Source organism: Acanthopagrus latus, chromosome 4 (genome assembly GCF_904848185.1).
Source record: "Acanthopagrus latus isolate v.2019 chromosome 4, fAcaLat1.1, whole genome shotgun sequence".
Lineage (NCBI taxonomy): Eukaryota > Metazoa > Chordata > Actinopteri > Spariformes > Sparidae > Acanthopagrus > Acanthopagrus latus.
The window spans coordinates 7,088,033-7,148,980 of record NC_051042.1 but is presented as its reverse complement, the minus strand read 5'-3'; the positions used below and the strand labels follow the sequence as shown (position 1 = coordinate 7,148,980).

At 42.6% G+C, this 60,948-nt stretch overlaps 3 protein-coding genes and 1 long non-coding RNA gene across 8 annotated transcripts in view; 2 read left to right on the top strand and 2 right to left on the bottom strand.

The window, feature by feature from the left end:
- The first annotated feature begins 3,473 nt into the window (after positions 1–3,473).
- On the top strand, positions 3,474–13,664 carry LOC119017509. Of its 5 annotated transcripts, XM_037094210.1 has the most exons (5): positions 3,474–9,456; positions 9,783–9,817; positions 9,924–9,996; positions 10,104–10,197; positions 12,762–13,664. In XM_037094210.1, exon 1 carries the CDS (start codon positions 6,983–6,985, stop codon positions 7,892–7,894), a length of 912 nt encoding a protein of 303 aa, XP_036950105.1. In that variant the 5' UTR covers positions 3,474–6,982; the 3' UTR covers positions 7,895–9,456; positions 9,783–9,817; positions 9,924–9,996; positions 10,104–10,197; positions 12,762–13,664. The 5 variants fall into 5 exon arrangements, 2 of the variants coding, with proteins under 2 accessions (XP_036950105.1, XP_036950106.1); XM_037094211.1 differs by lacking the exon at positions 12,762–13,664 and having other exon boundaries at positions 9,964–9,996; positions 10,104–10,506; XR_005074453.1 differs by lacking the exons at positions 3,474–9,456; positions 12,762–13,664 and adding an exon at positions 9,513–9,674 and having other exon boundaries at positions 9,964–9,996; positions 10,104–10,506.
- An 11,167-nt stretch (positions 13,665–24,831) lies between these two features.
- On the top strand, positions 24,832–28,708 carry LOC119018015. Its single transcript, XM_037095339.1, has 2 exons — positions 24,832–25,403; positions 27,563–28,708. Exon 2 carries the CDS (start codon positions 27,800–27,802, stop codon positions 28,706–28,708), a length of 909 nt encoding a protein of 302 aa, XP_036951234.1. The 5' UTR covers positions 24,832–25,403; positions 27,563–27,799.
- Positions 28,709–39,047: 10,339 nt separating this feature from the next.
- LOC119017786 (CD151 antigen-like) overlaps positions 39,048–60,948 on the bottom strand; it is a 48,109-nt gene continuing 26,208 nt past the window's right edge. Inside the window, exons 4-9 of the mRNA XM_037094822.1 lie at positions 50,162–50,236; positions 43,757–43,861; positions 40,760–40,918; positions 40,448–40,534; positions 40,244–40,339; positions 39,048–39,921 (exon numbers count right to left, since the gene is read on the bottom strand). Coding sequence (XP_036950717.1) covers positions 40,280–40,339; positions 40,448–40,534; positions 40,760–40,918; positions 43,757–43,861; positions 50,162–50,236 — 486 coding nt within the window. The 3' untranslated portion in view covers positions 39,048–39,921; positions 40,244–40,279. The remainder of the gene's footprint in view (positions 39,922–40,243; positions 40,340–40,447; positions 40,535–40,759; positions 40,919–43,756; positions 43,862–50,161; positions 50,237–60,948) is intronic.
- Positions 46,826–50,110, bottom strand: LOC119017788. The gene is made up of 3 exons (XR_005074556.1): positions 49,216–50,110; positions 47,767–47,919; positions 46,826–47,610 (listed from the first exon to the last, which is right to left on the bottom strand). It is a non-coding gene; the product is annotated as an uncharacterized LOC119017788 (long non-coding RNA).

Sequence of the window (60,948 nt, the reverse complement as noted above, 5' to 3'; positions counted from 1 at the left end):
AGATAGATAGATAGATAGATAGATAGATAGATAGATATAGATATATAGATAGATAGATACATTTATATATCAGAGAATATGAAAATATATATAAATCATATATAGAGTATCAATATAACTCATATCAGGTCAATGAGTGAGAAATGAGAGAGAGAGAATCATGAGTGACTAAAACAAAACCTGGATAACAAATGGGGACGGGAAGGAAGTGGAATGCCTCTTTCTTCGTTCTTCTTAGTAGCCTACATTCATTCAACTCGGAGTAGAATGACCGCCCCAAGATGGCCGCCGCATTTCTCCCTGCCCGGCAGCCGTTGCGGCGTCTACTCTTTATATGTCTATGAGTTTTATGCACGTGATCCGGCTCTTCCTCTCATTCTTGATTAATTTCAAGCGCCACCTAGAGGCCTGGAATGTGAACTATAGTGTTTTGAGTAATTTTCAGTGGATCCGTGTGGACGCAAATATCCTTGAAACAATCTACTATGTCCGACAGGTTGTCGTAGCGTGATTCAAAGAGAGATCAAGTGCTACTGATGTAACATGTCAACAGATCCATCTGCATGACAGCTGGGCACCACCCAATGATGACATTCCCTTGAAAGCTCTTGAAAAGCATGGGACCCGCGTGTGTGGACCTTGAGTTGGAACTGATTCCTCAAATGACTATTTTTAAAAAGGTCTATAGAGAATGAAGACATAACAATAAAATAATGCACATGCATTAAATGATGAGTTATCACCTAGCATACTGTAAATACTTAGGCCTTGTCCACACGTACCAAAACAATCTTTTTTACTCTGTCTTTCTCGGCATTGTTTCTAGCATAGTGCTGCCTTTAGTCTGCCTTTATTGGAATCATACAAGTACCTGGGTGTGGTGATGGACAATAAACTGGAGTGGTCTACAAACATTGAGGTGGTCCACAAGAAGGGCCTGAGCTGGCTTTACTTCCTGAGGCCTTTCAATATCTGCAACCAGATGATCTAGATGCTTTATCAGTCTCTTCTTTCCACCACCATCTTCCCCGTGGGACCCTGCACCCCTGCAGTCAAAAATGCGAAGGATGTAAACAGACTAAATAAACTCTATCTATCTATCTATCTATCTATCTATCTATCTATCTATCTATCTATCTATCTATCTATCTATCTATCTATCTATCTATCTATCTATCTATCTATCAAAGTTTCACTATCACAATGCAGTTACATACTGATTTTAAAAACCTAACCCTAACACCAGATGTGATGTTCACGATGATTTATTGCCTCAAGCAAGTTTCAGGACATTAAATGTTGTTTTTCCATAGCGATGGGTCGCGTCCGGGCTATCTTTGTCAAATTTAGGCAAATCTGAGCAACAAACAGTAGAATAGGAAGACAAGACAGTTGACAACAATGTTTACTTTGGACCACTTGAGGCTTGAACTCACAACTTCTCGAACCAAAGACTGTCATCAATCATTCTGAGCTAATTGACAAGTGGCAATACAGTGGCTTCACAAATTGAGTAAGCCATTCAATGTTGTGTAGGCAGATTTGAAACCACTGAAAAAAATAACTGATGTTTAAAAATGCTGCTTGCATTGACTGCAATTATTCACATGAGAGCAGAATTCAAAATGTTCTCGAAATTTCAGTTTTTTAGGTAAAGTTCTGATATTTGTCAAACATCATCTACCATGACTCTAAAAAATGTTCATTTTTTTCACGAACATTGAAGATTTATTCATCAAGTTGCAGGCATATGTTTACAGCAGTAGTGTTCACAGTCATCAACATTGTCATTCACTGTAGGCAAAAATTGTGGGAGGAGATTACAGTTAAAAAAAAAAAACAGAGTGATGGACTTCATAATTTTTAATAGGTTTAAATGTACAAAAGTTTCTTTAGTACTGGGGCTACAGTTTGATGAAAGTGTGAAGTTCTAGCGGGTTGATTTGTTATGAATTTTCAGTGTCTTGAAATTTGGATGCTTGCTGTAGCGCCACCATCAGGATTATTGGCTTGGGTTTACAGCTAAAGTAATCTGGCATCTTTATGCAAAATTTGGTTAGCTTTCACACATGGGCCGGTCCAAGCTATTTGTTTTTATTTAATTTAGAGGCTTGCTGTGATGCCACCATCAGGACAATTGTCTTGTGTTTCATGTTGAGAACATCTGACATTCTGATCTGTCATCATCACCATCATCATTATTATCTGGAATAGCTGGAGGTGAGACCTGCTGTGTAGCTTCATTTGTCGACTCAGGGAGTCACTGTCCGGGCAGCTGTTGTCAAGGCAGATGTCAAAAATGGTCAAAATGTCAAAATTCTGCTACCTGAACAAAAATCTGATAATACATAAATTGCACCTTGACAGCATGGAAATGTTGGTGATTTGTTTTTAACTCTAAGTGTTTTGCTTCATAAGAGAATACTCTTACATTGACTCCAGTTGTTCCCATGAGAGCAGAATTCAAAATGTTCTCAAGAATTCAGTTTTTGAGATAAAATTCTGATATTTGCCGAACTTCATCAACCATGACTCCAAAATATTCTCAATTGTTTTCAGGAAGATTGAAAATGTATTTAGCAAGAATTTAATAGTATATGTTTACAGTCAAACATTTTGATGCACTGTAGGCTTAATTTTTGATCAATCAAAAAACCGAGAAACAAGTTTTGTGGACGACAGTCTGAAGATGCTCTCTAGCAAGGTGACAATTGAGCAAAAATTGTGGGAGGAGTTTCAGGTTTTGAAACAAACTGAGTGATGGACTTCATAATTTGTAATGAGTTTAAGTGGACTAAAGTTTCGGCAGTATTGGGGCAACTAAGCTGCCCGGACCCTAATTATGAGATGAATAAATGCTAAGACATTCAAAGAGATTGTTATGGTTCTTTAAATCTATCCAGATTAACAGCCGTAGTCATTTCTGTTTGAAGTTGTTCAATTTCACACTGCATTTAATTCATATAATTTCATGCTGCCTTTCATTTGATACCTGTCATCTTTCATTGGACCCTATATTAACCTTGAAGAGAAGCAAGAATACTGTTCTACAGTTTCAAAAAGACAACATTAGAACAATGTGAAGGAGAGCTTTAAAATTACATTATCTTGTCATGAGTAATCAATTATAAGACAATATTCTGTTAAAAAAATGTCAGTGAATAGTCAATCAGCTTTAAAGCTGAGGATGTAGTTTCACTGATTCAACTGTTGATCCAACAGCAGGTCAAGGGAAATAAATGTCATAATGTGGAGTTGTTCTGAACATTTCTCCTTTTTGATGCACTAGTATTCGATCGATACTCAGCATAGGCAGGGACCCAAAGCCCAGGTATCTGTATCGGGAAGGAAAACAATGGTATTGAACACCTCTATTAAACTGTATAATGTGACACAGACAGTAGTCTCTTTTGCATAATAACAATACGAATAACATAAAAACATCCCTAAAAGTTAGAAAAAAGTCTGGACGCTGTGTTGAACAGTGGAGGTTTTAATCAGATGATATCTGAATCTCACTGATGTACAAATGAAACAATGCAAGTGTTTACCTTCCTTTGAAAGATGCTACTTCAAAACCATGGAAACAGAAACGTACAGCTCCTGTTTCCACCGGGAAGGTTTGTGACTAGACAAAAATACTAAAACTAGGATAGAAATGACTAAAATGTAACTTAAACTAATGAATATTGTCATCTTAAGACTTCGACTGAATCTACAATCAACACAAAAAATTTCCTTGATAGTGACTATGGACAGAGACCAGCCGTGACAGTTGGGCTGAGGAGGGTCCACATTCAGACCCGCCAATTTGTACGCATTTTGCGTACCCAGGATGCATTTTGACCCTTAAGTACGCTTGTACGAATTGCTGCTCTCATGGTACACATTTTGTTGCATTTCGCAGATCGCCGGTTTCAGTTTCTATGCAAGTTCAGATCTATGAAGTTGCTTCTGACGCTGAGCCACAACAATCTACGTGTAAGTGGAATGAAAAGCTTTTGGCCAATCAGAGCGATGCATTTTAACACCCTCGTCTACCTGCCAGTCCTACCAAATGCTTCGCACATTCAATTCAATTCAGTGCATCACGCAAACCAAGCTGGCCAGATAACTGATCCCTCTTTGGCCGCTTGCCATCACTGCCGATGCAAACAGCATTGAAAAGGTAAAATTAAGACATTGAGTTTACCCGACGGTGTTGTTAATCAAAGTTACCGTTCATCAATATTGTGTGTTTGTTGCAAATAACGGTTAAGTTTCCCCGAATCCATTACTGCAGCACACAAAACTGTAGGCTTGCGTGCCATGGTGGCAGAACTGCCTCCAAAAAAGGTTCGGAAACCTCAAAGATTTCAGCTATCCTGCGTTGCCTGCACATGTCCAAGTGACCCCATCACACGTTCTGCGCCTTGTGCTAGACGAGGGCATGTGAGTGGAGTGGAGTGCGGAGCAAGCAGGGATCGGAGCATGTGAAATATAGTCTGAGCGCAGAGCAGGTTTTAATCCAAAGGCCAGAGCGTTGGTTCCGTTTTGCTCCAGTTCCGCTAGGAACTGGAGCAAAACGGAAGGGTTGAGCCATGCACTGTATTTGCTTCCAACTTTTCTTGGCGTATAGATCACTTTGGTCAAAAAGTCCTGATGGCATGATTGGTTTCCCCTTCATCACATTAGAATGTGATTTGGTGTGAGCGCTTCAAGGTCATTCGGGTCATCTGAGACCTCTGTAATGGGTCTGTCATTTAGAATTGCCTCAACCTCACAGAAAATGGTTTGGAGCCCTTCATCATCCAGAATTTGCTGTTTCAGAACTGAAGTGAGAACACTCTTCACTGAACGAGTCAGGCGCTCCCAAACACCACCCTGATGGGAAGCTGCTGGTATGTTAAAGCTCCAGTTTATGCCCTCCTTGACCAAAGCTCTTTGAATTTTGCCATGATTTAAATCAGCCAGAGTTTCTTTCAGCTCCTGATAGGCTCCAGCAAAATTTGTGCCATTATCAGACCTGATAGATGAGACTGGTCCTCGTCTACAGATAAACCTCCGAACTGCATTTAAACAGGAGTCTGCATCCAGTGTATATGCAACTTCCAAGTGTACAGCCCGACTGGTCAAACAGGTGAAAAGTGACTTCTTCCTCTTTTAATATCGACAGGGCCAAAATAGTCAACTCCAACATCTGTGAAAGGTGCTTTGTCAGGCAGCACTCTCTCCTCAGGCAAGTCTGCCTTCTGCTGTTCACCAAGCTTTCCTCTGTTGCGTCTACAAGCAACGCAGATATTACCTTCCTGGCCGCAGAGTTTGCACTAATAATCCAGCACTTCTGTTGTAAACTGGATAGCATGTGATTTCTTCCTGCATGCCCCAGTTGCTGATGGATATGACGCAGAGTTAGTGTGGATGTGTGTAGGTCTTTGGTCAAGATGACTGGATGTTGGCATTCTAATGGCATTGCTGCTTTACTCAGTCAACCGCCCACCTGGAGGATTTCACCAGCCATTACTGGGTCCAGTTTGTACAGTAGACTGTCTTTGGGAATGTTTTTGCAGCCACCCTTCAGTGAGGCAATTTCGCTTCTGAACTTGTGTTTTTGCACAAATTGGATAATTGACTGGTCCGCCTTAGCAAGATCTTCAGGAGTAAGAAGCTATGAATTTTCCTTTCCACTTCCTATTCTTGAATCTGGGGATTGTCCTTTCTGAGGCCTGCAGATGCACAAAACTCCTTTCTCTTCTGTCCTGACAACATCAGAGTTTCCTCGACCTTCAGAAACCAAGCTGCAGATGTTTTTAGCTTCATCCAAGATGAAAAATAACAGATGAGGTGGTCGGTGGCAATTGTCAGCTCCTTAATAACCATTTTCACTATCAAGTGCCTTTTGACCTCTGGGTCATCCGCAGGAATCGTACCAAGGTCCACATCCAGTTTAGGCCATTCCTCCTTTGACCTATAGAGAAACTGAGGTCCATTTATCCACCTCCTGCCATTCAGGAAATCCTCAGCTGTCCTTCCTCTTAATGCTTCATCTGCTGGATTTCCTTAAAACCCACATATCTCCACTGATTAACTTCTGCTGCTTCCCTAATGGCAGAGGTTCTGTTTGCCACAAAGGTGTGAAATCTCCTGTTTTCATTGCAGATGTATTTAAGGACTATTGTGCTGTCGGTCAAGAAAACTGACTTCTCCAGCTTAAGTTGCAGCTCTTTCTGTAGCATTTTATCCACTCGAACAGCAAGAACTGCAGCTGTGAGTTCCAATCAAGGAATTGTGATCTGCCTTAGAGGAGCAACTCTGGCCTTTCCCAAGAGAAATGCAAAGTGTACTTGGTGATCCTTCTCCAGTCTTAGATAAGACACAGTTCCATATCCAGCTTGACTGGCATCCAAAAAGTGGTGAAGCTGGATCTCCAAAGTCTCTGGGTTTAATACAGCAGTCCACTTTGAATTCAGCCACCCTTTGGAGGCCCTCCAGCCAGTCAGACCACTGCTCAGCAAAAGAATTGGGAATTGCCTCATCCCAACCCAAATTTCTCCTACAAAGCTCCTGCAGCAACAGCTTTGCAGGCAGACTAAATGGGGTTAGAGGATTACACATTTCAAACCATAATATCAAGCTCATGAAGCCGTAATAAAAAAAGAGTTTCCAGGCCACCCCATTCCTGTTTACAAGTGCAGGATTTTGCAGGCCATAACATTGGTTGACATTAGGGATTTTTCCCATAGACTTGTATTGGTGACTCGCGAATTTCAAGATCTTGAAATTATGGCAGGGGTTAGACGCCACGAATGGGTGAAGTTCACTAAGCGGCCACCAGATAGCGCCATTGCGCCAAAAGGGAGGCCATGAGTACAACTTTTGAAGCCATAATTATGAGGAAAGTTGCAGACCTACAGACCTCCAGATTCCCCTCTCTCCATGTGGCCTCTCTGTGTGGGCTACACTCCCCCAGCCCAGAATCCTCCCTCCCTCTGGTTGTCTGCTTATGATACCGGCTTCCAAACTTGTATTCATGGTCTCTGGCTCCCCACCAACAGCCCCCAAGAAGCCTCCAGATTCTCCCCTCTCCATCCTTGGTTCTTTGCCCAGAATCAGAGCACTATGTGTGGACTACAGACCTCCTGATTCTCCCCTCTCAATCCTTGGTTCTTTTCACAGGATCAGAGCACTCTGTGTCGGCTACAGACCTCCTGATTCTCCCCTCTCCATCCTTGTTTTTTTACCCAGGATCAGAGCGCTCTGTGTCGGCTACAGGCCTCCAGATTCTCCCCTTTCCATCCTTGTTTTTTTACCCAGGATCAGAGCGCTCTGTGTCGGCTACAGACCTCCTGATTCCCCCCTCTCCATCCTTGGTTCTTTGCCCAGGATCAGAGCACTCTGTGTCGGCTACAGACCTCCAGATTCTCCCCTCTCCATCCTCAGTTCTTTGCCCAGGATCAGAGCACTCTGTGTGAGCTACAGACCTCCAGATTCTCCCCTCTCCATCCTTGGTTTTTTACCCAGGATCAGAGCACTCTGTGTGGGCTACAGACCTCCTGATTCCCCCCTCTCCATCCTTGGTTCTTTGCCCGGGATCAGACCACTCTGCGTGGGCTACAGACCTCCAGATTCTCACTTTTCCATACTTGTTTTTTTTTTTTTTTTTTTTTTTTACCAAGGACCAGGCTGGCTTTTTTTGGCATCTTTGGCCTCCCAACCAGCCCCTTCTCCAGGGACCTTGCCCACCAGCCGACCCTGTGCACCCACTCTTACACACCCCCCCGGGATAAAGCCCATAGCCCGTCCCACTGGAGGTTCGTCCCCCCGGTACTCCATTAAAAGTTTCGTGCCCCTGGAACTCCATTCCTTGTCCAATAGTTCTGCATTCACCCGCCTCCCTCTGGTTCTCCTCTTATAATTGCGGCTTCCAAACTTGTATTCATGGACTCTGGCTCCCTACCAACAGCCCCTTGAAAGCCCAGGCTGGCTTCCTGGCACCCTTCATCCCAACCAGTCCTTTCTCCAGGGACCTTGCCCACCAGCCAAACCTATGCAGCCACTCTTAAGCACCCCCCCGGCATAAAGCCCATAGCCTGCCCTGCTGGAGGTTTGTGCCCCTGGTACTCCATTTAAAGTTTCATGCCCCTGGTACTCCGTTTTAAATCCATTGACTGAGAGTGGGACTTCCTGGAGGCTCCTGTGGGGCTGTGGCACAGAAACCAAAGTCAGTAAATAGAAGGTGGAATGCCGTAATTTCGAGATGTCCCTTGCCAGCAACCTTGCAATCATGTCCCATGGCTCTTGACTCCCCCGCTGGTAAAATCATAGAATACAGCTTTTTGAAAAGCCATAAGCAAAACTGGTAAATGCGTAACATGGCCTGACAACCTCTAATTAGGGCTAGAAATCCTAAAGGGTCATAAAGTGAACTGACCACTGAAAAAAATCCCTTTTCTGGTCTGTGGTTGTTCTGTTCTGTTGTTGTGCTGAGGTCCTGAACTTAAATTTGTCGGTTTCAATGCACCACTATAGTCCAAGTGCTCGTTCCATTGGAAGTTAGTCAGCGTCAAAATCCAGCTCCATCATGTCTGTTGCTCTGCTGTCCTCAGCAATTGATAGTAGCACTGTTGTTGCAGCTGTTGCTGATCCACTTGGAAAGCTTGAATCCTCCTTTATGACAGAGAGCAGTCAAATGCTCACCATGTGCAGTGCTTCCTCCACTGAAGCCATCAATTTCAGACAGTCATCTACATAAAAGTTACATTTTGAGTGTATTGACCACTTCAATAGGGAACTGTTTGGCATTACCATCTGCAGTTCTCCTAAAAGCATAATTTGCACAACTTGGTGATGATACAGGTCCAAACAGATGTACAGATGATATCTTCTCTAGACATTTCAATCTGTTCTTCTGATGATCTCTCATTAAAGTCCTGATTATACTGTTTAACCAGCATTTCTTGAAGGTGTTCAACTGAGATTCAGTTTGTTGTTACAGCACAGCAACCACGCCTACTCCTGCTGCATCATCCTGGCTGTTTATCAACTCCCAAGGTTCCATAACTGTAGGGGCATCTGTTCCAATAGGCAAATCAATGCCTGCATCAATGTCATAGAGCTTGACTTGCTTCAAATACAACAACTTATCAACATCCACTTGTCATGGAACATTGAGCGTGGAGACTGGCATGGTCCTCTAAGTTAAAACGGCCGGTAACTCACTGAAATCAGTCATGTCCATATCACTTCAAGACCTGACAGAACATGAGCATTTGACCCATTGTTCTTAACAGAATACTTGTCCTTTTACCTTTCAGGTTCAACTTCCTTGCCAAGTCTTTTGTACAGAAAGTGCCAGAACTCCCTGGATCCAAGAGGGCATATGTCTGTACAGTTTTGTTACTCCTTTGGCTCTTGACCTTAACTGCTACAATAGAAAAGATGGAGTCATCTTCACAACCAGCCCCAATATGGCCACAGGTCTGAGACACTGTAGTAGCAGTTGGATTACTTGGCGGGCTCAAAGATGGCTTGGATTGTGATGAGAATGTTCCTTTATCCTGCCGCTCAATATGAAGAACTTCGGGGTTCCAGATTCCTTTTTCTTTGATGAAATGAATCTTGTTCCGGAGTACTTTAGCCTTAGACTGTGAGCATTTATCAAGTGAATGACTACTATGTGAACAAAACAGACAGTTGTGAGTACTGAAGGACTTGGTCTTGTTTCCTGTATACAAAGTAATGACTCCCTCTTTCACCGCAATGACATTGGTGGCAAAACTTCTTCCTTTTTTCCTCTGCTTTAGATGACCAGAATTGGAGGCCTTATACTTGGTAGATGGTAAGTCCTGAATGTTGCCACAAAGTGGGTCTGATATTCTAACCTGCTTTTCAATGAAGGCAACAAGGTCAGAAAACAGCACTCTTCTTCCATTTTGCTCTTGCAGATCACAGCAACATTTCTCAATTTTTCTCTTAATTCATAAGGAAGTTTCAGGATGATGCTCCTCATATTTGATGGTAAAAGTCCAGCTCCTTCATATGCATCATTTGCTCTGTTAGATTTGAGCATCCTCTGAGATACAAGGAGAATGATTGTAATGCTTTAATGTCTTCGCTTTTAACAGGTGTCCAGTTCATAATCTTTTCCATATAAGCAGATGCAGCTTTCATGCTCATTTCCAAAAAGACCTTTGGCCCTGTGGTATCCCTGCTCAGAAGGTAAATGTTGACAACTTTGCACTAAGTCTCTTGGTTGCCCCTGGTGCATTGCTCAAGGAAGTGCAAACAGTCGCTTCTCCACTCCCCTCCACGCTATTTTCAAAAGCTCTGATGAAAGACCTGAAATGAAGAGGATCTCCATCGAACCATATTTCTTGGTGGAAGGACAGATTTTGTTGAACCAGCAGAGCAGTGATATCATTTTGTCTTTACATAATATTTACAACGTCACTCTTATAGTTGTCAGTCATGGCTTGCGTTTGAGGAAACACAGGTAGTGTTTGATTTCCAGCAGTTTGCATCACTTGAACTGGGGCATCAACCTTCAATAAACTCCTTTCCTCCATTTTGGTTGCTGGCGTTTGTTTAGGCTTTAACTTGTGGTTGAGATATATGATCAGGCACAGCTCAAGTGTTAACCATTTCATCCACTTCATCTGGAACAAAGCTGTCGGCATTGGGATTTAATTTACCTCCTTCTTGTGAATTGTTCTTTTCAAAATAGGAGTTCATGCCATCTGAAAATTGTGAGCCACACTGTGAGCTCCAGGACTTTAAGCTTTGCACTTGTTGCTGCCAATTCCATTTCAAGCTCCAATTTTCCCTTTTCAATCTTTAGCTTTTCCTCGTCAGCTTCTATTTGATGTTTGCTTTTTAATGCTGAAACATGCTCCATCAGAGCCACCTGGTCGGCTTTGGCTTTAATGTGTGCAAATGATGTTGAGGAAATCCGTGATAGGCAAGATCGTGATTTGACAAAAGGTCCTTTTATGCTTGACACATTAGAAGCGCTGTCATCAGTGTTAATGTTGTCTATGACACTTTGATCATCAAGGGGGTCCGTTTTTGGCTGCACATACGGATCACCCATTTCAGACAGCCAGCGTTTTACCCTTTCAGTGAAATCCCCCTACACCTTCATTTTTGCCTTGAAGTATTCATTTTGCCTCGTCACTTCATCTTGTGGCAAAGGCAAGTTAATGAAAGACTTGTGCATCTCATTTGCCTCTTGGATATATTTCATAAACTTGGCAAGCTCAGAATTCACTGTCACAATGTTTTCATCTGAAGTCATTAACGTCTAGATGTTTTCCAAACATCTTTTTCCTGACACATTTCCATGCAGAAACCAAAACCTTTAGTGGTAAACTTGATGCGTCTTTTTACTGATGACATTTCAACATCAAGTTAACTTGGTCTGACTCACATCTTTAACACAGAAGTACTAAGGCCTATTTATTAGCTCACTCCCCTTCCTTAGTCAGACTAATCAATGGGCACAAAATATTATTCAGGATATAAGATAACATTTGTGTAGTTTCCACTCCCCTCCTCTATACATTAATAATTTATTTTAATGTTGGAGGTTGTGATGAGCCAAACAATGTAGCTGAATATATATATGTGTGTGTGTGTGTGTGTGTGTGTGTGTGTGTGTGTGTGTGTGTGTGTGTGTGTGTGTGCGCGCGTGTGTGTGTGTGTGTGTGTTTGAAGCAACAGGTAGACCAGTTAAATGTAAACTCTTTTCTTCATGACCAAAACACTTGTCCACCTCTACTGACAATACAATAAATCTATTGTTAGGTATCTCACTGGTTGGTTGGTCACTGTGGAGCGTACTACTGGCAGTGGTGGCAGTGGCACAGAGGGTTGTATTCATAAAATGTCTCCAACGTTGGGAGGACTGCGCATTGAGAAAGGCCACATATAGACCAGCATACTTCCCTTGTCCTTTCCAGGATTGTTAGTAATGTTACCAGGTGTTTCATGTTTGGCACTCTAGTCTCTATACTTGCATCATATTAAGTTGCCATCCTGAGACCTGTATCTGGAACCTGTGTCTGCCTTCCTGACCTGAGTGTTTGACCTTCTGCTTGTTCACTGGACTTAGCGTTTAAGCTTGCTCCATATCAGATATCTTTTCTTGTGCGAGGCTGCGTCTATGGTTTTGACCCTTGCCTGCCTCACCATCCTTAAAGCTCTTGTATATTTGAATTAACTCTCTGAACAGCACCAGATCTCCCTCTGTATCCCTGTTACCCTGCTAGAACCAGCCAGGGCAGCTTCATTCAAGGTTTTCTTGGTGCACAGCCCACTGTTTCAAACTGTTTTCAAGGTCCTGCTTTTGAAAATGAAACACACTGCTGCACTTCTTTTCTTAAACAGCCACTGTTACACATAACAAAGTAAAGTCACTAGAAATTAGTTCTTCAAGCAGATTTTCTTACATCCTTCCCCAGAGACCACCATTCTCTTAAGAGCCCAGTGGCACTTCTTTAAAAGACATTTTCTTCAGTAGTTCCGCTTCATTAAATAGTTCACGGATACAAACTAGATGGGGAGTAACAAGCATGAAAGGCTCTAAGCAGATCTGAGCCACCAGGACAGCACACAGGTGACCTGTTTAAGGGATTTTACATTTTACATTAAAATCCATTAGATCAACCACTTTGCTCTGCAATCTGTATACAGCACATACATATATCCTACTACACTACACAGCAGAATAACAACAATCAATATCAATATAAATTACTCATACATGAAGTCTGGTTGTGAAACAGGGACTGAAAGCTCGTGTCTGGACTGATGCCCTCTCTCTGACCTCCACCTGAGACGAACACACGGCTGTTTACTCCTTACTCCTGTCGTCTCTGCCAGGCAGACAGGCAGACAGGCAGACAAGGCCAGCAGACAGGGAGAAAGACAGGGCGACTGAGAATGAATCCTATGAGCAAAAGCAAAGTTCACAAAGAGCAAAGAACTCTAGAAAAATCAGTAGGAGATGGAGTCAGTAATACCGCAGAGGAAGATCAACAATCTGGCGAGGATGGAGTGAGGAACCGGAGTAGATACACTGCAGAGCTGATTACCGGATGGACTGCAGGTGAGCAGCCTGGAGCAGGTGTGTAGGGAGAGAATGATGCCACGCCCACCACACAGACACAAGGCAAGTTCATGATCACGCAGCACTGTGCAGCATCGCGCAGTGCTGCCTAAATCATGATGCATGCTGGTTAAAATGTGTCCGTGATGACCTGGATGGGAGTGGTTTCTGCTCCGCATTCTATGTCACATGACCTTCAGGTATCACAGGACCAAGCTGAGCAGTTGCTCTCCAGGTGCAGCATGAGTCTAGACCCCACCTTCATAACATCAGACTTTGCCCTAATTGGCTTTTGTCTACGCTGACGTATATGACGTGTGTTTCGATGAATTTGCATATCCATGAGCATCTGTGCCTCTTTTCTACTCAAATATCACATACTTTGAGATAAATAGCAGCCATGTGGCTGCACCTATGGGACAGTCAACATGAATATATCTAGAAAATCCTTCATGTAACGCAACAACCCTGAAAGATCAGAATCAGAATCAGAATCCTTTTATTGTCATTGCACAGTGTACAACGAAATTTTAGCAGCATCCGATTATTCACACAACATAAATAGAGTAAGAAGAACAAGTAAAAAGTACAAGGCATTATAAGTAGGCAATGTAAGTATATTAAAAAAAATAATATGTACAGTGTACAATGTTACAATTATGTGATGATGATGTCGTCAATAAATTGCTCAGTTCTGTCACTTTATTTGTGGTGATGATAGAGAAGTAGTTAACTGCTGTGTCTTGCATGCAGACAACACAGGTTCAACTCAAGTGTTATCTGTGCTATCAACTCTTATTAGCCCTTTCTGTTCCCATCACGTGTCCAACTTTATAGCAGTGTTTGTATCCCCGCCCCTGCAGTCGCAAACAGATCTCGCTGTTGCAGGAGGTCAGTTGGAGTTCAACTTGAAAGCGCCTACAGACACAGACACAAAGGGGTATGGGCGAGGCCGTAACATTCAGCTGTCAGTAAACTCATTGACATAAGAATCATGTCTGATGTCACATAACTTTACCTGACTGGGTCAGGTTGAAGGAGTCTTGGATCCCTGGAAGTTTGTTCATGTGACACACGTTATTTTCACACACATCGTAACCACCAGCCATAGTAAAAACAGCCGGGCCGTCTTTTGTTGTTTGAAAAATGTGCCACTGTACAAATTCTACACTCATTAACTCTTTTCAAACGGAGTAGTTCATGGTATCTGGTGAATATTGCTATTTGTTCATTTCACAACATATATTGCAACAAACCAAAATATCACAATGTCAGTTTGTATCAATATTATTATCATTTTTGTGCTGACTTATATAAAATTTGACCAAAAGGAGAAATTTGATCTGAAGTTCCCAGCTTAACAGCTTAAGTTTATTTTATTTCAATAAGTGACAAATGGTACTGGGATTTAATGAACATTGAAGCTTTACAGTCAAGAAGTTAATGTTTGGCTGTTTTATCTAATGAGTAATCATGATGGAATATATGAATTATTAAAATCATATGTAAATTGCTTCCATCATTGCATGCTCTTGATCCTGTACGTCCTGTACACCAGTCCTGACTCAGGTCTTTCATGGTGGGAACTGGCTTAAGCTGGAACATGTTCAGAGTTAGCCATGACAGGTTAATATGATGATGTCAGGTCTCATCCAGCTCGCTGGCAGAACGTGTAGGCTTCCCTTGCTGCCACTAAGTGTTAGTGAGGTCAGATCCAAGTTACATCACTGCTTGGCACTCAACCTGATAAAACTGCCCTGGAAGCAAATTGGTCCAGACCACTAGGACTGTGGCTGGGTTTATATGTAATGTGTCACGAGACACTGAGATAAAAAGAGATTTTACACTTTTACAGACTGCAAAACACAACTAAAGATTTGCAGATCTTAAGGAGCACACACTCATTCAGGCATGTGCCACGATACACCACCTGTGTGTGTATAACATTCAGGGAATGTTAATGTTGGGAAAAGCTCAGCTGTCACAACTACTTTCAATATAAATGGTTGTCTGACAGTGCAGCACAACAGGGAACAAAGTGTATAGAAAATACCGCTGCAAGACGTCCTCACTGTCACGTTGACATTAATGAGCACGTCTGAACAAATAGAGAAGAGTCTCCATTCTGATCGAAGCTATAGCCACGTCACCCATAATTGCAGTGACCAAGAGCAAAACTAACATCTGCAGATGCATCTCAATTGAGTCATTGATGCGGCCCTAACCCATTTCCAAATGAGCATCTTGCAAGACCCTCCTTGTCAAGGCAGATACGATGACTGGGCTGAGTCGTGAGGACAAATGTTGAGGGCGTTAAGCTGCAAACAGAATGAAAATGACCGAGGGAGACAGAGGGAGATATGGAATGAGGGACAGAGATGGAGGGAGGCATTGCGCTGGCTTATGCAGCTCCCACACACTTAAGGTCTCCATGTTGTCATTTTTTTTTTTTTTTGGTTTTGCAAGGATGATTCTTCGATGAATCACCATGTGACCTACATCTGAGCACCAAGGCTTGGAGAAATTATAACTTGATATCATTAGTTGGCTGCTCCCATCCAATTGTTCCAAATTACAGTCATTAAATGACCTACTGCTCTTTCAGGGAGGCTCCTATCTCACTGTTTGGCTGATCACAGTCCTCCTCAGTGAGTTTGAAGGCTGAAGTACAAATACAACATGAAATTTTATTCACCTAAATGTCAAAGTGAATTCAGCTGCAGCTTCTTTTAATTTAGACTCGTGAAGTGAAGACGTTTTCAGGTTTAAATCACATGAAACCAGAGAACAAAAGCAATTCAAAGAAATAAACGAAGCACAACTTCTGCTCTAACTTCACCCAAAAGTAGCAGTTCAACTGAATTCATTCAAATAGCGATCGAGCCGCTGGTTGTCAGTGCAAAATGTTTTTCACAGAATCACACAAACCAACACTAAACTGCTGAGACAAGACAGGCCAGGCCTCGATCTCAGGATCTCAGCTGGACATTCTCATTTCAGACTAATGAATTATCATAACGAGCTGTCCATGTATGTCGAAGTGAATGAATGACAAACGTGCTGTTGCAAGCTTCCCTGAGGCACCATGCACATACAGTGCATGTCTTCGTGTGAGTCCACTTCACTGTTGTCTGAATCATTCACTGCAATGTGCAATCCTAGAAGGTCCTTTTCTTGCTCAATCTGGGGGAGGAGGTTGCATTCAGAAAACACAAGGTCCAACAACCAATTCAAATGATATCACAGGCTGTGTGACTCGCCCCTTCTCTCCACACATTTCCTCTCCACAGAACATTTCTCTTATAAGTGGACCAGTATCGTAACATCAGCATCAGTATCAATAAGAGTAAATATAGAGACCATCTTGTGATGGGATCACATCCACTGCAACACCTGTCAACACACTGACGACCTGGTGACTACTCAGTAGTCATCACTACATTATGACATTAGTGCTTATGGGTCAGAACAAACCCATCTTTAAACACAGTCCCCAGTTTATCTCAACAACACACCAGTAAAGTTTAATGACTGCATCTTGCACAGTTGTGAGGCTCTGCATTGACAAAACACCTGGCAGTACTCCGAACTGCTTCTGTGGGAGTCTGTACTGCAGGTCTAGATTTTGCCGTGAAGTGACACAAACACACAAGGTGAAAACATTACAAGCGGATACTGTCACAGCTGCTAAAACAATCTAGTTTAAGTTCACAATGTATTTTACTTCTGTCCTTTTTGCAAGTAAAGCTCTTCACAAAGGTAAAATAACACGACTATGTGAAGAATGATTCTAACACCTGCGCTTGTCCGGCTGTGACGAGTCAAAAACGTCTGCTGTGAAAAAAGGCCCAGTCTTCTTAAATCAAATAGAATACAGTGTTGCACTCAAAGCGCCTGTATTTTCCTTTGTGTATTTAAATATACTTGACAAATTATTAACCTATCATGCTCATATGAAAGAGTTTTCTGTGGCCATGAAATACAGCTAAATACATGCATGTGATGTGCCCATTGTTTTAAGACGTATTTGAAATAATGTGAACTGATTCTTTAAAAAGTGGAGCAGAGGGGATAAAAGAATTCAGCTATTGACTCACATATTTCTGCCAATCAAGAAGACTTCATCCAGCTTTCAGTCAGTCTGTTCTCACAGCACACTTTCTTCATCAGAGCCAACTCATACGACAGTGAGAGAGAAGTGGTAGGAGCAGTAGTACATTATCAAAAGTAAGAGAAAAAGAACTGAGAGAGTGACTATTCAACATGAACCAACCATGTGCCACCTTCTCTGAGCTGCATCATTACAGATTTTTGTATTGTGCAACAGTAATACAGCTGCTGTTGTTTGGACGGAGTCACAGTTCAAAGCCACAAACTGTTTTGGAGCCCAGGAATGAAATAAAATTTAATTTGGGGAAGCTGTTTCCACAGAGCTTCCAAACACCACCAATAGATCCACATATACAACACTCTCTCTCTCTCTCTCTCCCTCTCTCTCTCTCTCTCTCTCTCACACACACACACCTCTCTCTCCGGGGCTACATGCCATAAGAGCTGGCAGCTTTGACCCACCCAGCCAGTGAAGCGACAGGGGGAGCAAACAAACAGCACATGTGCACATGCAAGCGACGGTCTTGCCTCCCTGGCCTGGCTGCACACAGTCAGATGACACAAAATCTTCCAATCAGATAAGGACAAAGAATCACTATGACTCCATTACAGTCAGGATAAATCGAACACAGGACGTGCTGCAGTAGGTTTAAGGCACTTTAGCAGCGACTTAATGAGATGTGAACACAGTGTGACATGCTGGGGAAGCCCAAGCTGACCTACAAAGTGACAAGGTCTTCACTAGCGCTGAACAATTCTCCAGTTTGTTGTTACACTGAAATAAATCTGTCCTTTCAGTGACATTCTAAGTTAAATTCTTTTTTTTTGGTTGAAGAAATGGTTCTCAGCTATAGATCAGTACCAGAATCCAGACAACTGATCAATACATCTGTCAAATTCAATAATATGATGCAAGCACAAAGATAACAGAAACAAAGACTAAAGTCCTCTCACATTCTTTGCTATCTGCATATCATCAAACAGCTTCAATGTTAAGATTAATTAATGTGTGTCCTTTTTCCTTTTACTACCACAAAGAATGAAATGTCAGGTGAAGAGAAACAATGATGGATTGTTCAAACACACAACTGACTGCTGTTCATGTCTGTTGTGAAAACAAAATTCAGTGTTAATTAATTTATCTTGTAACCATGACATAATATAACTTAATATATTTATTTGAAAATCAAACCATGAGCTTTTCCTCAACCTAACCAAGAAATTTTGTTACCTCAACCAGACCAGACTGCAACTGTTTATTATTGTTACCATAATGTCTACGGGCCCTGGGATGAACCCAGACTTATCCAGGGTGAAACATGCCGTCACCCTGAAAATGAAAAACTGTTTCAGAAAATGGATGGATGACGTCTAAGGCAAATTGACCACGACAATGTAAGTCCTATGTTAATATGATGATGACGGTCACCAGACTTCATCTTTTCCTTTGCAAAACTAATCAAATGCTGATGTCATTAAATGGCACCCAAGCTGAAAATGTACGGACGTGACAAGCAAAATGTCCTAAAAGTGGCGCACACCATCACCATGTTGAAAACACAGAATGCATTGACAAAGAATGTGTCTTTTTCCCTTTTGACATTTTTCACACAAAAATTCACAAAATTAAGGCTAGGGTCTACAATCCTAGAGGGCTTGCAAGCGAGCTAGCAAGATTTGAAAGTGGCACCTTCTCTAAATTCCACCCCCCATCCCGTCAGTGCTCCATCCAAAGCCACGCCCCCACAAACTTGAAGGCGCATCTGGCAGTGGGACTCAGCAGAGAGAAGGAGATGCAGACATACGGACACGGTGAACAGACACTGCGGTCACAAGTTGTTCTGGCCTTCTTCTGCGACCCAGAGGTGGCTGTGTGTCTGCTGTGAGGAGAAAAATAGATCACACCGCAAGTCACCTGTGTAATTTGGTTGGCAGAGTGGTTTTGCTGCTGTGCTTGTGTTACTTTTTCCCTCAGTGAATGTGAGTTCAAGTCCCGTAATTGTTTTTATTTAGTTTTATTTTATTTTATTTTATTTCATTTTATTTTATTTTATTTATAAGGGTTATAGTTCCCCTGTGTGATGCATGTTTACTCAAACAGGAAGAAGTCACGAGTATGTGTTTTTAATAAAGGTTTATTAGAGATACATATTCACAGGAAGAGCAACTCTCCATTTTCCTGTTTACAACATCCTCCATAACAACCAGCAACTTTGATACAGCGACTGAGGGTCAGACATGTTTAAACAAACAGCAGCCCGAACACGTATCAAGTATGTTTTGACCAGAGAAAACCATAACAAAGAGGCAGGTCTGAGGACAGCTACGTCTTCTCTTCCTGTTTTCAACATCTGTTGTAGCTATGGTGACCACAGACGCATTCGGCTTAACATAGCCCCATGTTAGTCCAAAACACCGGCTGTCTACCATACTGCGCCATGGCTCAAACCAACCGGTGGGGACTCCCGGAAGGCGGAGCTAAACTGGATCTGATCCACAACGCAGGGGACCCATATCCAGTGGAAACTGGGCCGACTCATTCTCATGGGGTAATAAACAACACACAAATAAGCTAACGTTAGCATTGGGCTAATACGAGCTACAAACGTAGCCAAGTTGGCAAACCTTACACATTTCATGAAAATCCCCCCAAAACAAAACAAATCTTTACCTTATCCAACAGAAAGAGAGCAACCTCTGCATTACTTTTCAGGCCCTTCACATGCCCCTGTTGTCTCCACCACTCAAACAGAAATGGCTGCAACAAAAAAGGCTCTGGTTAAAGAAAGTAGTCCGTCCCGAGTCAACATGTCGCAGGCGCAGTTTCTTTTCCTTGCTTTTTTTGCGGGGTGAGCTGTTACAAGTAACGCTGGCTGCATTTTCTCGGCCATTGTAACCAAATGAACGTCTTCTCCTGCAGCTACTTATTTCTGCATAGGAGTGTGCTGAATATTTCCGGCATCAGTGAAACATGACGTGCACATGCGCAGAGGAGGGAGGGACGGGGGGCAGGCAGAACAAGACATCAAGGCATCTGACCAATCCGTGCTATTCTGGCTGAAAAGCACGGATTGGTCAGCTTTTTCTCAGTCCTGCAGCTGCCACAGAGGTCTACTACTCTCAGGATAGCAGGACCATTTCACCCAGTATGACAAAATGTGTTTCTGAACAACATTACAGACCCTAACTTTAACTGATACAAACACAATCAATATTTAAACCATAATTAGATTAACTATGAGGTGAGGTGCAGCCATGATGAAGCTGATCAAGCTTTTCTCCATCCCTCCATGTTAGCCACAGTTTGATGAGGGTGGTTCAGGTGGCTGACAAACAAAAGCAGAGCATTCAGTCAAATCTGTAAGTTTGATAAAGATTCAGTGATTCTGAAAGGGTCTTTTATTTTCTGCGAGATCAAAAAACTGAGAGCAAGAATAACACACAATGACCTTTGGAAATGAGACACTTTGAAGCTATCTGCCACCTCCATAATCCTCAAAAGAGCAAAGTCAGAATGCAGTTGTGAATAAAAGGAACTGAGCTAGCACCCACACATACACACAAACACACACACAAATGCGCATACACACAAATGTATGCACACACACACACACATGTACACACACATACACACAAATGCACACACATATACACACAAATGCATACACATACACACAAATGCTCACACACATACACACAAATGCACACACACATACATGTCCTTTTCCACTCCCTCAGTTATATAACCTTAATGCAACAGACAGCTTGACTTGACATCCTGGACCCATCTTGTGATCGCCATTTACTTCAGCATGCTGGGAATTCATTCATTCATTACCAGGGTGAGCTGATGACCTGAGTGTCAAGAGAGATGAATTATGTGGAGAGGAAGCACTGGCCTAGGCCTTGTGTGTGTGTGTGTGTGTGTGTGTGTGTGTGTGTGTGTGTGTGTGTGTGTGTGTGTGTGTGTGTGCCTTCGTTCAGTTTTGATAAATTGAGATTTAACAACTCAAAAATGAAAATGAGGATCATGAGCAGAGCAAAATCACAAAATGATTTCCTCCTGACATGTGTCTATTCTATCATTAAAAAAAAAAAAAAAATGAAATCCTCACAAAGTAATCACTAATGGTGGTCAGGCTGCAGCAGCTCGCAGATTAGCTTGCTGATAGAGCTGCAGCAATTCATCTATCAATAGATTTGTTGTCAAATAATAAAATAAAATGCCAACTAAAAAAGCAAAAGTACAAATTCTATGATTCCAGCTTTTAAACTATGAATAATTTCAGTTTTTTATCTCTCTACGACAGTAAAGGTGACAAATCAAGACATCTGAAACACTGATTTTAACATTTTTCAAAAAAACATTTGCTGACAGTTTATAAACTAATAATCCATTAACCCAGAAATTAATTAAAGCCCAACTGATACATCTGTTGGCTGATATCGGATGTTCACAGATATGTCGGTATATGCTTTCTGCCATGTACCGATGTGAACACTTCAGAATTCAGAAAGAACACTTGAGATAATTTATAATTATTAAATTCCCTGTGAGTTTGATGTTTCAGTGGACCGGTGTTATTTAGACAATAGTTACTTATTAAACTGTAAAATGTGTTTCAAGTGTTCAACTTACTGGTTGTCATATCAATATTTCAATCTTTACCTTCTCAGTAATAATAGCTGCCACATTAATCAATTAAGACAATAATAGTCAGGTGCATCTCTACATGTTAGTGATAGCACAAACCTGGCTGCCCCTGTTGGTTTCATCAACCCATCAACTGCTTTGCAGTTCATAGCAGTCCATCAAGACTGACCTGGGTTGACACAGGTAGATGGTTGTGGCGAAGCTTCCTCTTCTGTTCGATCTCCATCACAAACACAAACACACTGCCATGCAGAGGGAGCAACAGGCGTTCAGGTTCCTGCCTGGCAGATGCTCGCAGTGAAAAACAGAGCTCCCAGAGGCCTTTGGTGCAGCATGCGGGCAGGCGCCCCTGACAGCCAGGCACGGAGCCAGCGGTGACAAATAGGAGTGGACTTTTTACGCCCCTGCAACTTGCAACCTCCCAGCTCCAACACACACCGTCAGCATCCCTCAGCATCCCTCCCTCTCCCCGTCAATGACACATACATAGAGGTTGTGGGTACAGTCCACCAACAGCTCCTGGCTTCTTGTGCAGGGATGGAACCGAAAACAAAATAACAACAAGATTGAAAAAGCAAGGAGTGCAGAAATATTATGCGCTGTCATATTGTGCCTCGACTGAGTCTGAGGGAGGAGGAAAGTCTCCGGGAAGCACAACAAGGTGAGGAAATATACAGAGGACTCTACACTCTCCATTACATTCTTACACTTACATCATTGATGAGATGAATCTGACTGTGTCACATTACTTGACCTGTGCAGTGAACACTTTCACCACTTTGTATTGAAATCATTATATGTATGTATGTATGTATGTATATATATATGTGTGTGTATATAGATAGATAGATAGATAGATAGATAGATAGATAGATAGATAGATAGATAGATAGATAGATAGATAGATAGATAGATAGAGTTGAGAGACGCTCTGCAGAATTAGCAGCAAAGCTTCCGTCAACCAATACATAACTGTAGAATTGGGCCATCAATTGATTAATGGTAAATTTATTTTGATACAGGGGTCCGTGTATCAATGGAGTCACATATTTAACATTAAAAACGGTTATCGATTCATATCGGTGAATCTTTACACTCCTATTATTTATGCAAGTCTTTAAAGCACACAACCAGTTCTATATCTAAATATTGGCTGTGTGACAGGAGACCCTAAAATCAATACAGAGCATTGCCCTTCTGTCAAGTATATCTATTTGATGCATCCTTATACTTCTACTCAGCTACATCACACAGGCAAACATTGTGCTTTTTTACTCCCTCATTAGAGTGAATGCTGAGTCAGCATTCACACTATTGTTCTTCTGGAATTTATTATTCTTCTGCACATTTTTCGGCACGCTTTTTTTGCCCATTCATCCTTATGGGGATTTTTTCTGATTTCATTCTGCTGTAACGTCAGCATACGTTCAGCTATTCAAACCGTTCAGCTATTAAAATGTCAAGCTTTTTAAGCTCTTTCAGCCTTGTACTTTTTAACTTTTCAACTTTTTCAGAAATTTAGATTTTTCTAAAAAAAAAAATTAACATTGCCGCAAATGGGAAAAGCTTCAAATCCTCTTCAAAACTCCTCGACTTTCAACCTCTTCTTCTCCCTCATGCATTGAGCTAGAGACACCATTCCAACTTTAAAAGTGACACAAAATCTTGAGTTTTGAAAAATATTGTACGGTTTTGAAATAATCACAGTTTTAGTTTTGTACATTTTAAGGATTTTTCAGCTGTCTTCTGAGTTTATAATGGGTGTGTATTGCTAGAGTATCGCTAGTGTAGAGCAGCTGGCAAAACGGGAGAAAAAATTCTCTTCAGCTTGATTTAGATCCCAAACCTTTTAGTCAACATAGACAATGTATACATAGAAATGTAGGAAATCTTGTTGGCTTTCAGATGATGGTCTTATTTTAGATGTGGGACTTCTGGTTTTGGATTTAGAAGCCTGAGAGCGACAAGAAGTCAAACAGCCACCCCATAAGCCGCAATGTTAATTTTGAGCCGAAATTTCTGGAGGACAGCAGACGGTACCTGATGTGTCTCTCACATTTGTGCCCACATTTCTCATTTTCCAGAAATAAAAACGACATCACTGAGTTCGGCCATGTCTCCTCTCACTCACCATATAGATATTTTGGCCCTAACAATTACAGTTTTTTTTTTAATTGCAGGGGTTTGGGAGGAGTTTTCCCATTCATTCTTATGGGGACCTCTTCATCTTTGTCTCTGTTACTTCTCCAGTGTGTGTATCTCAAGAATGCCTGTGTAGTGCCTGAGCTACAGTGTATGACATCATCTTTAGAGTGGGGAGCAGCTGGAAAATCTGGAGAAAGAATCCTCTTCAGCTGGATTTGGATCCTACATCTTTTACTTTACATAGACAATGCAGCCATTTTAATCTTTCTGCCTTTAATTTTCCACCTTTTCAGTCTTTTCTCACCTTTTTACGCTCTTTCTGCCTTTAGCTTTCCACCTTTTCAGTCTTTTTTCACCTTTTTAAGCTCTTTCTGCCTTTAACTTTCCACCTTTTCAGTCTTTTTTCACCTTTTTAAGCTCTTTCTGCCTTTAACTTTTAACCTTTTCAGTCTTTTTTCACCTTTTTAAGCTCTTTCTGCCTTTAACTTTCTACCTTTTCAGTCTTTTTTCACCTTTTTAAGCTCTTTCAGCCTTTACCTTTTCAACTTTTTCAATTGTTCAACTTCTTCAGATTTTTGGCAGTACATTCAGCAGATTTCCAAAACCGTTTCGGCCTTCAGCATGCAATTTGAGATTGCAATTTGTATTGTCCATTGATAATCATGTATAGCAAAGTTGTGTGACTTTCAATACTTTTATTTTACATCCATCCAACTAACTGCAAGAATTAAGTGACATTAAAATACCCTCTCTCAAACATTTGATTCAGCTTATTATAAAGTAAACATTGATTGTGCAATGTAATAGTTACTATTTATTACATTGCATATAGAATAATGACAGCATCAGGGTTTTGACTGGTTTCCTGTAACCCTGATGGTGTTTCACAATGCAGTTCTGTCTGCCACCAGGCACCAAATCTCCCGGGACTATGAAGGCCAACTGGCGAGCCGACATTTGTTTAAATCTATTTAAAAACTTTCTGATCAGCTGGGAAATGAATCATCATGGTTGTTCTGAGCTCATGTGAGGTTGACTTTGTAGATGTAGCAGTATGAAGGAGTGTTTGATGGGTTTCAGCTGTGTGGCTCTTTCCAGCCAATCACTGTGGGGGAGCACCTTATAAATGCAGGCATAGGGCACCTGGTTGTCCTCTTGCCTGACGGATCCTGGGTCACGTCACTTTTCCTGGCGCCCTTCACTTCCGCCTTCGCTTGGTTGCAGGTAGGCTGCCGGCGGCAACTATAGTCTGGTCTCGCGCTGTCCCTCCAGTTGTTTTCATGGTGGTTATTTTATTTCAGCGGCTCGCTTCGATGTTGCAGCTGGTTGTGTGCTGCTTACTGTCCGCTGCTGGTTGCCGTGTAGCTGATCGTGTTGCTCCACACCGTGCTGAACGTGATTGCCTGACCGGTATGTAGAACAGTGACTGTAGCTTCCTCCTCCAGCCACTCGTAAGTTGCTAATATCTGTTCTTTTACTGTAGGGTAAAGACACCTGTGTAGCGGCATAGCAACTGCTAATCTGCAGGAAATCGCTGCTGCTTTGCCTCGCTGCTATGCCTCACCGCTAGCTGCGTGCTTGCTGCTCAATGCTAGCTGCTTTGCTTTAAGTGACTATCGCTTTGACTCATTGCTGGGCCTCACATTGTGCTGACACAGACTTCAATTGCATCTGCGGTTGCGGTGCCTCAACACTGTCTGCCTGGCTCCTGGCTGCTCACCAGAGCTGAGTGTTAGCCTTCGTCCAGGCTTTGTTTAAGCGTTGCCGTGGCTTAATCGTTGCTCGGCAATGCCATCTTGAACTGGGTACTGTCAACCCTGTCACTTGTGGTGTGTGTGTGTGTGAGTGTGTGAGAGTACAGTGGGAGAGTTTATCCCATTTTCTTTAATTAGTAGTTTGACATTTTCGTTTCTTTTGTAACTGTTGGCTTTACTGCAACCTGTAATTCTGATTTGTTAGTTCATGTTTTGGTCTTTGCAGGTTGCAGGTGCATTTCATTTGATCTAAATCTAAATTATTTTTGATTTGATATTGTCTTAATTATTTAGGTTGCTTTTGGTTTCACTTTTATTTACTTCACGTGTGGTGTTCCTGGGATCCCCTTTGTTTTGGACCCATCTCCCCCCTACTAAGTCTCAGCCCTGATTGGTCCCCCTTTTTGTCCCAGTGAGTGACTTTTTTAAATAAGTTTTTAAGACTATTTAAACTAAAATCAATAAATGTTTTGTACCCAGATATGTTGCCTCTGCCTCACTGGAAAACGGACCTGAGTGCCTTATTTGATTTATAAGTGGTCCTTTAAAAAAAATAAAAGCTCCCTGGGTGAAACCCCCAGGGTGGCGTTGTTTGGCATGAAATGTCATCTTAACCGAGTGCTGCCTAGAGCATGCTCCTCGTGCCGCCACAATCTAGCGTTGTCGGCAGGATTTGCAATTTGAGGGCAGAGACGCATGTTCTGGTTTTCTTTCTTTTGTTTTTTGTTTGTTCTTTGAATGAGAATTTGTGACAGTGGTACCGTTTTGAGTGTCAGGCATTTTAAAGTGTCAGTGTCTGACCTGTGCTCTTCTTCTGAGGAAAGCAGTAGTTGATTTCTTGGATTTGAGAAGAGTCCTGTGAGGAGCCCACCCTCCTCCTTCCCTTTATCCCTGGTCTCATCTTCACGGTAGGAAAGCTTTAGTTGTTACAGGTTGTCATTGAGGCAGAATTGCAGGGACTGAGGGAAGTAGTCGCTCAGCTAAGAGCAGATGACGAGAGGCTGAGACAGGAACAGGTTGCGGCCGTGCCTGGCCCTAGCACAGCGCCCCCAGTTTCCCTTACACCTGCTTCTTCTACTGCCAGTGCTCCTTTAACAGAGCGGCTGATTTTTGTGCCCCGAGACCGAAAATGTCCTACATTTAGGGGAAAGTCAGGGATAGGGTTAACGGAGTGGTTGGAGGAGGTTCAAGCTTGTATGAGAGCGCGTCACTTGTCTACATCCGATCAGGTATTCTTCTTATTCGACCACTTAGAAGGCAAGGCACGTGAGGAGATTAAGTACCGTTCCAGTAGAGAGCGTTCAGATCCAGATGTGCTACAGGAGTTATATGGGTGTGTAGAGTCCTATGTAGCCTTTTTCTACCGAAGAAGCCTTTTTCTCCCGATGGCAGCAAGAAGGCGAGACCCTGTTAGAGTTTTCACTTGCGTTGATGGGTCTCATGACATCTGTGAAGCAGCGCGCACCCAATGGTATACCCAATGCAGAGGTTTTGTTACGTGACCAGTTTGTGGAGCATGTGCTGGATGGGGCCCTTCGTTGTGAACTGAAACAGTTTGTGCACTGGCAGCCTACAGCTACTTTACTTGAGGTTAGGAGTGAGGCCATCAGATGGGAACACGAGGGCTTACCCGGGGGTGTTAGGGGTCGGAGTCATTCTGTCCCCTCTATCTTCAGTGCTCATGGCAGGGTTCAGGGTAGTAGCCAGAGAGGTGTTGGTTCCCCACAAACCCCTGAGCTGCGTGAGTTGTGCGAAATGCCAAAGTTACAGCTGGAGTAGTTGAATCAACTGACTCAGAGCATTTCCCGTTTGCAGGGCCCTCAGCAGCATAGCCGAATAGCTTCTTGTGGTCCCATAATGTCGGCAACGCCAGCAACCAGGTCACATCGCTAGGGAGTGTGATGGGGTCCGTTTCCGTGTTCAGCATCCTTTGCCAGCCTCCCAGTCAAACAAGCCATTCCACCCTGCTCAGGTGCCGGAAAACTAGCGCCCGCCGAGCTGCAGAGCCACAGCTCGGGCAGGGCAGTTACAGGCTCCGGGTGTGTAGGTGACATGGAAGTGTCCAAGCTCATGTCGTCTTGTCCCCATTTAGGTAAGAGCATGGGGGGGATTGCTGTTTCTTGTCTGGTAGATACAGGGTCTATGGTGTCAACCATTACTGAGTCTCTTTTTCAACAGCACTTCGAGCCATGGGGCCAAGAACACCTCAAATCTTTTCACTGGCTGCAGCTCAGAGCAGCCAATGGCCTGGCTATCCCCTACATTGGTTACCTTGAGCTAGACGTGGAGCTTTGTGGTAAGAGGTTGCCAGGCTGTGGGATTTTGGTGGTCAAGGATCCTCCTGGCTGTGTGTCTTCACAGGTTCCAGGCGTTTTAGGGATGAATGTTATCCGCAAGTGCTACAGGGAGTTATTTGGACATCATGGCCTGGCTTTGTTCGACCTGCCGGTGGTGTCTGGGGCCCTTAAGTGTGTCGTGCAGGCTCTGCAAAAGTGTCATCAAGCCAATGTTGAGATTGATCAGAGTGCAGGGAAGGTAAAGGTTTGTGGCAAAAGGGCTTGTCGTATTCCAGATGGGGTGCTGAAGATCATTGCGGCCACCTGCTCAGAGCAGTACTCTGGTAGCACTGTATTGTTTGAGCCATTAGACTATGGCCTGCCAGCTGGACTGCTGGCTTCTCCTGCCCTAGTGCCGGCGGTACGGTGCATGGCCTACATTCCCATTGTGAATGTCGGCACTTCGAATGTGTTGCTCTATCCTCATGCAGTTGTTGGCACCTTAGATGAGGTGTGTGTTGTCAGCTTACCTGCTGGTGTTACTGAGGTGCCACCTCTGGTGGCTGCAGTGACTGCCCAGTCAGTCTCCCCACCAGTGCAGGATCCAATATCAGCCATTGATTTGGGTCATTTGCCTGCTGAAGTACAGGATAAGGTTAGGGCGAGAAGCTGGAGAAGTTTATGACATTTTCATCCAGGATTTTTGAGAGGAATGAATTAAACGCCTGTCCCAAATTGCCACCTGGTCTGTTAAGTGACTGAAACAAATAAACACCCCGGCTATTATTTGGTATTTTACGGCAGTTCAGGAAATACAGAGACCGCGATAAAACATTAACGTCAGCTCAGAGTTCACTCATCTGGGACTAGATAATACTTTCTGATGCTAGGTTGTTACTAAGGGTTGGATTATTTGCTGGACTGGTAAACTACGTTCCATTACACATATGAGTCTACTGACGTGACTGATTTTGTTTGTTATTAGTCAGACCCCATGTGTGTCCATGGAAACACGATGCACACTCGCAAATACCTTTTAAATTTGAGAGCAAAATGTCCATTAACATGTAAATATTTTGATTATACATTTTATTTGTGTTGGCATTAGTTGTACTTAAGTGCTGCTTGTGGACCTTGGCGCTGACCGCATCAGCGTCATGCTCAAATGAAAGCACACCCTCTCGGGTAATATTGCTTAAATGAACACATGCTCTTTTGGTTTCAGTCAAAGAAAAACAAAACCATATAAATTCATAGCCTTTTTATTTCTGAAAGAAGTAGTACGCTTTTTGTATTATGATGTCAGATTATCTCAGCAGAAGCAGCTCAAATCCACTGCTCACGTCTGTCGAGGAAAATTTCAAAAAATCATTTTGATCTTTAAATCATGGCTGATTTAAAGAAGAGTGTAAAGCGGCAGCTGTTTTGAGACCTCGTGCAGAAGAGCATTATGTGACAGTTAAATTAGTAATGTTTCAGCGAAAGACGTTCAAAATAAGCATTTGCTCTGTAGGTAAACAAAAACAAACAGAAAAAGACATTTTAATTCACGTATTTCTCATGAAATGTGGTGTTTTTGTGGTTATTGTGTTCATATGATTATGTCACACTGAGTGGGGTGGCACATACGACAGTTGTAGTATCACAACCAAGGCCATGGCCTCCACTGCACCCTTTGATTCCACATATGCAGCTGCCACCCCTGAGGACTAAAAGTGCCATAATTAAATAAATAAATAAATAAATAAATAAATAAATAAATACACCCTTAAATAATTAATTAAATGTGTTATTGATTCATTAAAATTGGAATTCAATACATGCACCTGTTATTAAATATGTAATTAATTCATTAAAATACCAATTCATTTTATTAAAAAAACATATAACATATATTTCACTATTTCATTAATTATTTCATGGTCCTGTGTTGCAGTGCTTCATGAATTTATTTTATCTGTCAAACTCATCCATCAGTGTTGGTGGGTGGATCCTAACACCTGATGAGTTACCCTGCACATCAAGTCAAGGCAAATTGATTCCAGAAAATTAATTGATGGAATCAAAACTTTATTGGCAACCGCTAAAAATAAAGCGGAAGGCTCGGCCCCCTGCTAGCCCCAATGTTAATAAAGCGTGCAAGGCGCAAAATGTCAAAAACTTGCCCTCACTAGAAAGTTCATGGGGATCCTCCATCAATGTAGCCACCATGTTTTGAAAGACTTCGTCTCCTTCTTTCAGATTCAAGACTTCAGACCAAAGCAATGGATTAGACTAAATTTGCGTGAACCCCACCCAATGACTTTGATGGTCAAGTTTGACAGATTGAAGAAATTCGTGAAGCTCTGCAACACAGGGCCATGAAATTATTAATTATATAGTGAAATAAGTACATATATTTTTACATAAAATTAATTGGTATTTTAATTAACATCAGGTGCAACTTAGATAACCATAAACTCACAGTCTTGGTACTGCTGGATCTAACCGCTGCCTTCGATACAGTAGACCATCACATTTTATTAAATAGACTGAAGAACCTGGTCGGCCTCTCTGGTACTGTTCTCAACTGGTTCGTTTCTTACCTCACAGACCGACACTTATTTGTAAGTATGGATACATGTTCCTCAGAAACCCACAAAATAAAGTGTGGGGTTCCCCAAGGGTCAATCTTAGGTCCAACTCTCTTTAATCTGTACATGCTTCCCCTTGGGTACGTCATCAGGAGGCACAGCATCAGCTTTCATAGTTATGCTGACGATACGCAACTGTACATCGCTGTGTCTCCTGATGACACAGGGCCTATTGATGTCCTTTTTTAACTGCATTTTAGATATCAAGACATGGATGGCAGCAAATTTCCTACAGCTCAACCAGGACAAAACAGAGGTTTTACTCATTGGTCCTGAAGGCCTGAAAGAGAAACTTTTACCAGAGTTAAAGGATTTTAAACCATCACAATCTGTAAAAAATCTGGGTGTGATTTTTGACTCTGAGCTCAGTTTTATTCCACACATAAAAAATATAACAAAGACAGGTTTTTACCATCTTAAGAACATAGCCAGAGTCCGCCCGTTTCTCTCTCAGGCCAGCACGGAGGTGCTGATGCATGCTTTTATCTCTTGTCGTTTAGACTATTGTAATGCCCTGCTCTCTGACCTTCCCAAAAAGAGCATTTTGAATCTACAATTATTACAAGTGCTGACAAGGACCAGAGGGCGGGAGCACATTACACCAGTTTTAAAGTCACTTCATTGGCTCCCCGTGCGTTTCAGGATTGATTTTAAGGTTCTTTTACTAGTTTTTAAATGTCTTAACGGTCTTGGGCCTTATTTATCTGACCTGCTTTTAGGCTATCAGCCCCCGCGGACCCTGAGATCCTCCGGCACCGGCCTTTTAACCATACCACAGGTTAGTTAAAAAAAGCACGGGGAGGCAGCTTTCAGTTGTTATGGGCCCCGACTGTGGAACAGCCTGCCAGAGAGCCTCAGGGTCGCAGAGACTGTTGAGGTTTAAAAAAGAGGCTCAAGACCCACCTTTTTAACCAGGCTTTTAATTGAAATTTAAATTCTTCTTAATTCCTTTATGCCGTACTAATCAGAGCACTATTTATTTATTTATTTACTAATTCATTCATTTATTTATTCATTTAAATCCTTTTTATTTTATTTATCTATTTATTTATTTTTTCTTTTACTGTTTTTATCTCTCATATTTTACCCTTCAGTCCCTTGTGCTTTTAGCATTTATACTTTAATGTTTTAGTCCCTCGTGTTTTCAGCTTTTTATTCTTCTTTATTTTACTGTTTTAGTCTGTCAGTTTTTAATCTCCAGTGTTTCCTCCTGGGGGCCTGCCGGGCTGGGGGTGGTCTCTGGTCTGGCCGCGGGGGGTGCTGTCCCATGGACGGCTCTGGCCCGGGTGACTAGAGGGCTCTGCACCTTGGTGTGGGGCCTCCTGTCTGCCCGGGTTGGGGTGGTCTCTGTGGTGGTGCTCCCTGCGGCCTTGGCTCGACATCTCTTCCGGTGTGGCTGGCTCCTGAAAGGTAGCTTCCTCCATGCACCAGGTCTTGCTGTCCAGCCATGTCTCTTTAGTGACAGCTACTGTATGGGTGTGTATGAGTGTGTGTGTGTGTCCGCGTGCATATGTGAGTGTGTGTATGACTGTGTATGTCCCTGTCCATGTCTGAAGGGGTGGGAGGGTTTGGGTTCTTTTAACTATCTTCTCCTAATTTTATTTTGCTGTTTCTATTTTTCTGCTGTTGTTTATTTCTGTGAGGCACTTTGAGGTACTTTTTTTTCTGTATGAAAAGCGCCATATAAATAAAGATTGATTTGATTTGAATTAATGAAACCTTTAATGAATTAATGGCACATTTAATTAATTATTTAATGGTGTATGTAATATATTTAATTATGGCACTTTGTCCATAGGAGATACACATCCCCTACCCTTTCAAACAGATACACTCCAACCCCCTGGAGGGACAAAACGCAGCTGGTCAAACCACCTTGGTGAGGGTCTAGACATCGAAGGACTCAGAATCTCTTCTGCCAATGGGATGTGACCCATAGGAGGAAGAGGATGGAGAGCCAGATGTTGAGGCGTTTCGCTTCAGGGATTGAGTGAGAGCGGAAGTAAGCCCGAGTGAGCAAGAGAGCGACAGACAGAGTGACGTATGTGGTACACGGTTCTGGATCCACATGTGGAGAGAAGAGCCACATGTGAGCCATTTGTCAGCACACAGGAGCTTTACCCTGATGTGCATCTTCGCAGTCACTCTCTTCTTTCAACAGATGCACCGGTGACATCTCCTAAAAGCTGAGAGGCAGCTCAGCGAGAGGTTTTATTTCACACAGCTTTCCAGTATTAGTCTAAGCAGAGCTTGAAAGCAACTGAGGCTCTAAGTCTCCCACTTCACTGAGCCAGTCACTCTTAAATTGGAGGAAATGTAAATTACTTACATAATCAGCACCCTTCCTCGAACACACCGCCAAAAAATGTGAAGTCAGCGCTTAGGACATAGGACTGTTGATAACTGTTTAAAAATATAATGTCATGTTCAGCAGGTAAATTCACACTTTGACTAAGTGAGCAGAATAAAACTGACACTTCATGTGGCTTCTTCTGCTGCATAATGAGGCTCATCCCTGACCCACAGTCACCATCACCATGTGGGTGATGCTGGAGCTGTTGCTCCGTAATCAAACTGAATTAAAACATATCCACATGTTGTGGATTTCAATAAACCATCATCCATACGACTTTACTCAGGGCGTGACTGTGCATATCTTTGATATTTGGCCTCTGCATGTGCACAAGAACACAAGGACAGTGAAACAAGTCTTCTTGGTAGCTTCATGCTGGATTATTTCAATTAATTTTGATTTCACTTGGCAGCCCTCTGCCATCAAGACAGAGGACTTTTTCCTCGTTTTATTGAGACAGATTGGCCAAGAGTGTTGCTGCCATCTACAGATTACATTTGTGCGCAAATTGACACAATGTAAACACCTGAGGCCTTGAATGGAAAAAAATGAAATGACCTGACATGTCTATGCCTGCAGGATTGTCGGGATGTAGAGCGTCCATACAGCTCAACACGTGAGCAGATCATGTTCAGATGTTACATCATGAGGGCCACAAAGATTCTTACCCAAACCTCCATGGAGGACCTTTAAGTATACAGACCGATGATGACATACAGTCACTTACCTGTTTTAGCTTGTTATGACTTAAAGCAAAGCAATGTCGTCTGTTGGATCTGCTTCATTGGTCGTATTCGTCCACTCACTGTAACCTTTGTGCTGAAGACTCATTTTTCCTTCTCAGTTTGATTTATGGGAATTATTCGGGTTTTCACTCGTGTCCGTTTGGTAGTTGGCTGGTTTGTACAAATTTTTAAGGAGAAATTTAAATCAGAAGAAAAAACTCTTAATTGATTGATTTTCATGACTGAACAAACAACACAATTTAATTTCAATCCATATTATATTGATATTTATATCAGCTAGAACTTTCTCTGTAGCCACCTCTCTGGTTTCACGCAGTATTCTTGGGACCTTATAAAACTCCCAGGACAGCCTGTTTATTCTGTTAGTATTATGGTCTTATAAATGTTACTATATGTTATAAATATGACCTTTTGAGTTTGATTTCTCCACAGACCATTAACATTGCAAGACAGGACATTTTTCAACACTTGCATTCTCAGGTAGGGGCTGTTACGATGTCAGGTTTTCACTACATTATTATCATGGTCATACAAATTTACTACAGTGAAATAGTGCTGATATCTACATATGGAAATTTGAAGAAAAAAATGCTGTCAATCAAATTGATTGGCTGAGTGTTTTCTCCAACATCAGACTACAGCAGAATCATGCACAAAGACTCATACTCGGTGACTTTTGAGACATCTTCGCTGGAATAGTCACACGATATTGTATTAGTGATAATGTATTTTTTTTCTTTAACTTACTGATTTAAGTGAAAAAATAGTCTAGAGTAGTGTACTTGTTACCACGATTGTTGAAACCGAATTTGACGTCTGTCCACCCATTTACTGCCGTTGTGATCCTGCACCGTCTAACAGCGGATTGACCTCCTGATTAACTGATGTGCAGCTGCTGCCAGTTAACCACTTTACGGAGACTCCCGTCTCCATCCAGTCTGCCATCACGGGATATTCACCTGGATAGCCTGTTGCCGCTTCTGTTCCAGGAACCCTCAGCCCACTCATCAAACTGTTAGCCAGCCGCCCCTCTCAAGAGGCTGGTAGCGGACGCCAACTGCCAACTGCTAGCTTAGCAGCTAACGTGATGGCCACAGACTTCCCTGCCACAACCAGACTCCTGGCACCAGGTTCTCTTGTTCCATCAAGAGCGACTTCTCCTGGTCCTGCCTCCTCCTGTCGTACTACCAATGAGCCTTTGTTGCTACCCTATGTCCACGGCTAATGGCGAACAGGCAGACACCCTTTGCGATTGGCATGATGTCGAATTACTCCGCCACCTAACTGAGGAAATTCAACAATTGCACCATTCAAACGTGCATCTCAATCATCAAACATCTTGGACTGATTTAATGTGCCTCATAGAAACTTGGCACAAACCAGATGTTTTCTGTTTTACATTATACCTGTCCTCCTGACTACCGCTACCTCCAGAAAGCCCACAGCACGGGCCGTGGCAGTGGTCTGTCTGTCATGTACCATGATGAGCTGGATCTGTCCCCCCTGCCTCTACCTGAACTGTCCTCTTTTGTGTGCCTTGCATTTAAATGTAAGCCTCCATTCCTCATGACTGTACTTCTCATCTACCATCCACCCAAACGAAACCCAGCTTTCATTCCGGAGATATACAACCTCCTCTCATCATTCTGCACTACATCTGCCAATACAATTTATATTGGGAGACATGAACATCCACTTGAATACCCCCTCTTGCTGTCTTGCTGCTGAATTCCTTCAATTTTTGGACTGTTTTAATCTCACTCAACATGTTGATGTACCCAATCACACCAGGGAGCACACTCTCGATCTGGTCATCACGGACTCTGCCCCTGTCAGCAATCTACTGCTGTATGGCCTGGACGTGTCTGATCACAAGATCATCTCCATGGAGTTACCATTTCCATCCCCCCACATTAAGTGAAAACACCATCTCCGCTTTAGGAACCTGAAAACATCTACCCAGATAATTTGACAGTGGACCTCCAGTGTCTTCTTTCTGCTGAGCTTTCATCAGCCAGTGATTCTGTGGATTTCTATAATAAAACCCTGGGTAACATCATGGATCTCCATGCACCTGTTAGGACCAGAACAGTAAGTTTCTCCCGTTGAACACCCTGGTTCATCAGCGAAGTGCAGAAAACGAGGACAGCTGGGCGTGCCTTGGAGTGGCGTTACAAAGCCTCGGAACTCATTGTACATAAACAAGCCTATCGGGAACACCAAAGGGCCTACTCAAACTCCCTCAGAGAGGCACAATCACAATTTTACTCCAACATCACAAAAGAGAATCAAGGAAACTCTAAGCAGCTATTCTCCACCATTAACCATCTCCTCAAGCCATAAACAGCCCTGCATTTAGAAACTACAGAAGAACACTGCAACAATTTCATGGCCTTTTTCAGCTCCAAAATTGACTCCATCCATACGGTCCTATCTGGCTGTCTCTCCACTCTACCGATCCTGACTGTTGACCCACAGTCTGGGATCTGGGCAGGTAATTCCCCTCTCCACGTCCATCACTTACTTTGGTGTCATATTTGACCCTCACCTCACCTTTGAGGCTCACATCAAATGTCTCTGCAAAAACTCCTTCCATCACCTCAGAAATATTGCCAAACTCTCTTTGGGTGGTCCTGAGCCATAGGTTGGGAACAACATGGGGTTTACACTCATTTCCTTGTAGGTAACACTAAACTTAACCACAACTGATATGTGCCTGACCTTCGCTCAACCCCTGAGAAGACAGCTCATGATAAATGATGTGAAACCAAATCAGAAATGAAAAATGGTTAACCTCTGTAAATGATCCGTCCCCAGTCAAGTAACTTCAAGATGAAAATCATGCAAACTTTACCTAAAATTAGACTCTCAGGAGTTTCTGTACCATTGAGCACCCCTGCCCTTGGCTGACCCTGGGAACGAATGCCTACATGTTCCCCCTCCTGTCATCAGCAGCAGACCCTGTTTATCCAGCAGAAATCCCATCACCTCCCAGGAAAAAGGAAGGTGGAAGGAGAAGGGTGCATGAGCTGCCCCTCTGACTGAAAATAGAGTACTTCTCTGCTGGATGGGCCAACAGGCCGAGGTGCAGTGGCTGACATATGCACCAAATGGACAACTGCTTAGAGAGTATTGGAGGAGATATTTTGGAAATGTCATGCACTGGCATTATTAGCATACTCCTTTGTGTTAGCCTGTGTGCGGGCTGTCACAGTAAGCAAGCAGAGCGGGCAGGGTAGGCCTGCAAAGCTGGCAAGAAGGAGGCAGATTTATTATGGTTTTCATCAGCAGGGCACAATTGGGTGGGACACACTGGCTGTTCAAAGGCTTGTCATAATTTCTATCATCTATTTAAAGTCAAACTCAGACAACAAGCAAAGACAGTGGCTGTGTCAAGACCAGAGCAGACGACTTGCATTCCACAGATGTCTGCTCCTTGGAAAAGGGCCCTGTTAAAATCACCATGTGCTGAACTACTTTCACTCCAATGGAAATGTTCACTACAAAACATCCCTCCTCGCCTCCCCTCCCCTCCTCCCCATATGTGGGGAAAAAAATGAAACACAGAGGCTTATTTTGCCTGGGATGACTCAGCTTTCCAAAGGTGTGCTGTGAGAGCTACTTCAAGGAGTATTATGACAAGACACATGGATTTCTGTTGTTTCATTTCACCACATAACACAGAAGGGAAATGTTTTTGCATGGCCAGCCTCACAGACTGAGAAATGACTTAATTCGCATTGATAGCAGCCCCAATGGAAATCAATTAGTAGTCTGTAGCTGCAAGCTGACCGGTTGCCATTTGATTTTCTTTTGGCTTGTTCCACAGAAGCATATTTCTGGAGAGATTAGTTATGTTTTCCCACCATCAGAATGCAAGCGGGTCAAAGTTCCACATCCAAGTCACGTGAGTGTATTTAAAAACCTCCATTTCCCTTTGTTCCCCTGCTGAACACTTTAGGATCCCATATTAAATCTCCTCTGCCATTCTGAATTAGGAGAGTGTGTGAATGTGTTTGGGGAGGGGGTAATCCTCAATAGCCTCTGGGTGTTATGCACACACTCTCACCAGCTGTTTTCATCAGTGTGGTGTTGTGGCACTAAAAGCCTGGCAGGTGCTGCCTCCCTGTGTCTGCACGCTGTAACTGCTGCTATTCACACTAATGATTCTGATGCACAGTCACTCTCAATGATACAACAGGTCAGATGAGCTGGCCACCCTCTGAACAGCCAAGTAACTCCCATTACAAGCCATATAGCTGTCATTGTATAGGTAATATACTCCTGCAGCAGCTGTCTGGAGTGTGGCTCACGTCCCGAATCTACATCACCACACTACAGTAACATTAGGGAATTGACTCTGGGTTAATACCCTAATGCACCTGTAAGCTGGTGCCGATTGTGTAAGGGCCACTGGTTTCAGGCACGTGGTTTTGTCTTTATACAAGAATGGCTTTTGGCAGTTTTAGGGATGACATGACCTGATAACTGGGAGGTGAAGGATGCTGCTCTCTCCTTTCTGTTGTCTCTCTGCCAGCATCGTTATCTGCTTTCTCTCCAGCTCAGGTTATTATAAAATCTTCCAAATAGAACACAATTCACATTTAGGATTTCTTCATGCGCAATTCCAGATGTATCAGTGAAGGCGTAAAACAGTTTTGGCTTTAAAGAATATAAACAAGCAGAAAACGATGCTTGGGGTGATTTATAATTATTACATTTCCAATAAGTCTACCATTTGAGTTCACGTGTCCTTTCAGTTCACAGATTTTTGCTTAGCACATTTACGGGTTCATTGCAAAAATGTGTGTATATCGGCTGATATATCCATATTAAAATGTTGTACTCCCCAATATCATCAGCCCCAAAAAATGGCATATTGGTCAGGTTATATTCATGCCGCATATGTGGGAAACTTGCTCATAATTATGTAGCCCATCAAAACCAACGTAATCCAGACATCATCACAACTAGCAGGTGCACTTGCAAGTTTTTGCAATGGCATAAGTAGGCCTAGCATCAGTAGGAGAGGTGGCAATATGTAATATAATATGTGAAAGTAATAACAGAGAGCATGTCTATCTCTGCAGCTTATGTGTGATTGACAGGAGACGAGAATGGAAGAGTGAAGGCAGACTGACCACTAGTTAATCGATGTTCTCTAGAATGAATAACATAATATATAGCATACAATCATAAAAATGGGTTGCCAAATATACCAAGTAAACTATATATGTGGGAAACACTGCACCTTCAATTTTCTCTGAGAAATCAAAACCAGCAGAAGCAAGGTGCCATGTGTTGATCATTGTTTATTAGAACTAAAATTACTGGTGGATTATTGCTAAAACTGAAATACAGCAGATTAATTCAGTGTCTTCTCTGAGGCACACAGGGAAAAGTTCAGTGTTAACAGAGTGGATATCATTTTCTAACGTGTCTGTTAAATACAATAATATATAGAAAAGTAAAAAAGAAAATCTTTTCTGAAAACAATCTGAAAAGAGCAACATCAGTAGATAAGTGAATATGGCTGGAGGAGATACAGTAGGTCCTTACACAAAGTTATGCTGGACAACTTTGGCATCAGTGGATAAATCCCTTGTATAAAAAAGAAAACATGAGGCACTCTCTTCAAAGCAAAATAAGTGGCACTGCTTGGAACCCAATCACTTCATTATCATCAGCCTTTAGACCTCAGAGGAGTCACAAAGGGTTAAAATGGCATTGCCTGGTCAAATGGCACCAAGTATCGCTGCTGCCTCTCAGCATGTGTTTCAAGAGGCAGAGTTGATTTTAAACATGGTTTATACACTGTCATGTCACCATGAAGACACTTTAGGCACACACAGCTCAGAAGAAAGCCCCTCTAATGATACAGAAAATAACCATTTACAAAATATTAACCTAAGAGTTCACAAGTCCAAAAAGGCCACTATGGAACAAATATTTAAAATGCATTACTGGCTAGTTAGTGTCGAAACAAAATGCTGCAGCAGTGGAAGGGCCCCAGAGGAAGGCTTGTAAACCAAGCTGCTGGGGCAGAGGCAGCTGCTGCAACCAGGATTAACATTTGCTGCAAAGTGCCAGTTTTACTCCACTGATCTTTACACTGCTTTCAAGAGCAGCACCTGGTCCACGAACATAAACGTACATCGAGGGAATCCTGGTGGAAGAAAACGACAATGTTTTAGTCCCGAGGAGGCCGTCCCACATTACTTTACACAATCGGTGTTAAAATTCCAATCAGTTTCTCTCCGAGGTTTTTTCTCTCACAGCGCTGTGATGTTGTAGATGGAGCTGACACTGCAATTTGCCTGCCTAATTACTTTGAGAGACTTTGTACTGTTTTCTTGCCTTTTGTTTACCAAAATGGGATTCTCAGATGTGTGTGTTGATCCCTTGCCAAAGTTTCCTTCCCCTCTGGCACAGAGGCACAGAAAAGAAGCTATGGGCTGTTTGAGTATGGCGTGTGCTGATGAAGTTACCTGCTCCACCCACAAACATTTCTTCCTCTGCTTCTCTTAGTAAGGCTCTGCCTTTAGACTTCGATATAGGCAGCATGTAAACACCATCCCTATGATCTGGGGATCGGAGGGACGAGAAGGAAAACATGATTTAGCAAAAGTGCAATCTCCACGGATAGGTGCTTATTTAATCTGTGTTTGAAATTGTTTAAACAGCTTGCTCACCTGCACACAAGCAATCCCAACACCCACCGCTCCAATGATCTTCAGATGGTCCAGGATGAATTTCTCTAGTTTAGTGATGCAGCCACCCTAAATGAAAAACAAAGCATGTCCTTATGTTGCATTTGTATATGTAGGAGTGTTGCTGGAGTCTCACTGCACACAAAGGTTATGTATACCGTTCAGATATGATGGCTCTTCTCTCTCTGCTACACAATCTAACCATGCTGACATACATGACAGAAATACTGATGCAGCCACACGCACTAAGAAATCAACCCCGCAGACGCCCCCCAGCACCCTTCATCGTCTCACCTCCACCTTATAGATGTTGGATGGGTGGTCCCTACGGCCACAGAGCTCAGTGGGAGTCTTACAGCAGCTGTCAGGCACCATTCTGCCGTTTGCGTCTCTGGAGCGAATCCAGACGCTTTCAGCCCAGTCGGATGAACTGTTGCTGCCACAGCACTTAAACTGACAGGAGACAGAGGAAGAGACATCTTAAGAGAGGAAGTGTGATGCTAGCAAAGAAGTATAGAATGATAAAATTTAACATAAATCATATGTATCAGAGATATTCCGTTATAAGTTTTTCCTCCAGATATCAATCTCTGTATCATAACGTTGCATATTAGCTGATACAAGTACTGATGTGTGTTAGTGATACAGTATTATTGTTATTTTAACAGATGTATACTACTAACCCTGTATGGATGCTAATTTCTGGATGTGGTTTAAGTTGTTGCTATAAAATAAAGTTGCATACAGATGCTCAGGATGCTGCTGGGATGTAGCAGGGTCCTGCTTCTTAATACACAAATCAAGTTGTGATGGAAATTTTGTACTTAAAACAGGGATGTGAACTGAAGTCTTACACAGGAATGTTCAATGTAGCTGTTTAACATGACCTGTAACTTGTGACCTTGTTTTAGGCCGTTTTATTACCCATGTCTGGTATTGAGTGACCACTGGAGCTTATCACTTCCTTCTCTGTGAAGTATTCCTTTTAAGTGCAGGTCATAAATTAGGAACTATTGTAGTGAAAAACACACCCACAGAGAAGGATAAATACCATGCTTTTCTCTTCACATGTGGAGTCTTCACTTTGTAATAGACCTGCGTGTTTCTCTGTGAATGCTCCTCTTGTACAAGATTAAAACCTTGTTTGAACTCTGAGCTGACTCCGATCTCCTTCCTCCAGTTCTTAACTATTTTAACACAAGTGGTATCTGATCAGTGACTTGTGTACTTGCCAATATTCAATTTGGCATTTAAGACAGTATTAGATGCATTTCCAATATTGATATTGTTGGGACCCATGGATGAAGTAGTTCATTGTGGATTTCAAAATGGAACTCAGTTTCCCAGAATTCTCACGTCTTCACATCTAGGTGCAAATTCAGCTTTGAGCCACTGTTGGTCAGAATGACAGCCTCAGGTCAGGTTATTGGTAGTTTGCTTTCCTAGACGGCTAATTTGACATTAGTTGAATGATGCATGCACTCGCGAATGCACACACGCAGGCACGCAGGCACGCACGCAGGCACGCACGCGCACACACACACACACACACACACACACACACACACACCTTTATATAGTACATATCAGTTAGATTGTGTGTTTTCATCTTCGTGTTGAATTAAGACTGTTGAACCTTCATGCTGTCCATTATAGCGGTCATTTTGGTTGTAGTTATTAAATTAATTATTAATTAGAGTCACAAACAGTTTAGTACCTTTTATGAGACTGATTTGTTGAATTGGCTCTTTTCCCTTCTTCAGTGTGGTGCCCCGGGGTGATGTAATGTAAATTGGATCTCATCATTTATCATAACTAATTATCCCTGATAATCATTGATTATTATTGAAAGTCAAGTTTAACCCAACTCCCCATTAATGTTGCATGAGCACAACATAATGATGCCTCATGAGCTGTGCTGTACTACAGTATCATAACAGCCTTAATTTATGTGAAACAGAAGTTCTTCTGAACTAGCAGTTGAAAATTCCTCAGGCTGCAAAACAGAGGATTCTACCGTTGTGTAACCACAACAGGAAGAGGCATTGTTTTCCCTGGGTGCTATCCCTAGCTAATGGTGGAACAACTGTGTAAACACTACACACTACACTGTAAAAGATAAAGAACCTTACTGATAAAGGAAGCAAAGACATGGATGAGAGTAATAGAAATCCAGGTAAAACAAGAGCGAACAGATGGGCATTCGCTCAATGGTAAGAGCCACAATACATAATCTGTTCCCCCGTTCATTTGTATTTCCCCTCACCACTGGGACATGTGACAGACAAAATCAATTTTTCTTTTCCAGAACAGCAAGTAACAAATCCTGCCTACTTATTTATACAACCAAGTGTTTGACTCTCCTTTTTTTTCTTTGCTTAAAGAATAGTTTGACATTTTGGGATAAAGGATTATTTCTTTTCTGACCAAGGTTGAGGTTGAGGTTGAGGTTGGGATAATAATCAGTATTCTAGCTCACACGATACGATGATGCAGTTTTATTTACAATTAACAAAATTTGCATTTTACATGTTGTTTTATCAGATTCGCTCTGTCTGTAGTGGCATAGTCAGCTTAGCCTAAAGTCTAGGAATGTGAGTAGTGCTAGCTTGTCTCAGTCCAACAGTAACAAAGAATTGGGCTTTCCTGCTGTTTCGGTTAGCTGCCTTGTAACCATTCCCAGCCCCGATTGTCAAACAGACAACCGCCTGTAAAAACACAATGCGCCTGAAATGTATCATGATAACTGTAGAGCTTTAAAAGTGTTGGTAGGCAGACTTTGTTACCTTTAGACAGAGTCAGGCTAGCTGCTACCTCTTATTTTCAGTCTTTATTATTCTAAGATAACCAGCTGCTGACTGTAGCTTCATGTTTAAAAGACAGATGTGAGTGTGGTACAAGTTCTGTCAACTAATTCTCAATATAAAGCCAAAATGTGACAATCCAGCAAGTCAAAACTAATTACTGGAAATGATACAAAACAAAAAGTTCAGAGGAAAGAACAAAGAATAAATGCTGACATCTGACAGCCCATGCCACTTGGGTATAAAAAATTAGCCTGAACTGAAGTCTCAACTGCAGCTCAGATTTACCCACTCCATTTGTTGTCAACTGGCATAAGCATGTTACCAAACACTGTCCAATCAACAGGCCACATGTGAGTCCATGTGACTTCTGCTTAGAAGCTCTGGTTCTCTCCACATAGCCAGTTTTTCAGTATATATACTGTTAAAAGTTAAGTTCAGGTCGTTGTATCCTTACATCTAGCCACCCTCTAATGTAGACACTTACCTCTTGCTGCAGCTTGTCTACAGCCCTAGTGATTTGCTCCTGGGTGTTCTGTTGATACTTCTGGGTCATGGTCTCCCGCAGGTTCTGCTTCAGCTCCTCATTCAACTGTTCAGACACACAGACATGCATATAAGCACTAGCAGGCCAACACAAAAATCTCAGGCTAGCACAGAGCATGACCGAGTGATAAATGAGTTACTGTAATTGTTGACTCTGTAACTGATGAGATTTACAGCACAGAGACTTTAAACGCTCTCCTGATGATACATGTCATGGACAGCAGCCCTAACAACAGAGGAGCAGATGAAACCGGGGCCAGGGACAGGAAGTCGCTGTTGTTTTTTTTTGTTCTCGAGACCAGTGACAGAAACACTCACTGGAGGAGCGCGAGGTCTGGGGGCTCAGTTTCTATGGCAACGAGCCAGCTGGGAAACCACCGTAAATCAAAGCGTGAAGGAGATATCAAAGGAATGAATGATGAAGAGAGGAAGAGAGGGAGGGAGGGCAGAGAGAGATCAGAGACAGGAGGTGAAGACAAAGAAGAGGAGGAGAGGTGGAAATATGTGGGATGTGAAGCGAGGATGGATCATTTTTTATTTTACCTGTTGACAGTTTGGGTAACACTGCGTCAGTGAGGTGAAAACAACAATTCAAGATTTAAAAGAAATGAGAAATAAGAGCAACCATTAATTCAAGCATCTGATTCACATGATGACTGCATGCTTCTATAGGACCTACATAAGCTTTCAAGACCATCAAGTAGAAGACTGGCTTTTTCTATATAGTTAGACAGCAGTCACACATGCGCTAAATCAACATTCAATCCAACTCTCTGAAAAACAAACAAACATTGGCATCCAGTTAGAAAGCAAATCCAAGTCTCGGCTTCATGTGGAGTTCAAGTTTGACTGGTGAAACTGCAACCAAACCAAAACTAACTGCAAAGACATGTGCGTGTTTCAAACCACACACTGAATTTCACTCACATCCTGCCCCGCCCACATTTAGCATCTGTCATGTATGTCTGACCGCAGCCTTGTTCTTAATGCTTGGCACTGGATCAGATTCCCTGTGATATTCACTTCATTACCAAAGGATGTTTATAACTTGAACTTTACCTACAAAATGTCTATTACCGTGCAGTATGTTAGCTGCAGTATTATATGTAACCCAGATGAATGTTTGCTTTGTTTCATCATCATCATTTTACAGTTATTCAATACATGGCTACAAATAGATTCATTACCTCATTGCCATGCACCCTACAAATAGCTATGCTTGAAAAGAGGTTTTAAAAATATGTTGCATTGTTCTGTCATTTGCTTACAAATCAAATCAAGATCTATATCTGGTGATCAGACCACTTTTGCCCACCAGCGTATCAAAAACTAAAAGTGCCCTATAGCAGGGCTCCAGAGTATTTCTCAATATCTTATTCTTGTTTGGAGATCATTCACGTTATATTAAAGTTATGGAGCCACAAAGGTCTCCTATGGCGTTAAAATTCGAGTGCACCTAAATTTTGTGCCAGTGCACCTAAAAAAAAAAGTTAGGCGCACCAGTGCAACCAATGCAAAAAGTTAGTCTGGAGCCCTGTATAGCTACTTTGTTACTGGTCTCAGGCCATTATACAATTTCAGAAAGGGGAATAGATTCTGTGAATTTGGTACTTAATGAATTCATTTATACATTATATCATCAAGTTATATACATTTTATAGCCACATGCTGAGTGTTTATCAACATCCACTGGAGACTACTGTGACTAAATTATGTTACAAATATTCAGATATACTTTATATTTGACCCGATGCATGGAACAAAAAACATCTCACTTATGATAAACAACCGCTACAAAATTGTTGATGCACTCGTTGCCTGGAGGTGGCGGGGAAAAGTGCAGTAGTAGTAAATCCTTTCTTTGCCTGAGGGAGGCAACACTGACGTGTTTCCATCTGCAGGTCCAACCTGTCGCTGCTCTGGATGGAGAGCAGCAAACTGGGTGGAGTCACTAAACAGCTGCTCCTCTTGCCAAAAGTGAATTAAATGTGTTTGTGAGTGAGCTACAAACAGGTTTCAAGAGGTGTAAATGCAGATCTTTGACAACTAATCACCTGCGAGAAAAATGAGGAGTAACAACAATTTGAGCAACTCATGCAACAATGTTTTGAAGCAAGTGAAGGAGACAGAGCCATGGAGCTCAGTGACTGCTCATGTTTGAGTTGTGTATTATGAATGAGGCAGTTATAATGATATCAGAGCACCTCGAGACTGAGAACAGTCCTGTGGCAGAGCTACAAGCCATCAGGCTTTAACACCAGTGGGGCTGGGACTGATGCTGGTGGACAGCCATATTAACATGGTCAGAGCAACTCTCCACTGTTGGAGCTGATGTGTGCTGAGGGAGGCTTTTCTGTTTTTTAACTAAAGTACATGAGATAAGAAAATAATTGCTTGCAAGCAGAACCGTGTTCATGTAGTACACATTTCACAGAGCTAAGCAGTGTTTTACCTCTCAGGGCATTAAGCATTTCTTTGTTTATTATTTTCAAGTGTATTCTAGTTTACAATCATAACTAAGGGTTCAGACACAGGGCTTTAGCCTTGTTGTTGCTGTGTACTACTAAAGGCATTTTTCATTCCATTTGGACTAAATGTACCACAAGTAATATGGCCACATATATGTATTTTTAATGGGCTGTGTTAGATTTCCTAACAACCAACTCATTTATCATTATGGTTTTGTCGTAGTTAGAATGGCAGTGCAGCACATGGACATGGAACATGTGCCAAGCATACTCGACTGATCTTTTTAGTAGAGTAGCTACATACAGGTTTTTATATCAGATGATGATTTCATGTATAGAGATGTAGACTGTCTACACAAGATAGCTTTCTTTTGACAATTTCCCAAAAATATGTAAACTCTAAGACAAAAAGAGGAACTGCACACAACACAATTTACGTAATTACTCAATCACAAATCCCAATTTGTGTAAAATTTAAAGATTATATATGTAAGAATTCTGCATTAAAATGTCTGAAAACAACTAGAGCGTGTACCTTTCGCTGTGATGGGAATCGTGTTTCCAACCATGTTCAAACCCAGAGAAATCCATCACTACCTCCACGAGAGAGACTAAACATGAATAAAACATTAGCGCATCTGTGAACATTTTAACAGTGGTGGTAGTTTAATGGTATATCAGTGTTTCCCACAGGATTTAATGAGACTATGGTGGGTGAATGTTGGACCCTCTAAGGGGGTCCGGGGGCATGCTCCCCCGGAAGATTTTTTTTTACCATTTTAAAGTTGAATGCATCAATCTGGTGCACTTTGAAAGCAAAATTAAGAGGCTAGATCTATGAGGAACTGTGTGCTCTTGTACACAATTTAATCACAAACACATTGGTTGTATAGATACTAATAGTGAAAACACAAAATCAAATATCGCATACATCTGAGCCATCAAAGAAATAAAGCAAAAGTGTTTACCTTTACCAGATAAAATAATAAATAATTAAACTGTAAGCTAAATTGTAATAAAAAATAAAATGGATTCGGAGGGTACATCAACATTTTGGCAGGCAAAAACATTTTGGCCTCTTTTGCTTCCATAACTTGTCTTCTTTCAGACTAGTTGAAAGAAAACATCCAAAATACACATTTATACAACACTCCTATTTGCAAACTTTGCACCCTGAATTTGGACATTGAATTTTCCTGGGTTTTGAAAAAAACACTTCTTATGCCCTTTGGTAATTAAATTTCTCTGGACACGGCCCATTGATGGAGACCCTCAGGCAGGCAGCCAGGTGCTCTCCTTGCAGCCTGTTGCAAAGCTCTGATTTGACCTGAAAATGAAGGTAACTACAATTAGCCAAATGAATGAAAATATTTTAAGGACACTGCTCTTTTAGTTAAAGCGTATGCAGTTTATCATGTAAGTGCAATGGGTTAAAAGTTTGACACACATCTCAGCAACATATTACCATGCCCTCTGTCCTTACCCTGTTCATGGTGGAGAAGTCTCTCTCACAGTTGACACTTGACACCGGAATGACAAGTGCAATTGCTGCCAATCGGCTGAGTAATGGGTATATCTGTCCCCATTCATCGCACTCACTGGCTAGCAGGGTCATTATTTCAGCCTGGTTCTTGTCCTAGAGGAATAATTTTAAAAAGATGTTAATTTATATCTAAATTGATAAAGGTGTGTCTGCAGGTTAAACTGAATAATTTTTAAGACTTGAAAGTCTTGGTGAGGTAACTTGCTCCTCAGATGCTGAAAATACGTTAGTTAGGCCTACATGGCTCGCAGGGCTCTCGTCCACAACGAAGCCTTAAGTAGACATTAGAACGGACAGAATTCCAACACTACTAGAACGGCCATAAGTGTTCATTTTGACTCCTAGATTTTAAACTCTGTAATCTCTCATGTAAATACCCAATTGAGTGATGAATGCATTCATTGTGTTTAAAAAACGAAATAACACCAAAACGTACATTTTAACACATTTGAGTATACATTTATCAATATTCATATCATCGTAATTATTGCATATATTTACATACGATTTTAATAGAGAAATCTCAGAACAAGACAATTAACAATTAAAAGTAACGTATTTGAAACAATTTATTTTAATACTTAATATATTATAAAAAATATATATATAATAATCGAAAAAAACTGGAAACGACCTGATCTAGTACAAGAAAAACAAAACAAAAAAAAAGCCGTTGTTATCACTGGTCACAGTCTCCGCAGATTATCTCCGCTCTCCTCGCAGTTACCACACGCGGGCTTGTGCCATTTCAAGTGTCTGACGTTTGGTTCTGTTTGCAGCTCCCCTCCATATATTCTGCCCTCTGCTCCTCTGCCAGCTGCTGCTCAAGTAACTCAAGTAAATTCGCAAAGAAGCACAGCTGGAGACCGTTAACAAAGTTAGAGACAAAAGAGACTGCGGTAAATGCGATGTGCGGTAAATAAGTCCACTTCTGGCCGGAATAAAACATATCACATTTTCATTGTCTTTTGTATAATTTATATAAAAACTAAAAATCAAGACACTTTTAGGAACAATTATGTACGGGCAGTATTGCGTTTTTTTTTTTTTCCTTCAACACAGTTATTGCACACATGAATATGAAAACGGTCGAAATAACCGTCTTGGCCATTCTAGTTTTGGTTGTCAGAGTCGCTGGTAATAACAACGATTCTCTATATACATTTATACTTTCTGAACCGTCTCTGGCAATAACATTAACGTTAACTAGTTCGATATAGGTTAGCGCTAAGTTACATACTTTTTCACGGAAAGCATCCGGATATATCAATCGACATAATCGAGACTGACAGCTTACATCGTAACGTTATCATTTTGCTGTAGTACACAGATCAGGATAACAATGTTTCTAAACTAGTGGATATTGTAAAGTTTGTTAAAGTTTCTTACCTCAAACGATGTGGTGTCCTAAAATGCCTTCTTCACGTCGTCTTCACTTCTGCTTCACAATGCCGTAAGGTAACGCGATGTATTCCAGTGCGTACGTGCCTGCGTGATGCGTGCGTGTGTAAGTGAGTGTGCGCGCACCATGTACAGCGGGGTGGGGGCAGAGCGAGGCAGAGCCGACAGACAGAGAGTGAGAGATCCTTTGCCAAAGCCGCAGCGCGAAACACATGTTACAGATCTTTTATGTTATTATGAGAAGTGTAAGATTTTTTTCTGTTCACTCTGAGACTGTGGCGGAATAAATTAGACCATGGCGGGCCGCCAGAGTCTAAGTAATTAATGGGAAACACTGGGTATATCCACCACAAGTGAAGCGATCATTTGTGTTGTGTATATGAGTAACTCACACAGTGATAATTCGGCCTAAACAGCCAGTTTACTTCACTGTATGTTAGCTGCCAGCGACAGCATGAACAGAGTCAGCACTCACCATGCACTCTGGTTCTCCCTCATCTTTTCCCCTTTTCTCTCAGTAGTATGACAGTCATAAGTTAAATTACATTTCCCCTCCAGCGCCAGTCAGCAGTCAACATTACAGAACATAAACACCTAACAATGCGGGTCACCTCTGCAGGTCGCTGTGGCAGTCAGGAGTGAGGATAAATCCACTTTTCAATACCTAAAGTTTAAAAGTAATCTCTGAGCTCTCCTCACATCGGAAACTGTCTCCAGATCAGAGCAGAATCCTAACTGACTTGAGTCACACAACATTTGGCAACTGTTTATGTCTTGATATAGGGCCCCCTCGCAGCAGAATTTACATGTTGTATCCTTCTATATCTGTCAGCTGCTCCAGTATCAATCCATGCACACAACCATAAAAAATCCCAGGGTGCATTGTAAAATATATATGAAAAATAATTTTATTGGCCCCAGCAGGGGGGATTACCTGCTGATAGTAGATATAAGCCAGGACACCAGCCAGGATCTCCAACAGGAAGATACACAGCAGCAGGACAAAGTACTGGGGAGGAGGAAGAGAAAATACAGTCAGTGGATAGTGATGCGATGAAGTGACAGGTGGCTTCAAAAATCTGATGTGGGAGAATTTTAACAAACACATGCAGAGAGGCCAGAGAGGTTTCCACTGCAGATTCGTACAACCGTTCAATACAAGGTTGAATATGTAGTTCATTCAAAGAACACTGACGTCACAGTCAAAATGTTTTTACCTAAATAGGCTTTTTTTCCTGCTTATTCTTGGTGTATATTATTCTTCCAAGATGCAAAGTTCATAAATGAAGGCCTTACACAGAGTTGAAACAAATAGTGATGAAATGGCTACAAGAACATCACAAACATTTTGTTCATCTTTTTGTTTCATAGCAGTCACTGTGCTGCATTTTTTCTTTGTTCATATAAAATATTTACATAAGTGAAACAAATGTGGCCACTTGGGGGCAGCAGAAATAAGTTATGTTCACAAAACTGACATAGCCTCACGTGTTACAGCAACATTTTGTAGCAATTGGCATTTTATACGATTTGGTGCCCCTAACAGTTTCTGAGTGCACCACCACTGCACAAATCCCAGGTATGTAACACCTTGTCAAGCTGTTATTTTTAAAGAGTTACATAGTGTTGCTTTCAAGTTTCCATGAAGTGATTACGTGACATGGCTTACTCTATATCTCACCTATTCGTTTCAGGACCAACAATGGAAAGAAAGTACTATTGTTAGTGGTGTTTTAAAGTGTGCAATTTCCGAGAAAATTATGAAAAAGAGAAGATTGATGATTTATCCTCTCTCTGCGCATATATTCATTTTTCTCTGAAATAACACTTCTAAATCTGCCATGGACAAAGTATCCACTGCCCGACCACCAGACTACAGAGCAGCTCAGGCTGTGGGATCCCTCGATTCATCTTCAGCAAGCCACTATATAAAATAGTTTGTTTTTTCTTATATAACATAAAAGGACTAAAATGTAAATTTCATTCTGGAACTTTGGTGTTGTAAAATTACCTGTAATTTAACCTCTAATTTGTTGCTAAAGAAACTTCTAACATCTGCTAACCAGCAGCCTCACAGTGTCCATCTTATGTTTTTTCTACTTTATACTATCAAATACAACTGAAAAGGTTAGGGTTAAGAGGAACAGCCTCAACAAACCGGTATTGGTTGTGCTTGATGTATAAAAGAGGCCTTAGAACAGGCAATAAAACTTTAGGTTATTTACATAACCCCGGTTCTCTGAGTAATATGAGTGAGATGTCTTACTATGGGATACACGCCTCGCTGCAGCCCTCAGAGGCATTAATCTCATTACGCCAATCCTGATTGGCTGGCAAAGCGTTGTCCGCCTGCCCCAGGTAGTCCCATCTACCTTAAATAGCGCATGCGGATGGCAGCACGTCATTCAAGATAAGCACCTTTTCTCACTCGCACAAGCAAGAAGGGTTGTCTGGTGAGACATCTCACTCATATTACTTAGAGAGCCAGGGTTATGTAAATAACGTAAAGTTCTCTTTTTTAATATTTCGCTCGATGTCTCACTATGGGATGGGGTAGCTCCTGTATTGCCAGACAAGCTTATCTTGCGTCCACCGACCCACAGGGACAAATTACTCTGTTCCAATCAGGACAGCAACACCGCGTGTGCCATGCACGGAGCAGAGACATCCAGCATATAGAAACGGACAAAAGTGAGAGGCGAGTACCAACTCGCTGCAGCACAGATGTCCTGAGCAGAAACTCCCCTGAATAATGCCCAGGATGTGGCCAAACCCTGAGTCAAGAGCACCCGCAGGCCCACAGGTGGCTGCAAACCCTGACTTGTCAAAGCAATCGCCTCCACCACCCAGTGGGATAAGCGCTGCTTTGTGATATGTTTCCCCTTTTGAGGATTAGCCCAGGAGACCAACAGCTGATCGCTCCTCCTGAAGCCTTTTGTCTTGTCCATGTACATGCACACTGCACATACTGGACACAACGCATGCAACCGCTGCTTCCCTGGTGAAGCAGCAAAGGCCACTAGATCATAGGAGAACATGAGCCCACTACCTTAGGCACAAAAAATTCAAAATCATCCTTACATCCCCTGGGGAGAGCTGAGCGCATGACGGATGCACCGAAAGCGCGTGGATGTCACTAACTCGTTTAGCCAAAGCCAGAGCCGGTAAAATCTTGAGTGTGCTGAGTGAGTCCGCTCCCTCCAGTGGCTCAAATTGAGGGCCTTTAAGCCCCTCCAGAACCACAGCCAGATCCCATGGTGGTACCAGCGGTCTGGACACTGGGAGAAGCCTCTATGCTCCCTTCATGAAACGGCAAACCAGCGGGTGTTGGCTTGCTGTTTGCTTCCCAAACCCCACGTGACAGGCAGTGATTGCTGCCAAGTACACTTTAATTGTGGACAAGGCTTTACGTTTGTCTCTCAGGTCCTGCAAGAATGACAATATCACTCCTACTGGCCACTGAAAGGGAATGTGGCCATTTCTGTGACACCACCCCTCAAACACTCTCCACTTACAGTCACACAGAGACCTAGTGGATGAGGCTAGAGCACTCTGTATGGTGGAAATCACACGCTGTGAGAGTCCCACAGCTGACAGGATGAGCCACTCAGGGGCCAAGCCCACAGCGCCATGCGTTCTGGGTGCGGGTGGAAGAGCGTCCCCCCCGTGATAGCAGGTCCCTCCACAGTGGTAGGTGCCAGGGCTGAGTGCAGCTCCACAGGATCAGTTTGTGTGCCAGCATGTACAACTGACGGGAGCGCAGCCCCCCTTGATGGTTGATGTACGCCACCATCATTGTATTGTCCATCTTCACCAGGACATGATGGCCCATGAGAGACGGAAGGAAATGTTTCATTGAGAGGAACATCACTGACAGCTCCAGAAAATTTATATGAGACCACTGGAGGTCCACACTCCAGTGGCCCCTCACAGATCGGCCCTCGTGAATTCCGCCCCAACCCGTCAGGCTGGCGTCCGTAGTGACCACCTTCCTGGACATGATGGAGCCCATGGGCACCCCGTGTGTCAGAAATGTCGGGACTCGCCAGTGGCACAGGGCCCTGGTGAACCGTAGTGTGACCAGCACTCTCCGTGGCCACCCAAAGCTGGGATTCCCTCATGTGGTGGCCGAGATGGACTACAAGGATGGCAGACGCCAGCCCGAGTAATCAAAGACACAATCTGAACTGAACAGATATGCCTGGATGGAAGAGCGTGAGACATGCCCTGAAAGTTTTCACTCGTTCCGCTGAGAGGTGCGCTGTGAAAGTCACAGAGTCCAGGACTAATTCCAGAAAGATTATGCCCTGTGCACAGCATGCTCTTTTCCGCGTTTATCATGAAACCTATATAGAATAGGTGTTGTATGAGGATATGCGTGTGTGCCCTGGCCTCCTGCTCCGACTGTGCCAGCAGCAGCCAGTCGTCCAGATCTGTGGCCAAACAGATGCCCTGCCGTCTCAGCGGGGCTATTGCCGCTTCCGTGCACCATACAAACAGCCTCGGACTCAAAGACCAAAAGGAAGCATGTGGTACTCGTAACAAATCCCCTGGAAAGCGAATCTCATATACTTTCTGTGGGGAGGATATATCGGGATGTGGAAATACGCGTCTTTCAGATCAACAGAAGTGAACCAATCATTCTGTCGCACAAGGCACAGCAGTGATGCGTGTGTAAGCATCCCGAACTTCTATTTCCTGATATATTTGTTCAGAACACATAGATCCAGGATAGGACGAATACCGCTCCCTCCCCTGTTTGGGGACCAGAAAATACCTGGAGTAAAAACTGCTCTGACACTGCGGGAGGTATGACACAAATTGCTCCGTTGTTTAACAGTGAGAGGATTTCCTCCTGTAAAACGCGAGCTGACACTCCCTGAGCCTGGGAGTGTATTACACCAGCGAATTGTGGGGGAACAGCGACAACCTGTGGTGGTGCCCCCTCTTGGCAGAGCAGTGACATCCCCCCCGGGTGGAGTGTTGCATTTCCGCACAGGGGGACAGCGCGGTGGCGGGGACCTAACCCGGAGAAGGCCAGGGCCTTCCGCCGAGGGGGGACAGTGGGTGTCACCATCACGCTGCTTATTTTGATAGTTTTGGCTTTTATTAGCTGTGCCCTCGGCACTCGGCCTGGATGCGGCAGCGAGACGAAAACTTGTGTGTTTGTGCGTGCTTGTGGATATAAAAGAGGGGCAACTGCTGAACCCTCTGCCGTCAACTGTCCGTCTCTCCCGGCTTGCTCTGGCACAGGCCGTGGCAGCCGGGAGATGGGGGTGTGGGGGGCCCCTGGGTCCACGCTCAGAAGCCAAACAGGTGGAGCTGGAGAACAGTGAATGTCAAGCTGCATCACCGGTGGAGAGAGGGGCAGTCAAGCCGCTCTCTTCTTCTTCCTGGTCTGGGCTGCTTGCGCGAGCTCTGCCAGCGGAGCTGCAGCCGAGGCCGAGGGCTTCTTGGACCTGCCAACCCGTCTGGGCAGGGGAGGTTGGGCGGTTTGGGGCTTCGACAGTTTAGGCATCTTAAACTGCGAGACCTGAGAAGCAGCTTGCGCGAAGGTCTTGCGCTGCGGAGAGGGAGCTAGGGGCTTTCGAGGGAGGCAGAGCTGGAGAGTTTGTCTTCCTTTTTTTTGGCTTCACACCGCCGTTGCATCGAGGCCAACGCAGAACCAAAAATCCCCTCCAGGACAATGGGCATGTACAGGACGTCATTGCTCTCTCTGTCTGACAGGATGGCGAGGTTGAGCCACCGTGCTCGTTCCTGCAGAACCATAGCCCCCAGCATTCTTCCCATGGCCTGGACCTCGCTGTGCTAGACACAGAGACACAGGTTGGTGATGACCGGTATCTCCTCCCATGTGACTGGGTCCTGAGTTTGCCCAAAATCTTCACATAACTCGGCCTGATAAGCCGTGAGCAGGGAGAGGACATTGAGTGCTCTGGCCGAAAGCGCCGCCGCCTTGTACGCCTTTTCAGTCAGCACTGACTGAAAACGGTCGGACTTGGATGGCAGGCTGGGGCTCCGGGAGGACACCGCTGACAGCCATGGATAAAGATGCGCTGCAACGAGTGGCTCCTTCGGAGGCATGCGGAGCAGACCCAGGCTCTCCATCACCTCACAGTTGAGGGAAGAGGCTCTGGGAATAGGGCTCCAGCTGCTGTAAGGGCGGTCTCTCCATGGGGTTTTAGCCTCCATTCCTCGCGAGCTGCTATGCAGGCAGGGAGTCGAGGCAGTTAGCTGGTGTACTAACCGTGAAGAAAACGAGAAATTAGCTGGTGTGCTAATTCTCGGTACTCGAACTGCTGTGGTGGGGCGTCGAGGACAGTGCTGACCAAGCTGTGGAGGGCAAGAAAAGCACTGGGTTTGATCTGGTGTGACCGACGAAGCAGAATAAAATCCAAAGCTAGTAGCGCTTGGCGACAGAAGCTAGTTAAGATCTGTCTGTGGACAGTTTAGCTAGCTAGCCCTGGACGAGAGATATGCTCCGAGTGAGAAGAGGTGTTTGAATGACGTGCTGCCATCCGGACGGACACTTCACCAGCCAATCAGGATTGACATCATGAGACTGATTCTTTTTAAAGCTGCAGCAAGGCGTGCATCCCATAGTGAGACATCGAGCGAAATATTGTGAAAGAGAACTTAAAGTTCAAGCGTTAAACTTTAGAGACAAGACTCTGTTGAGCTTTCAAATTTTTCTTTGGGTTGGTTTATCAAAGCTTTGAATTGTCAAACTTCGGGTGACTGGCAGTTGCACATCTCACACTCTGTGCCTTCAAGTGTAGTTTGCTGAGTTTATCGTCAGTATCTGATTTGTGACCAGGCACCGGGGAGTGAGAGGGAAAGTCTGCTTTTCATGCCAAGTTTCTTCAAAATAAAAGACAAGCAGAGATATAATCAGACCAATACCTCGACCCAAATTCCTCTGGCCTGCCGCTAACAGCCCCATAAAGTAGACTTGGTCGGTCTTTGATGTGGGCTCCGAGCCTGAATGCTGAACAGATTTTAAGATGCATTTTGATGTCCTATTGATGGTTCTGAGAAAATTATTACAACATATTAAAAAAAGGCTTGTTGACAGAATCCTAAACACTGTATGACAATTTGTGATGAGATGAATCTACTGCAAATTTATAGAAAGATGGAGCCTTACAGTATCCCACACTCTTCCCATGATTTCATTTATTTGGTTGTGGCTCATTTCAATACTTTGAAACTAAGTTACTTAAGTGATTTAACAATAATTAAGCATGATAGCTCAAGTTCTGCCCCAATGTGAACAGTTCCATACATAATACTGGTCTAAAGCTTGACTGACACATCAGCAGACTGATAACACCTGCCAACTCCTGACTAATATCAGATACACTGTACATATGTTTCTGATTTGCAACAGAGGGAAACTACAGCAAGGAGTCAAGTGGAGACTTGATTTTTGGGGACAATACCAATATTTTACAGTTCAACAAGATTTTTTTTGTTTCAGCCCACTGAAACAGTAAACTTAACTGGGAATTTAATGATCTAAAATGACCACAAGCAGCTTTTTTTTTCCAATTTCCATTTTGCATTTTGATATTTCTGTGATAGGCCAATATCGTCCGTTTCTTTGCCTACGCTTTCTCTTTTACACAAACACCACACACACAGAGATGTGTACAGGGTGTGACAGAGAACCTGTTGTTGGCTGTAGAGACTGAGGCAGCTTAATTTACTGACTGCAGTGGCTCCAGAGTCGTCATGATCTTAGGCACACTCACATATACATTCTCACTCCTTTACGTCTCAGCTGCCATTCTTCTCAGAGCACAGTAAAATTATTGCCAAAATGACTCTCAGCAGGTTCATATGTACAAAACCCAGGGGCAGAATGGGGCACCAAAATCCCAAGTGGTATAAATATTAGCTGGAATTCTACTTCATTCTAATATACTATATCTCAGAGATTTTTAAGGAGAATTTAAACGTCAATAATTTGGATGTGCCCAAGGGCCAGCCACGTGTGTCTCACAGCCGTCCAGAATAATCTGTGGGCCGGTTTTGCACAAATGAATCTGGTTTTGCGCAAATTTATTGTCCGGCTTACCAGGAAAGCTCCTGATCGTCCCGATTGCCACTCCACCCCAGACAAAACTATTCTTAAAACCTCTGCAGTGGCTTCAGACTCAACAGTGTGCTGCTCTTAGACTTCCTGGCTGAACATCAAAATATCTCACAGTAAAGGCAGACTCATCTTTCTGAGGTTGTGTGAAAAAATTTGAACAGCTTCTTTGGCCTTTTGTGTCACAGCAGCAGTTTTGTCAGAGGTTTTGTGATGTCTTTCCTCCTTCACCTTCTTGGATTATCATCATATCCAGTGTTTACGTAATAGAACAACACATGGCTTCAGAGAGGACACACACACACATCTGTATGCAGCTCTGTGTCTGACTGAGTTTCTATTTCAGACTTCATTAGACTTAGACTGCTGCCACTACAATTACTGTGCAGGTAGGAGTTTAGAGTCACACTGAAGCTGACTTTAATTGGTGATACGTTGGGACACCTGTTGGCTTTTGAGAGGAGTCATCGACCAACCTTTCTGAAATGTTGCACTATTTTGTCTCATACAGCTAATAAGTTGGAACTTATTCTGAATCAACCTGTGTCCAGCTGCTGGTGATTATCAATCTTACTTAAAAAGGGGTGCACAATATTGGAAAAAACTGACATTGCAATTTTTTTTAACCCTGTGATATAAAATGCGACATAAAAAAATACAGGAATTTTCAGCAGATGACCTGAATAGCACTTTATGGTATGCTGCACTCTTGTGGACAATTAACCTGCACTGATCTTACCTCTTTTTGTCGCTCTAGGCTGTGTGGTATATGTCGACATAAATGGTCAAACAAATTAGTTGTGTGGCAACAGATGCAAGGCATTGTTGACGCAGAGCATGTGTTTGGTCAATATCATCTTGTAGCCAAAATAATTCCAGTTAACTGACACAGACACCAAGTCTTCCTTTTCTGTGATTTTCTCTTGTTCATTTTTCAATGATGTTACCAGCGACTCACTCCATGTGCAGGGGCATGGTCTGCTTTGGCACACTGAATAAGAACTAATGTGACTGGTGGATTGCTGTGCATGCACAGTCTGCATGCACGGTGTGTGTCAGGTACCCCTGAAATTAGATGAGTTAATTTGCCTGCTACATTGCAGGCCCTGCAATGCGACTACTGCACACACATACATCACGATGACGATGCTCAAACGATATATCGTGCAGCCCTACTTAAAATGGTGCTGAGATTCACATAAGCAGAGTTACAGTTTTTCTTGATTGCTTTAATGCAGCAGTCAACTCAAACTCCACATTTTTATAACAGTTAACACAGGCTGAAACAGTGGTACTTATGGTAAAAATGACACATTTTGTTTGCAAAAGGCTCTAACTGTGCCAAGACATTTGAAATAGGCAACAAAAGCAAATTAGTACAAGTCATTATAAGCAAGTATAAGAAATTGAGAAAGCTGGTAGTCTCACAGTCCACAAAACATTTCTGCAGCTTCACAGGAAGCATTTTCCTGAACAACTGAAGTAGCTGGGGACTTGTTTTAAAACGTAGAAAAGAAGATAAAGATAAAAACTATTACAGCAGGGGTGGAGAACCTTTTTCCTATCGAAGGCCATTTCAGTTTTCATAGCGTCCCTCAGGGGCCATGACATTTTCTTTTTTAAAGGTGAGCAGCTCACAACATCATTTTTATGGCCTCTTTAACTTAATTGCAATAACATAAATATCATGACTATTGATTAATGTTTTAGCCAATTTTAATTTCATCCATCTCAGTCTATCTTAGTGGTTTAATCCAATTAATTGTCTGTTCCTTTTGATTTTTATATTCACTGATGTTTAGCAGTTTAAGCAGTAAATAACCTATAATATACCTCAAATCATTTCAGAGCATTCAGATGTGAAAAAAAAAAATCAGCTCTCATAAATCTCATATAACTGCTTTAAATCACTTGAAAATGACAGATCTGAGTTGTCTCATATAAAGGTTGTCTACTATCAATTTGAGGTGAAATTGTTGGGTGGAAACAGGGAGTTTTCTTTTGAAAGCAGGCTGAATATAGCTCCGATGTCATTTTTCGAGTGATCTGTTTATTTTCACATCAGAATGCTCTGAAGTGGCGAGGTGCTACACAAATTCACCTTCAGCATGAGGTTTCAGCTTCTTAGCAATTAGCTCACTCACAGCAATGAAGCTAGCTTGCGTCACACTGTCCTGGTCTGTTCGCGGTATGGATAAAACTGCTTGCTGGCCAATCAAAGTCGGAGAGTGGCAACTTTATCCATGCACACTTGTCCTTTCAACGCATCCAGTTTTGCATGTTTCGTGCTATAATGACGCTCAAGGTTTACGTTTTCATTACTGCCAAAGCATCCCCACAAACCAGGCACACAGACTTGCCTTTCACTTTCACAAAGAAGAATTCATTCGTCTATCCTGGAAAGAGTGACACTCCGCACCAACTTTTCTTTTCTTACTCTCCATCTCCCGTTTTAGCCAATGCTAGTCTCCTCTCGTTGTTGTCACCTGTCAATCACTGAGGACATGACGCGATGACAGTTATGTTGATGATGTGTTCAATGACCTTGGTCATGGCCCGGAAAGACAGACACCCGCCCATTAATTGCACATTTGAAATAATTTTTCCTGAATTCATTTTTTGTGAATGTATTTATGGATTGCATCGCGGGCCGGACGAAACTGTCTCGCGGGCTGTATACAGCCCGGAGGCCGGAGGTTCCCCGCCCCTGTATTACAGTAAAGTATAAAAATCTATTACTGTAGAGTATGTGAAATAGCCACTATTGATACTCAGTCTCTTCTGTCTCGACGATGGAGCCATATGGCCTCATCCACATCACATTCAACATCCTCTCTTGCAATGCACAGAGGGAAAAATCCTCTTGCATGCCTCATCCAACCTTGACATTCCTCTGCACCTATTTCTCACTCTCATCTGCCTGAGACCTCTTCCTTCATGTCCATGTCCTCTTCCAACACAGACGCTGCACCTTTTAAGGCCTGCAGACTGATTGCTCATTGAAGATTTGTGTGAAGGAGTGTCAAACAGGTGCTTCAGTGATTTCATACTGATGTAGGTAGTTTCTAACAGTTAGGAACAGATTGGTTTCTGTTTGGTTACCATAGCTAAAACAAAGGAGTTTGGACTGCTGGAATGACATCCATGTTAATCCATGTTATGCAAAAGGGTGGGGAAAATGTCTCAATCCTATGAGAAAGGGTTAACACATTTGTAAGAGGTGTCTTGTGTTATGCTGAGACAGTAATGATATAAACCGAGTGGATCCCAGTTTCTCTAAGCAGGTCAATGCAATCAAGAAAAACTGTAAAATACTTTTAAAGAGTGCTTGCTGAAGTGCTTTATAATCATCATCTGGATTTGCCCAGGGGTTGTAAGAGTGTTTGTATAAAATGGATAGTAGAAGAACACTGTCACATTGTAAAAGCTGGAACCAATAAAGTTTGGCTTTTGGCTTAAAAAGGAAACAAACAATTATCAATAAACGTGCTATATAACATTTTGTCTACTAACTGATTATTTGTTCATCAAAGCACCCAGCAGGTGCTGAAAACAAATGTTCTATAATAAAGCTACACATATGTAAATTATACTTTTGCATAATTAATGCTACTGGCTGGCTCACA

Bases quoted from the DNA above. Each gene is read 5' to 3' on its own strand.
- LOC119017509 (XM_037094210.1), top strand. From the start codon at position 6,983: ATGATACCGGCTTCCAAACTTGTATTCATGGTCTCTGGCTCCCCACCA.
- LOC119018015 (XM_037095339.1), top strand. From the start codon at position 27,800: ATGGAAGTGTCCAAGCTCATGTCGTCTTGTCCCCATTTAGGTAAGAGC.